The sequence below is a fragment of the Podarcis melisellensis genome, assembly GCF_964234715.1.
Source record: "Podarcis melisellensis genome assembly, chromosome: 11".
NCBI lineage: Eukaryota > Metazoa > Chordata > Lepidosauria > Squamata > Lacertidae > Podarcis > Podarcis melisellensis.
In genome coordinates this window covers 40,942,329-41,008,058 of record NC_138543.1, presented here as the reverse complement: position 1 = coordinate 41,008,058, position 65,730 = coordinate 40,942,329, and the positions used below count along the sequence as shown (strand labels likewise).

General features: G+C 41.0%; 2 protein-coding genes and 1 long non-coding RNA gene across 11 annotated transcripts in view; all 3 read left to right on the top strand.

Annotated features, from left to right (window-relative positions):
* Positions 1-5,105: 5,105 nt before the first annotated feature.
* On the top strand, positions 5,106-32,329 carry DDX4 (DEAD-box helicase 4; the record flags this gene model as incomplete). 3 transcript variants are annotated; one of them, XM_081929706.1, is made up of 21 exons in its annotated part: positions 5,106-5,245; positions 6,913-6,976; positions 8,820-8,867; positions 10,919-10,993; positions 12,421-12,471; positions 13,404-13,460; positions 13,590-13,655; positions 14,442-14,522; positions 14,742-14,774; positions 15,013-15,060; positions 17,180-17,224; positions 18,218-18,360; positions 19,859-20,011; positions 21,118-21,272; positions 22,796-22,925; positions 23,708-23,874; positions 24,431-24,576; positions 25,957-26,056; positions 29,039-29,309; positions 29,401-29,508; positions 31,875-32,329. In XM_081929706.1, the coding sequence occupies 21 exons, from the start codon at positions 5,135-5,137 to the stop codon at positions 31,962-31,964; spliced, it is 2,142 nt and encodes a 713-aa protein (XP_081785832.1). In that variant the 3' UTR covers positions 31,965-32,329. The 3 variants fall into 3 exon arrangements, with proteins under 3 accessions (XP_081785832.1, XP_081785831.1, XP_081785830.1); XM_081929705.1 differs by having other exon boundaries at positions 5,135-5,287; positions 13,407-13,460; XM_081929704.1 differs by having other exon boundaries at positions 5,135-5,287.
* A 4,017-nt stretch (positions 32,330-36,346) lies between these two features.
* Positions 36,347-45,670, top strand: LOC309380221. Of its 2 annotated transcripts, XR_014172726.1 has the most exons (6): positions 36,347-36,524; positions 38,364-38,452; positions 39,495-39,612; positions 41,717-41,925; positions 44,076-44,230; positions 45,444-45,670. It is a non-coding gene; the product is annotated as an uncharacterized lncRNA (long non-coding RNA). The 2 variants fall into 2 exon arrangements; XR_014172727.1 differs by lacking the exon at positions 36,347-36,524 and having other exon boundaries at positions 38,313-38,452.
* A 10,225-nt stretch (positions 45,671-55,895) lies between these two features.
* Positions 55,896-65,730, top strand: part of IL31RA (interleukin 31 receptor A) — an 18,141-nt gene continuing 8,306 nt past the window's right edge. Inside the window, exons 1-9 of one of the 6 annotated variants that reach the window (XM_081930303.1) lie at positions 55,896-55,955; positions 57,383-57,457; positions 58,844-58,932; positions 59,773-60,063; positions 60,292-60,409; positions 61,189-61,400; positions 63,044-63,198; positions 63,671-63,824; positions 64,501-64,580. In XM_081930303.1, the coding sequence (XP_081786429.1) occupies positions 58,863-58,932; positions 59,773-60,063; positions 60,292-60,409; positions 61,189-61,400; positions 63,044-63,198; positions 63,671-63,824; positions 64,501-64,580 (1,080 nt within the window). In that variant the 5' untranslated portion in view covers positions 55,896-55,955; positions 57,383-57,457; positions 58,844-58,862. Of the gene's footprint in view, positions 55,956-57,372; positions 57,502-57,748; positions 57,931-58,843; positions 58,933-59,772; positions 60,064-60,291; positions 60,410-61,188; positions 61,401-63,043; positions 63,199-63,670; positions 63,825-64,500; positions 64,581-65,730 lie in introns of those variants that run through there. The other 5 variants (XM_081930307.1, XM_081930305.1, XM_081930304.1 and 2 more) reach the window with 5 other exon arrangements.

The following is a 65,730-nucleotide window of genomic DNA, read 5'->3' as shown; positions in this document are numbered from 1 at the left end:
CACAATCCTTATTGGTGAAGAGCACTTTTCGCTGTGTGCAAGAAGCAGTCGTGTGGTTTTTTGCTGGGTTCCACATACAAATATGCTTCCAATGTAAGTAGAAGAGAGTGAGGCAAAAAGGTAAAGACCCTCAGCCCCAGGCTATATTGATACATGTTTTGTTTTAATACAAAACTGTACATCAGCTTGGCAGAAAGTTGGTATATAAATGCAATAAATAATAACACCCCCAAACTGAGTATCTGATTTTATTGTTGTAAACTGCTTAGAAGCCATTTTGGCATATAAGCAGTGGGATGATGTGTACATCATCATCTCCAGCTTTAAGTTTTGCATGCCTGGCAACAGTGCATGCTTTTCTCATCACAGTACTGCTACCTTAGCTAGTTGAATTGTTTCCTGCCAATCAGCTGGCAAAATGAGCCAGTCAGAACCAAAAGTGAGTAAAAGCAGCAGATGGCCAGAGACAAAGTAGTCAAAGAGAGTATTGATCTGCTGAAGAGACCCATACCACACATATATACAGCCATTCCTGCAAAGCCAGAGACATTTTTTAAGCATTTTATAAATAACAGATTTGTCAGATATCAGAACTGAATAGTTTACCTTGGGTCATTTAATAGGTCTTATATTTAATTTGAGCTTTGTATAATTGTGCTTTGAATTCTATGGAAGTCATCAACTTCTGCTGTCTGGCTGAAACCAACTATAATCAGGATGGTGGTGATTAAGACTGCATATTCATTAGTAGCTTAAACCACAAAATTGTGTGTAAAAATATGAATAAAAATCATATAGCATCAAGCACAGCACATTACAACAAACAGGAAAATATCATGAAATAGTCTGCCAAAACTCTCAACAATGTGGGGGGTGGGGGTGGAGTTTGATAACCACTGATCTGGGCCACTTGGCAGACCACCAAACAGTTTTTTCTCCTGTTGTAACAATTGTAATTCAATGTGCTAGATCAGGAATAGGCAAACTCCGGCCCTCCAGATGTTTTGGAGCTACAATTCCCATCATCCCTAGCTAACAGGACCAGTGGTCAGAGATCATGGGAATTGTAGTCTCAAAACACCTGGAAGGCTAGAGTTTGCCTATGCCTGTGTTAGATGCATTATCATTTTAATTGCTTCTTTTATTTTTTTAAATTGCATTTTATTGTAGTATACTTTGAATTCCATATAATTCAAAATTGTAAATGTTATTTACAGATTACCTGACTGAAGCTCACAAACCATGGTTCCCAGACCACTTTGGGAACCGCTGTTCTAGGCTCTAGGGCTCCACTTGCTAGAGTCTGCAATGCTAACTATAATTCTGAACATGTTTTTGTGATTAGGAGGAAATTACATCCGTGTCAGCAATTCTTAAATGTGTCATGTGTTACAGTAAGACTCTTAACACTGCAAAATTATTTTCCGCAATCTTTTGCAACATCAGTCCAGGGACATTATCATGACACATATCCTCCCTCAATATATGAACTCTCACATGTTTGACAAAGGTTGATTGAAGCTATAACCACAGGCACCCCACCCATTTTAGCCCTAGACTTACCAATCTTTTTATTGGCAGGAATCTCACCCCTTCAGTGGCAGTCTGTGAGGTGAAGCTTTTCCTGCTGAAGAACTTAACTAGAAAATACTTCCTGGGAGTCCAGCTGGAAAAAGCTGTCATCTCAATAGGCATAGAGGGGATTGTCACATTTTCCTGGAATTATTCATATGCCTTTGAACATGTACTAAAAGTAAAATAAATGCTTAACCAGCAGAACTTTTTATACGAAGTAGTTTGAATTTCTGCATCCAATCTGTTAAATGCTCTCCTACCTGAAGAAGGTGGAACTCCTAACAATAAATGCTCTAGGTATACTTTCACCCCTGTATTATTTATTTAGTAAATTTATTAGTATTGTTATTAATAATTTTATTTAATTAATTTACATGCCGCCCTTCATCACAAGATTTCAGCGTGGTCCACAGAAGTTTATACGAACTTCTTTAAACTGAGTTCTGGGGAACTGAGGTTGCTTAGAACTTATAGAAGACAAACCTTCCCAAAATATAACTTACTCACCTTTCTTAGCAAAGCAGTTGCAGTTCCAAGGCACATGCTCAGTCTGCCAACAAAAGTGGCCAGCACCTTTATTACAGTACTGGCAAAATATGGCCCTGCAGTGCATCTGGCTTTTGTGTCAGACAGGTAAAAATTCCTTAGCAAGGGGGATGGAGGAGAATCAAAAGGAGTTGTGCTAGTCCAGTAGAAATAATTAAAAAACCATTGTAAAGCAATACCTTCATTAGGTTCAACCAAAGTATCACAAAATAGCAAGCTTTTGAATGCTCCAGACCTCCTATCTACCTACATTATAGGTAAACAAAGAGGGAGGAGATGGAAACCTGGGCATGATGTCAAAGTTCCAACATTTATAGTTTGTATTATTAATGGAGTGCAGGCAGGTGTCTGGCAGCCTTAGGCCCAGCTCCCAAACTATTTCAGGTTGTGCTGAGGGTTGCTAGGACAAAGGAACATCTCATTTTTGCACCTAGTAGCAAGTCTTATCTTGTTCCCTTAACCAGAAGTTGTGTTTATTGGCATAGTGACTTTACATGTCTGCAGCGAGCCTTCAGAGCAGGAAGCGGTGGTGTACAAGCACACTCATGAGCCTTCTCTGTTATACAGTAGACCAGACCTTGCACATTGGTCCTTTTATATTTTCATTTTTTTTCACGTTTGCTCTCGCTGTTTCCTCTGTCTCTGCTTTAAACTGTGGTTTTAGTGTGTTATAAGAAAAAACTGCTCCATTATCCCTTATGGGTATCCAAGAGGCCGTATAGAGTCCTTATGTAGGTTTTCTATCGGTAGGAGAAAATAACAGATGCCAACCAGAGAAGCAAAGCAGCTAGTAAGCATGATCTTTATTAAACTGTTGAGAAAGGGTCCCCCACTCTTATATAGACTTTTGAAATTGCCTACCCTGTAGATTAAGACCATCCCCCAAAACATCATACATACATCACAGGAAGAGGTAGTCCCCAGCAGAAATGAGTATGTCTCTTCTTTCCTGTCTGCCAGGATACCTGATAATGCCTTATCTGATTGCCTTTTCTGGGCATCTTGGCCATTCCTTTGAGATGGTAAATACCGGTACTTAGTTCCTGAATCTGTTACGCATGCATATTGATAGTGTGCTCATCTTAACAGATACTTGCCAGACTGTATTTACAGGTAGGTGTAAGCCCCTACAATCCAAATATAATTGGAAGGCTTTTCCCATTTCCTTCCTCCTTGCAGAGAAATATTTGAGGTCAATTTGGGAGAGTCAAAATGGCTTCAGGATTGTTCTCCTGTACTATTTCTATACTATGGTTTATATACTTATGTATGTGTTTGCCTTGTACATTTATGAACATTTATTTTACATATATAAATAAAAGACCTTAGAATTCCTGTAACAAATGTGCCTTTCACAACTTTGGGGCCGATTTGGGAATACTGTACCGGATGTAGCTGAGCCCAGCTTGTCTTCAATAGCACACCATGTCTCCCACTTCACTTCTCAGCAGGTCTTATCTTGTTGAAGCTATCATCCTGTGCGTAACTTGGGAGCAACTCAAGAGGGACTTACTTCTGAGGAGACGTCGACTGATACCACCTGGCAGGTTCCAAAAATTAAAACAAACAAGCCCTATTGTGGCAGCAGGTTTGGGGGGTTTTTTGTGTGTTTTTTAAGGTAAAGTAGAACTGAAGGCAAGAAAGTTGGAACTTTTCAGAGTCTTAGAAATAATTAACTAGCACCAAGCTGGTCCCTCCTGTTGCCTCAGACGGCCACGCACGCCCTTCCTGCAATGGGGCGGAATGAACTCCCAATTTTTTTATAGCATGAACCAGAAGCCTGTGGGGAGTAACGAAGTAACGAAACTTCAGACACAACGAGACTTTCGTTTTTCCAGGAATAAAAGAAACGAAACCAAAACCACCAGCAGTAGCAGGAAAGCTGGCAAAAGCACAAAGGCTTTGCCGTGCTTTGGACACTTAACTACGAGCGGATGCACCAAGTCCCACTTAACTCGACGGGGCTTGATTTCCAAATAAAGCACACTGCGTCGATGGCATTCGTAGGCAAGCAAGCAAACAAAAAGCAAAACCCTTCACAAAGTTTGCTAGGAAACGCCCTGAGGGCAAAGTCTTCGTCTTTTTTCCCCCTGAATGCGCGCGCGCGCGGCGGCAGCAACAAACCGCAACTCTCGCAGGAAAAAAAAAAAGGAACGGGGATGAGGTGCGCTACGTCAGAAGCGCAGGCTGGGAGCTCCGTTTTTTTTTTTTTACGCTACTGCCCTAACCTCCCCTCTCCCGCGCCTTGAGCAGCTCTCCTGAGCCCCAGCGGCCCTGCTTATTGGTGGGGGTGTTGCGGGGAGGTGAGGAAGGCAGCGAAGGCGAAAGCGGCACGTGACCGGAGCCCCGGCAAGGGGCTGGAGCAGCGGCGAGGGCGAGTGCGCGCGCGCACGGAGGGGGGGGAGGGGCTGAGGAGGGTAAGCAGCGAGAGCCGCGTCGGCGTCGGCGGCAGCTGCGGCACGTGCTGCCTGGTTGGTAGGTGACGAGGCGTTCCGTTCGCGTCAGGGGAGGCGTTAATAGAGCCGTCGCGCGGGCCGGAGCTGGCTGGGCGGGGTTAACGGTCCGGCCTCCCTTCTCCCCTTCCGACGGGGAGAAGACGGGTAGCGGTAGACGGTGAGCCGAGCTTTGGGCGGGAACAGGTCCGTCGCCCGGGCCCCGCCTCGTGGCGGGCTGCTTGAAGCCGGAGTGAGAAGGCAGAGAAAAGGGGCGTTGGCCTGGGACAGGTGTGGGGAGGAGAACTGCGGGGTGGGGCAGGCTTTGGACGGGGTGGGTATGGGCGTAGCAGGACCGATGTAATTGGTTAATTAAGTATTCCGGGGGGCCTTTGCCCCCCTTGACTACGCCCATGGGGGGGGGTCTGCAGCCAGTAGTTCAGTCTGAGGTGATGCGAACGTGGCGTTGGGGTTCAAGAGAGGCCGCTTCTTCCGCTGTTCTTGTTTCACGTGTTCTTGCTCCCCCCCCTCTCCCAAATCACAGGGCCGATTCGGAGTAGGTTATATCTGAGGGTACCACTATGGAGGAGGAAGACTGGGACGAGGAGATCACAGATGACAACAGGAGCAGTACCACGGGCGGAGGTGGCAGGAGTGCTTTGCCCCACTTTCAGCCCAGCTTCGAAAAGCTGGTGGGTTGCCCAGGGAATCCACAAATCAGGATGAGTGAAGAGGTTCCTCCTCATTCCTCATTGCTTTGTAGTTCTGTAAATGTGTCTCTCTGGGTGTGAGTGGGTTGGTGGGAAAATGGGAGGGGAGATTCCATTGGGTTGCCATATTTCAAAAAGTGAAAATCCAGACGGGAAAGTTTTTGAGCTTTTTATTTCATTTTTTGAAGTTTTTGAGATATTTTAAATTTTAAAGAAAAATTGCCAAAAATGACACTGTCGACATTGGTTATCATACATGCAGATTTCCCCAGAAGTTTCAGTGTATTGCGCCCGGACACTGCTTCCAACAGCCGATTGCTGGCTATTTCTGGGAAATTCTGGACGTGTGGCAACTCTTGATTGAGCTCCAGGACTTTTTAAGACCCACTTGAGAGTGCTGTGTTTTTATTTATTGGTTTTGTTTTGATAACATTTAGATACTGCTTGACTGTAATATGAACTGATTTCCCCTGGAAGTAAACTAGTGTACATTAAGGAGAGATATTCTGGCCTAGCCATCATCTTATTAGCTGGAAAGGTTTTTTTTTTTTTTTTTTTGAAGTGGCGCAGGCTATTCTCCTTTTGTACTTCAGTCCTACTTCATGCTACACATATGTAGACAAAGCCTAATTCTTAGGTACTTTCGCTTTGCTTTTTTGAGCAATAATCACTTTCGGAAGCTGCTCTTTGGATGCAGCTATAGGATGCACTTCTATACAGAGTTAACTTAAGAATGCGACACTTCTATTTGATTTTGACCTTGTTAGAAGCAAGCATGCAGAGGATTGAGCTATTTTGTCACTGAACTTCGCTGTCACCTTGGTTTATTTTCTTCCTCTTCTCTCTCCCCCTGCCCCAAGCATCTGTTATGTGGATGGTGGCTTGAACGTTCATGGAATAGAAGGGGATATTTTTTCATATTTGATCCAGTACTATACTATCCATGTGAGCAGCTCTTCTATGTTTATATGCTGAGCATGCAGGAAGAGGCCTCATTTTTCTACATGTGCAGTGGAGAAGTGCAGTGGAGAAATGATGTGATTTGTGTCTCTGCTGCAAGTCATTCTGCTTGTACTTGGGCTGGATGTGCAGGGGGCTGCTGTGCCTTGCATGCTTCTAGCATAGATGCTTAGGTTGGTGTCAAATGCACAGATGGCTTTGCCCCATCTTTACTAGCATGCCTTGTTTTTCTGCTATACATGCAGGAGGTTTGCCTGCTGGATGCTTATGAGGAGTCTTACCACTTCGGACTCCATTAGGAGGAAGAGTGGGATATCAATTGAGTAAAGAAATCTAAAAATATAAAAACACAATAGACAGCTGGAGGCATCTTTCTACAGAAGTTTTCCTTCGCTGCTATATTAAGCAGGGAGTAGGAAAAGTGTCTTTCTCCATGCCAAACATAGACACATTATGGATTGCTTGAGTAAGGCTTGGACACTCCATCCTTCTACCAAATTTTTTAAAAATGTGACTCTGAAATCCTCTGGTGATCAGTTGAGTGGTTAAAAGCAAGGCTCTAGTAGACTATACTTGGGGTGGGGGTGGGGAATGGTTGGTATAGTAGTTGCAGCATGGTCTTCACTCTTCACACAACCCAGTCAAATGGGCGAGGTACAAATAATAAAATTATTTTTATTTTATTGTAGGGCAGCTTGTCTACAGGAGCAAATGAAACCTCATGCAATTTCAATCAGAATGCAACCCCGCCAGGTATGTGATAAAGACTTTAAAAAGGAATATTCTGTCTAGAAAAAGCTGGTACCAAAAACTTTGTAGTCAAGTGTTCCTAACAGTTGAAGCCTGCTAAAGTGGGTTGACTATGAAGTCTTGTATGAGATCAGCTATGAGTTTAATTATGGTATTGTTGAAATTAAGTTCACCTGAGGGGTTTGAAAGCCCTACAGCTGGGCTGTAGAGTGAATTGGGCTAAATATAAGTTGTTGATCCTTTTGAATTGGTCTGCATAAATTTGCAATTGAATAAAACAGTAATGGTGAAGAATTTTTTTTACTTTTTAAGACAGGAAACTTATTTGCAGCAGGAAATATATTGGAGGCAATTTTCCTGCTGTGAGAAAGGGTAAATTAATTCCTCTTTTACAGTACCAAGTCTGCTACCTGTATTACTTTGACTGCTTCTATTAAGGAGAAAAATAGTAATTAAGAACTACTGTCTGATTAATCCGGAACATTGTAGCCAGCTATCTACAATCAGTGCTACCATCTAGACCAGGCATAGGCAAACACTGGCCCTCCAGATGTTTGGGACTACAATCCCCATCATCCCAGACTACTGGTCCTGTAAGCTAGGGATAATGGGAATTGTAGTTCCAAAACATCTGGAGGGCCGGAGTTTGCCTATGCCTGATCTAGATTGATGAAACTTAAGTTTTGACGGAATTATGTTTGCTTCTTTAAAAAATCTGACTTAAAACTCAGTTTTGTCCCTCTTGTGTTCTGTAAGAAGTGAGTTGTTGTTATTTATTTAGTACTAGCCCCTATTTGCACAATGTTACATGAATTGGCAGGGACCGCGGGTGGCGCTGTGGGTTAAACCACAGTGCCTAGGACTTGCCGATCGGAAGGTCAGCGGTTCGAATCCCCGTGAAAGCACCTTGCAGTGCAAGTAGATAAATAGGGACCGCTTTCTAGCGGGAAGGTAAACAGCGTTTCCATGTGCTGCGCTGGTGCTGGCTCGCCAGATGCAGCTTTGTCACGCTGGCCACGTGACCCGGAAGTGTCTTCGGACAGCGCCGGCTCACGGCCTCTTGAGCGAGATGAGCGCGCAACCCTAGAGTCAGTCACAACTGGACCTGACGGGCAGGGGTACCTTTACCTTTACCTTTTACATGAATTGGCACTTTTAAACAATGTAGAGATAGTTTGTGGACTTGAGCTACAGTCCGAAGCTTCATTGAATACTTCTAAGGAAACATGTGTAGAAGTGTGCTGCATACGAAGTTAGACTGCACCTGGAGAACAAACGGGCTTTGTGAAGTAGTTTGCACATTGCTTTGATTTTTTTGTTGGTCCTAAAAAGTCCATTTATCTAGGATTTTTTCCTTGAATGGAGAGTCAGATATTTCTACCTTTTGTCGAGAATGCTGAGTAATTCTTGGATTCCCTCCTTCCCCCATTATGGCAGTTTATGGATAATTACTTGTGTTTATTGCAACCAATGTGAATTTAGTTCCCAAGATGTTTAATTGCATGAATATTTAATATTTAAATACTCAGAAGAATACTTAGATACTTAGAAGAATACAGGTAATAGCTAAATTAAACCCCCAAGAATATTGGCAAAGTGGTTAAAGATAAATAGATGTTTTGTTGGGTATTTATGCTTTAAGATAACTTAGTATGTGAAGCCAGAAGGTTCTATCATCAGTATAATTTATTAAGTTTTGTCATTTGAAAGTTTGTGCATTGAAACACTGCCAACTTGTTAATAGTTTTATGCTTACCTTTTCATAAGTATTTGAGTTTTCAGCAGATAATATTTAACCATACTTCTGAACATCTTCAAAATGTCCAACATAATAACTTCTTTTTAGGACGTGGTTCCACTGAAAATGCAGCTCCTTGGGGTCGTACGTTTGGAGGTAAATATATCTGTATATTCCCATTTGTGTTCTAGGAAATATAAATCATATCGGGCTCTCTAAATATGTCTCTTAATGTTGTGCATGCGCACCTTTTGCTTTTCATTGGGCACAGTAATGTAACTTAATGTTGGTATGTGTCTTCACTGCATGTATGGTGGTTTTGGAAAACAATTGTGGCCATGAGTGATGCTATGATACTTCCCTGAACACTTTAAAATTAAAAATTCTTTTTGCCTGTTGGAGGGGTGGGGAGCCTTTTTCAGCCTGAAATTCCACAATGGCCAGCTTTCTGGGGGCCATATGCCAGTGGTGGCATGGTCTAAATTAACATGGGTGGGGCCACCCTACATTGTGCTACACATGCAAACACACATAGCATGCATGCATGCACACATTCAGTATTGCACATTGATCGCCCTTTTCTGCTACAATTAGGCTAGGAAAAGGTGTTCTTATTGAAGCCAATACAAGCTTAACAGGGGTGCCTATTTTGGGGAGACAGAAGTCACAGTACAGGGTGAAACCTTTTCATCCATCACCATCTCAACTATGACCCTTCCCCTGAAATGGCTGCCCAGTGTTTAGTTTAGAAAAAAGCCTCTGATCAGCTGTATTAGGTGAGTTTTATGAAGCCTAATTTTGGCTGTTGAGAGAATGACTGCTGGCCAGATGGGGAGATGAGATCCCTTTGGTATGTGGGTCAGAGAATTTACATAGACGGCTTTGTATGGGAAAGGGCATAGGAGATACTTAGTAAGTAAGTAAATTTTTATTTATACCCCACCCTCCCCAGCCAAGACCTGGCTCAGGGCGGCTAACATCACTTAGTGAGTTCTTTCATTGTGTTGTGAGCCAGGTGTGCACACATATACCTTTGAAAAACTTCACGTATGAGCCAAGAAGGCATTAGTTAATTTGGAAGCTCACTATTCCTTACTTCAAACAAGCAAGAATATAAAGCCAGTTTTATGCTCTGGCTTCATAGTTTGGCTTGTTTGGAAGCCATTCATCATAGTTTGAAGGGAAACCTGGGCTGCAATCCTAGCTCCATATACCTGTGGGTAAGCCCCATTGCATTCAGTAGGCATTCTGAGTAGGCAAACATTAGGATTGCAGTGTTAGCTGTAAAAAAATATTTCTGGGTTATGTAAAGGGAGGAGAAAAATGGCTGTATTAAATCAAGATAAGACCCAACTAAATGCAGCCATTGGCTACATTCAGAAATAACATTAAATAATTGTCAGAAGTACAAGCAAGTTTCCCACTAAGCAAAGGATTGAAGTATTTGGGCAGTGCAAGGGTAGACCGGCACACAAGTTGGGTGCTAATCTCTGCTATTAGTACTAGATCGAAGTTTAGCGATATGTTGTAATAAGGAAGCATTGCAGTGATGTGAGTACGGTAATTGTTTTGCATCAATGTCTGAACTGAGCCATAGAGCAGGCTTGCAACACACAGTAGGCCAAACTATTTCTTGTTGAGGCCACACCAATGTCTGGACTCTCATAGGAGATTGTAGCAGCGTTGCTCTTCACTAGTCCTTACTGCTGCACTGTGTTGAGCTTAAAGCTAGAGTTCATAGTTCTCTTCTTGCTAACCACAAGCTGTAAACCTTAGTTCAGTTCAACACAGCTTGACAGTGAAAAGGACAACTGAAGAGCAAAGTGACTGCAGGGGCCTCTGAGTGCCTGCACATTGGTTTACCATCTTATGCAAACTAGTTCATACTGAACAGTCTTCAGTACAGTGGTACTTTGGTCTACGAACTTAATCCAATCCAGAAGTCCGTTCTTAAACCGAAACCGTTCTTAAACCTAGGTGTGCTTTCCCTAATAAGGCCTCCTGCCACCAGTGCCCTTCCACCATTCGGCTTCCGTTCTTAGACCGAGGTAAAGTTCGCAAACCGGGACACTACTTCCGGTTTTTTAGAGTTCGTAAACCGAATAGTTGGTAAACAGGGCTGTTCCTAAATCAAGGTACCACTGTATATCTAAACAAAGTAGAGAAAGTAATCATCTGTGGTAAACAAATCTTGTAACATTTGTCAGGTGTTGGTGGAAAACCAAATGGAGAAGACAAACCAACAGGTGGATTTGGAAGTGGAAGGACTTTTGGAAACCGAGGTAGATTGTTGGTCAAACTTGTGTTTATCACATGCAGGTGCTGGTTGTTGCTGGCATCTGCAGTTTTATCTTAATCCTAACCACGCTTTTAAATGTTGAACTAACTTGGTCAAATAGTTCTAACGGCTACAGTAACTTTGAAAAAGCTCTAGTGTGCATAAAGTTATTTGATAAAAATTAAGGCATTTCATGAGAGAGCTGATAGTGTAATTTGATAAAAAGATATTCTTAATGGTAAATGTAAATCATGATAATTGAAATCAGTGTAATGTTTAATATGAGGATGCTTTGAGTATTCATTCTGGTTCAACTGAAACGTGTGTCTCTGTATCTTTTACCTGTGGTTCCAAACCTTTCCCTCTATGGACTGCTGGAAAATTGCTGAGGGTCTTGTTGAACCACTTAATGATTTTTCTGCCAGTTGTAGCAATTGTAATAAGGTAAAGGGGTACCCCTGCCCGTACGGGCCAGTCTTGCCAGACTCTGGGGTTGTGCGCCCATCTCACTCAAGAGGCCAGGGGCCAGCGCTGTCCGAAGACACTTCCGGGTCACGTGGCCAGCATGACATCGCTGCTCTGGCGAGCCAGAGCTGCACACGGAAACGCCGTTTACCTTCCCGCTGGTAAGCGGTCCCTATTTATCTACTTGCACCCGGAGGTGCTTTCGAACTGCTAGGTTGGCAGGCGCTGGGACCGAGCAGCGGGAGCGCACCCCGCCGCGGGGATTCGAATCGCCGACCTTTCGATCGGCAAGCCCTAGGCGCTGAGGCTTTAACCCACAGCGCCACCTGCGTCCCTTAGCAATTGTAATACATTGTGTCAAATTAATTGCATTTAATTTAATTTTTATTGCTGCTTTTATTTATTGTAAAAATAAAAACAAAGATACAGTTAAAATCAACATAAATATTTATTGCAGACATGCTGCAGATCACCAGGATGATTTATTGCAGACATGCTGCAGATCACAGACCTCTAGTGGTCTATGGACCACATTTTGGGAACCATTGCTTTGTATTGTAGGGTTTTTTTGCAGGGGAGAGGGAGTGAAATATCAATTTGAGGTTATAGCCCTATGGACATTTACCGGGGGAGTTGCCTCACTGAATCCAGTAGGGCATACTTCTAAGTTGATGTGCATTGGATTGTGCTAAAAATGTATCAAAAAGTAGAAAATAAGCAGTTTACTTTTGGCATGCAATATAGTCATGTGACTTTACCTGTTTCTCTGCCATATTAAATATGTATGAATTATAGGCAGCCAGTGGAGACAATGGGCCAAGAGAGGGAAGGACAGGCACTAGTGAGGGATAGAAATTCTGGGAATAAATGCTAATGTTCCTCAGGGCTACTTAAAATGTTCATGTGTGCTTTGAAATGTGAGTGAATGGACTTGTAGAACACTAGGCTTTCTCTTGCTTTCTACAGCTACATCTGGAAATAGATTTGAAGAAAGGAAGTTTTCAAGCTTTGAGAGAGGTACAGTTGCAAACCTCCCCAGAGTCTTCTATCTGTTGATATACTTTAAAATCTCATTAAAATATATTTTCTAGACTAAATACAAAGCAAGATAGTTATAATGTACTGTATAGCCCCTGTTTTACCATGGAAACTGCCTTGGTTGCCTGGTATTATTACGTCTGTTGGGAGAGGGACAGGAGAAGTGTGCCCCTGTTATTTCTGCTTGAGTTTTCAGTAACTTTTGATAAAATTGACCGTGATACTTTTCTAGATGGCTAAGCTCTGGAAACCTAGGTTGGATTACTGGAATGTAATTATTTATTGTTATTATTATTATTATTATTATTATTATTATTATTATTATTATTACCCCGCCCTCCCAAGCCAAGGCTGGGCTCAGGGCGGCTAAGAAGCAATAATAAAAACAAGTTGAACGAATACAACTTTAAAAAAACAAGATTAAAGTACAACACTAAAATATTGAAACATTAAAATATCAAAATGCAGCCTCAATGTACAGTATTATACATGCGGCTGCCCTTGAAGATGGTTTGGAAAATGCAGAATTTGGCCAGATTGTTGATTGTGGCCGGACGGTCTGAACATAAAATAGCAATTCTGACATGCCTGCTTGCCTATCAGTTTCCAGGCTCAGTTCAAAGTGCTAGTTTTGACCATATAGCATTATACAGCTTAGGACCTCAGCGTGCTGTCACTTTTGTGAGGAAATATATAACCCCAGCAATAGTACAATAATATTTGCACATGTTTGGAATAGAGAAATAAGTTGTGATTGTCTGATGAAGGGCGGTGTATGAATTTAATAATAATAAATACCTGTTTTTTAATAAATTGAAAGATAAATGTGAGCTTTGCTTTCATCCTTAAGATAACTTTTAAGTACCTGCAGAACTGATAATTTTTTATTGCTTATTTTATTTTTGTCATAGAAGCAGTTGATGATGATCAAGAAAGCCAGTCAAACAGAGAAGTTCCTAGGAGAGGAGGTAAAGTCCTAAAAACAACAAAGCTTAGAATTCCCATGCTTGCTTTTTCTTCCTTGCTGGTTTTGGAACATAGGTTCTTTTAAGATCAGAAAACTATTGATCAAATACTGTTGTATTTTTGTTCTCAAGGAATGCTTGCTGGTGGCAATAGGGGTGGAAGAGGATCTGGCAGAGGAGGATTTGGGCGATTTGGAAGTAAGCTCTATAGTTTTTTATTGTGTTAGTAACCAAGTAAAATGTAATTATTCAGTCTAGCCTGGAGAGTCTAGAAATGAAAATATGTCAGATGGGTTTTGTGTTAAGACTTTTTTTATATATACCTTACACAAATACTCTTATTTGGGGAGGAAAAAAACCTTTACACGGACTCACTGTCTTGAAGAGTCATTAGTTACCAACAGATTAAGACCAATATTTGTTTTTCTCCCAGATGTATATAAACTTTAAATTGTAATGTTGGACCAGAAGAAGATAAGGATTACATGGTGAAATGAGCATAAGATATAGGGGAAAATATGTCAGTGCACATCTAGGAGAGAACTCACCTACAAATGAGTGGTATGAAGAAAATGTGGCAGTGTTTCTTAATAACTTAAACCCATGCATTTTATAAGAATAAAAGAAAAGAATCACAGTACAAGTTTATTTCAAATTGATCTATCCCTGGTAATTAATGTAAGGTGAACTATGAACTCAACACATTCAAAAATACACTTTTTCAGGATTTGAGTGAATTAGGTATGATTTCAGTTTTTATTCATTTAATCAGTCTGTATTATAATTCTTTTACTAGGTAAGATGTATTTTTTAATGCTAATACAGTAGTTGTTTTTTCAATACTAGTAGTTCATGTGGGCTGGAGAGTGCTATTTTAGAAAAGTTGCTTTTAACATTTAAAATGTTTATATTCTACCATTGCATGAAAACCTTTTAAACTTGTAAAACAGAAGAAATCCTTATGTTTGGGTTCAATTATAACAGATGATGAAACAGAGAAACAAGATAGAAGACAGACTTTTGGTGGATTTGGTTCCAAAAGAGGAGGGTTTGGTGCTTCAACTGGTAAGAATTAAAAGTGAAATTTGATATATATAGTTGGCTTTATTCCCTTTGTCTCTGTGGTGGTATTGATTTGAAAATTGCATGGAATTGTTGGCAGTTGATGTGACTAAAATGGTAGATTATAGACATGCACAATCTAGAAACCAATAAATTGACTGGTGATTGGTTTTATATTGCGCTTCATTTGTAACCACATTCTTCCAATTATTTGTTTTTCAGGTGACTCTGAAAACAGAGGCAGAGGAGGCAGAGGTAAGAATCCATTGTTCACATAAAACATTTCTATTTTGACTTTTTTTGTCTCTAAGCATAACTATTTTGTTTATTACTAACCTTGGTGCCTGATAATCTGTCTCGATCCAGCCAAGTCCCATATCTGTTCACTTTGAATTCCTAGCATAAGGATCTGCAATATAATTGCCCAATCCTTTCTAATTGTATTGTTAAAACTGCTTTTATCTTTAACAATTCCTTTCAACATTTTAAACAGGTGGCTACAGAGGAAGCAATGAAGAAGTAATTGGAGGTTTTGGAAGAGGTATGTGTCTGGTGCGATTGAGTTTTGGGTATATGGGTGTGTAAAGTGTAGCATTGTTGGTGTGTGTGGTTGGGTGTTCACAGACTGGGAGTCTGGATTGGGATATACCTGGGCAAGGAGAGCAGGGAGAGAGTTGTCTCTGTTACAGTCACCATGGGCAAAGAAATATATGGTGCTTGAAGGAGGTCACTGTAAGTGTAGAGGGTATACATGTGTGCAGGCCATTCCCTCTTCTGGCTCTCCTAATAGGTTCCTGATTCCTTAGCTACTGGATCATCTACTTTTGATTTTCTCCACAGCTTTTGAGACCTTCAGCCATGGTATCGTCCATGACTGACTGTGATAATGGGATGTTGGAGTCACAGTACTGTATTAGTGGTTCATCTCCTTCCTGCATGTTGGGTTCCAGAAAGTAATATGGGGGTGGGGGTAACAAGATACTACATTGTCTCCAATGCTATTTAACATCTATTTTAGGCTAATGACACACAGCTCTAGTTCTCTATCACATCTGAGTTTAGAGAAGCCATGCTGGTACATGAGCTGGTACCTGGATGAGGGCCAATAAAGTCAAAGGGAATCCTGATAAGATGGAGACCCTGTGAGGAAGTGGGGAACTTGTTTGTTTTGGGTGGGAAAGAGGGGAGGGGCCTGCATTCTAGGGATGGTCCACTAGTGGCCCAGGTGACCTCAGTAAATAGGAGCACCTACTGGTTTTGATCACTGTGCCCAGTTACTGAACAGAACTAGCGTGATCCATGGATTGGTAACTGGATGATTCAACTAGTGTAATGTATTGTGTGGGATTTCCTTTTAACAGGTTCAGCTCAGGACTAGGTTACTCAAATTACTTTTTCCCATCTGGTCACTAAGGTCTATGGAGATGGCCTGTTGGCTGTGCTATGACCTGCTTTATATCAGCAGGAATTCCCTGTGGCAGCAACTACCTATTCCCTGTGGAGAGGTGGCAATAAACAGTTACATGCTTTCACTAATGATTAAAGACTCTTCGCTGTGGTATTTTCCTAGCTGCTAATGCTAGTTCTTCAGTTTTGAATTTAGTGGTAATGGCTTTCTGGAATATTGTTTGTGTTGCACTTTTTAATTGTTGTGTAAAGTGTTCTGTATTCTCTGAATGAAAATAGTATGCATGTTGCAATAATAAATAATTATTTAGATATAAGCAACTTAAAAAAATATCTGGCTGTTTCCTTCCTCCACCTTCGCCGCATTAAGCAGTTGGTCCCTTACCTCTCCCGCCCCGATCTGCTCACAGTGATCCATGCGACGGCCACCTCCAGGCTTGACTACTGTAATTCACTCTACTTGGGGCTACCCTTGAAACTGTCCCAGAAACTCCAGCAGGTGCAGAATGCTGCAGTGAGTCTCCACACGGGGTCCCTGCCATGGGAGCAATTTTACCCAGTGCTTTACCAGTTGCACTGTCTCCCAGTGGTGTACCGGGTCAGGTTTAAGGTGCTGGTTTTGACCTTTAAAGCCCTTTGTGGCTTAGGGCCCTTGTATTTACGGGACCGCCTCTTCTGGTATGCCCCGCAGAGGACCTTAAGGTCCATGAATAATCATAGTTTAGAGGTCCCAGACCCTAAAGAAATCAGATTATCCTCCACCAGGGCCAGGGCCTTCTCAGTGATGGCTCCGACCTGGTGAAATGCTGTGTCCCATGAGACCAGTGCCCTGCAGGATTTAACTTCCTTCCGCAGGGCCTATAAGACAGAGCTATTCCGCATATTCCCCTTCCTCCCCTCCCCCTCCCCTTTTTATAAAGATTACCCGCTCTGGGATCCCACAGCTAATTCTCCCCTGGTCTCCTCACTGGCCCAAGTAGGACTAATTTAGCCAGCTAGCCCTGGTGATCATCTAATGTTTATTGGATGGATTTCCCCCCTAAATTGATTTTTGAATCCTGAATTTATTGTTATTCACGTTTTATACTGTATTTTATGCTGTTTTTTGTTGCATCAATTAAGTGTTTTAAATTTTTTGTTAACTGCCCTGAGCTCGGTTTTCTGAACCAGGAAGGGCGGGGTATAAATAAAAAATTATTATTATTATTATTATTACTGATAGTGTTTTCTTTCAAACATTCATTTCGCTTAAGGTATGTGGAAATCGGATGGTGATTCAGAAGCAGGTGATGGTGCTGGTACGTTAAATTAGAGCAAATTAAGTGGCAAGAGATATTAAGAAAATTGATTGATTACTGATGTTCATGAACGTAAAGACAGCTCCCGCTTTTAACTTTTAAAATATCTAATGGCACATTATGACTGAAATATCTAGAGCCTTTCTACCTACCTTTTGGGAATAAAAATTAAATGGCTACGATTACATCCAGATGTCACACTTTCAGGTGGCTATTGCTTTTTCACAGAATAAGTTTTTAAATATAATAGTACTTTCAAAAATGATAATATATTTAATTACTTAGTTGTGTCCATTCTCAAATCACCAATTATTCCCACTCTTTCCTGATTAGTTTTACTATTACAGCCAGTATTCAATACTGTTTCCTTGTCATGCATACATTTAAAATAGTGCATATAATTGGAGATGTATGTATTATAAAAGGAAGAAGACTAGAGTGTACTAGTACATGTTATTATCCATATTGTTTCTTTCCAGAAGCTCATAGGATTCAAGGAATCCACTAGCTATTTTATTTTAGAAAAAAACACAATCTTGATTTTGTCACTAAAGTTTTTTAGTGATGAAAGTAAAACAATCTGAAAAGCATTGTCACAAAATGCTTGTGGTGGTTGTGAAAATGAAGATATGGTTATGTTGTACCCAAAATGTATGTTACTAGAAATTCTGTGCTCAGATGGTGGCATCCAACCTAATGCTTGCAGACATGTACTGGCACAGTGGGGCTTATCCTTCATCTCCTATCTCCCTGCAGCTCATAATGTGCCCCCAAAATCTGTTCCAGAGTTTGGGAGACACTCTAGAGCAGAGTGTGGGGGTTGAAGGGGGAGAAATGAAACTGGAAGTTGCATTCTGCAAGCAGATTTCCGGTTAACCAAGCAAGCAGACATTGGTGAATGATGCCCTAAACATATCGAAATGGAGAAATTTTGTATAGCTAGCACACTTGCTTCTTAAGGATTAAATCTAACTTGTACTCTTGTGTTTGCAGGTCCAAAGGTGACATACGTACCACCACCACCACCAGAAGAAGAAGAAGCCATCTTTGCACATTACCAGACAGGGATAAACTTTGACAAATATGATAACATTCTTGTGGAAGTTTCAGGACATGACCCCCCACCAGCAATACTGGTTAGTGCTGCTGCTTTAAATATTTCTAACAAGTAACTTTGTTAGTCTCAAGAGACTGAACAGTTGTGCAAAGTCACCAAAGTTTTGGGTTGTTTGATACCCATATACTTAAAATATTGGACTATGGTCATAGACTCACTTGCTGCTTTGCTTTTCCTGATCTTAAAAAAGTTAGCAGGTCAAGATTTTCTTCTTGAACTCCTTTAGAACAGTAATCCTTTCACCTCATATTAATGTGGAGAAAGTCCATTGTAAGGTACCTTTCAGACTGAATGCTGTTGATTGGTATCAGCTGTACTCGCAGTTGATTTTAAGTTACAAGGTTAAAAGAAAGAATTGGTAACTACTAGTGTGTCCTGTGCTGTATTTACAGTTTTCTGTCATGTCATTTTTAAATGCCCAGCGATGCCATATAAAGAAACCACTTTGTGTGTACAGTGCTCTTTTTGCCAGACTCTGAAGATTTGAGGAGAAATTTCATGTACCAGCAACCTGTTTTCTCCTTTGCTGATTTGAGAAATATAGTGAAATAATTGATTTTGTTTTATTTTTAAAAAGTGGATCTGTGTCCTACTCTGCCCAGCCCCACTTGATCCTATAAGCTTCAAAAATAGTTATACAAAAAAGAATCTGTAAGACCTAGAGTGTTAAAATTAGTTCCTGTAACTGATTAGCTCAACCTACATTTATATTGCTCTCTGGACTCTGTAGATACAAAAGATGCTTAGGGAAGCCCTCAATAACACACTTTAAATTTATTTTGTTTTATTTATGAATTACATCCTATGAAATGCTTCAAAACATCTGAACAATAAAAACATAAACAATAAGGCATATGTAAGCCATTTCAAAGCTGATAGAGAATGGGATAGACTTTTTCACTGAAAAGGCTTGTTGAAAAAGGGAGGTCTTCAGTAGGCATTGAGACTGCAGCTGGTGTGTATAACAAGGAAGAGTTCCAAAGAGTTTGTGCTGCCCTGCTAAAGTTCTGTTTCCTACATAATACAGAATGGACCTCCTGGAGAGATGTTATCTGCAGGAGGCCTCCTGTCTTGCAGTCTGCAGTGAATGGTTACAGTTTACAAATGCTTTGCTATTTTAAGAAAGAGAATGGATTCACCCAAAAGTCCTTGGTTTAGAGGTATCATTAAGTCTGGCCACCTGCTCAGTTTTGAGGTTGCAGGTTGTGTTAAAATAAGAGCACATAAGGAGAGCTAGTGGTAACCCCTAGGTTATGGTACTCTTTCTCCTAGAAAATATGTTTTTTAGCATCTGCCTTGCTATTCCAGAGACAGTGCAAACCTTTTGAATTGCCTTTTTATTTTAAAAATATTTCTGTACTTCAAGGACAGTACTTAAGGACCTACGATTCACTTAATTTCTACTCCTTTGTTGCTAGGGATAACAAAATGCTACTTTATGTTCTTTTTTGATGCTAGTATTGATTTGCTTAGCTTTCTCAATTTTTTTGCTTTTAACATGTCCATTCTGTTCTTAGACCTTTGAAGAAGCTAATCTATGTCCAACATTAATGAAGAACATTGCTAGAACTGGATATCTTAAACTTACTCCAGTGCAGAAATACAGTATTCCTATTATAATGGCGGGGCGTGATTTAATGGCATGTGCCCAGACAGGATCTGGAAAAACAGTAAGTATAAAATGATGGATTCTGCTATTTGAGGTGGAGGATTTGGGGCCGCAATAATAATCTGACACTTGGTTTTTAAGCATTTAATATTTCCAGGTTATTTACTTTGCCCAGTGGGTGAGACTGTCTTGGCACTTCAATCCATTCCCAAGATGGACTTGAAGCGGTGATTTCTGAATCACTGGTAGGGATCCATTAATGAATGTGGGAGTCTTAAATGGTGGGTCAACAAAAATAAGTTCTCTGTGAATGTTATGTTTGGGTCCCAACCAAAATCCCATTTTGGTTTTGTCTTTGAAAAACATATTTTTGAAGTGCCTATAACTCATCTTAATTTATATTAAAAAAAACCATTAGAAAAAAAGTTTGCTTCGTACAAACATAAGAAAATAAGTGTCACTTTCTAGAAATACTAGAAACTGTATTCATTGTGAAAAGAGTTGCTTTCACTTAATAAACACTTTATCAGGCTAAATTGGGTTTTTCCTACTTTAAGCATGTTACAGATAGCATTAAAGAATACATAATGGACAGTATTCAGTTGTGGTGCCTTGCTTGGGCACATAGCACTTACCGGTACTCTCACTCTCTGCTTCCCTCCCAAAATCTGTTCTGGAGCGTTAGGAGAAGGAAAATAAGGGGGAATCCTGTCATGTCCACTGGTGCAATGGTTCATATTTCCCAGTACAGGTGCTCTGTGAATATCTTAATTTGTTGTATATATTTGGTATACTGGTTGAACATTTTAATACAGCTCCTTTGCTGCTGCTGCCTTTAGGTCTATACTTTAGTTCCATCTGAATTGAATAAACAGCCTCATCTTTTGACGTATTAGTGTATTGTGCTTTGATCTACTCATTATGGGACTTGAAACAAAGATTCAAGCAAGAATTATCCTAAATTTGCCTCTCAGAAATGTATTTATTTATTGATAGGAAGGAGGGAAAAGAAAGATGATGGACCGTAGTCACCTAGTTATTTTTGAACGTGTTCTGCTAATTTTCCTTTCTGTGGGCTTCTTAACACTGAGATTAGAGAACACATCCTGGGGTTTTCCTTTTTTGGGGGGTGAGAAACTTGTCAACTATAATATATTTGCCCTTTAGGCAGCTTTTCTTATACCAATTTTGGCTCATATGATGCGTGATGGAGTTACTGCCACTCAATTTGAACAACAGCAACAACCAGAATGTATAATTGTAGCTCCAACTAGAGAACTGATAAACCAGATCTTTCTGGAATCAAGAAAATTTGCACATGGGTAAGTGTTTGAACAAGCTAAATCTCAAAGATAGTAGTGTGTGTTTAGTAAGTGAATTTTGGTTGTAAAAGTGCTGTTTGTGTAATTAAGGAACCCCTGCAAAGTTGGTGTGGTGAAATGTGAACCTGTTTGGTGAAGGAAATTGCCAAATGTATTCTGACTTCTATTACTCTGACATGAGCAAAATGCTTGCTTTATAAATACGTATACTGTACTGAAAAGGGGAATTTGATGATAAACATGTGAGGGCAAAAACTAGAGGGGGAGGTAGGTGGGCCGGTTGGCATAGGCCCATGAGTTTGAGGAGGCCTACTCCCGAGTACCCCTGGTAGAGGCAATGGGGTGGGGGGCTTTGGTTAAATGGGACCTACATTTCCCATTTAGCCTGGGCCTATTACCGGCTTTGCATGAATATGTTCTTGAAGATTAAACATCATAGTGAATAGCTTCCACAAGCTGCATGTTAAATGATGGATCTGACCCTATAAGAATGCACTTACTAGGCCTGTTTGCATTGGTCTATGGAAGGCAATGTAAACACCTGAAACTTCCCATCAGAAATAAAGTAGTATTGAAAGCATTGAGGCATGATCTGTAGGAAAGTCATGGTCTGTTTTATTGCAGATATATGCTGATGCATACTGCTCATTCGTGGAACCCTCCTCTGGTATTTCATAAGAGAAAAACGAAGCAGAGCATTGGCTTAGCACTGATGTGCACACCAGACCTTGTGGTTTGTTTCTCCCAAACAAACCACAGGTGACCCCACAGCAGCTACATCATACTGATGTGTAAAAGTAATAGCCATTCAGGAACTCTTAATTCATACCTTCAGGAAATTGAGTTGGAGAGAAGTATCACTGACTCCAGTATAAATTAATATTGGATATCTTTAGATATCCCAGATTCAATTCCTATATAGTTGAACCCCTGTTCTATCAGCAGTACTTAAAATGGTTAACATCTTATTAGAGTGACACTGTTATCTTTACCATGCAATATATCTTAATGCTCTTCTGGAGTTCAGTCTTGACGGAACAGCCATTGTGTTGTATTTTCTTATATTTATTTGTTTTTTCAGAAATGATTCGACAGTCTCTGTTAAAATTGAATAGTGTTCAAATATTGATAGCTATGTTTTTAAAAGAGTAAATAGCCTGCTTGATTCCAAAATCAGATTAGCAAAATGCTTTTTGCAAATTCAGGGGGTGTTTAAAATGTGATTATGTAACTTTGGGTTCAATCCATCAAACACTCCTGCAGTACAGTCTCCATGCATTTTCAGTGAGTTTCCCTCATGTGCAATTCAAGCCCTGTTAAAATGCACAAAGGGCATGTGGTTGTTCAGTGGATTTTATATTTGAATTAAATTTGTAGTACAGGAGATAACAATTAATATAAAATAAAAAGAAAGATAATGCAGCTTTGTTAAGGCCATGGTGTTATGTCAATATGTAAGTGGGTATTGACTATTATCACTATTATCACTAAATGAGGAATGCAATATATTTTCTTGTGCCTAGAACTTGTATAAGACCAGTTGTGACTTACGGAGGAACACAAACAGGTCATTCACTTCGTCAGATAATGCAAGGTTGTAATATATTGTGTGCTACCCCTGGAAGGCTTTTGGATTTCATAGGCAGAGAAAAGGTGAGATCTGTGTGCTAATTCCCCCCCCCCCCCAGTAAATTGAAGTGTTTTCTCATTACAACAAAAACTGATAATCCACTATATAATTAAAAAAACCAAGTGGTTTATAGTAATATTTAGAACAAAACACGGAAAATTTAAAACTGGGGACCCATCAACTAAGTAATATGGAAATACATTTTAATTGCCCTTTATGGCACTGGTTTACTACAAGTGCTCAGACATATGGACACAAAACAAATATAAAATATTTTGTTAAGGGTGGCCTAGCACTGACCTTGGCAGAAGAACAAGTGCTGTGCTCTTACTGTATTATCTATGTTGGCAATGTACAGTATACAGATGCTGTTTGCAACTCAGTTACCTGTGATAAAATAAAATGCTTACCAAGGTTACTGCTGAAATGTGCATGTGTTAGCTGTAATCTCTTGAGTCAATATGCTCTTGCAGAAGCACCTGCTGTCTTAGAACTCTAGTGGAGTAACTAGTGGAGTTTTCTGTGGGTAACACTGATGTAGCTGTACTGTGTGTGAAGTGAACCAGTTCCTGTCTAAATGTAGCAGCCTGACACCTGGAATCTACTGCTGCCGCTAGGTGGCAACCATGTTGTAGAAGTTAATGTATACTTTCATCTGGAGTTTAATTATGCTGAGCGTTATAGCGAAGCGAGTAGGATGAAAAGTGTTGCAGTTTTTTTAAAAAATACTGTACCATGTTAAGTTTGTTATATGGACTGGAAGTCAGTTTTTCTTCATTTTTGGGTTAACTTTAAATTTCTTTAGATTGGGCTGAGGAAGCTACAATATTTGGTGTTAGATGAAGCAGATCGTATGCTGGATATGGGATTTGGCCCAGATATGAAGAAATTAATTTCATCTCCAGGCATGCCATCAAAGGAAAACCGGCAAACACTAATGTTTAGTGCCACTTTCCCTGAAGAAATCCAGAGGTATGTTCAGTGGTGGAGCATCATGCTCTAGCACTGGGGGGTGGAGCACATGGCGGTGGGGGGAGCCGCAATGGCACCCTACTGGGATTGCGCTGCTGGGGGCGGTGCGCTCCCCCCACACTCCTCTTCCTCTGCCAGTGGGTATGTTCATTTTTAAAACATGAATCCTAAATTTTAAATCACTAATAAGAGTGAGAACATTTCAACATGAGTTTTTACAAAAGGTCCACACCTGCCCATTTAATATGAGAGGCATTTATTTATCTGACTGTTACACATATGAAGAGTCACTGTCAATTGTGCAGGTTGGTTATGTTTTGGAACACAGTATTGGAAAATGTATGCACTATATATAATATGAACATATGAATGTGTTTTGTAGAACTAGCTGACTGATAGTTAACTTTTGCTTTCTTGCATATACACTTCTTGAATATACACTTTCTTGCATATACACTTTCTTGCATATACACCTTACTATCCAAGCTATTTCTCTGATTCTCCTCAACTTAACTGTTACTTCCAAGTTAACTTGATTTATTTGTTCATTTTAAAGGCTAGCTGGAGAATTCTTGAAGGCAGAGTACTTATTTGTTGTTGTTGGACAAGTAGGTGGAGCCTGCAGTGATGTTCAGCAGACAATACTTAAAGTGAATCAGTATGACAAGAGAGAGAAGCTTGTTGAGATTCTCAATGGCACAGGTAACTACCATGTAACTGGTCTCTTCTCTTAGAAAGATAATGAAATGTAACCAATCGACACAGAATTTTGTTACACTTTAGTTGTCAGCTCTTAAGCCCCTTGAAACCAGAAAGTTGTGGAACTGGGCAATATAGTGGGGTTTTTTTAATGTACTATGTGGAATGTGTAGATGAGATCATTAGAGAGATAAGGATAGCCTGCTTGTTGGTCAAACCAAACTTTTTTGGACCAGTGTGAAATCAGGGCTAAAAGTATAAATTTTCCTATTCATCAGTAAAATAACTTATTTTTATTTGGAATAACTTATTTTTATTTGGAATAGATTTGTGCAAGTTGTACCCTTCTCCCTAAAATACTTAGGAATCTGAAATGCTATGTATGGAAAACTATTAATTGGAGTATGTCTAATGTTGGATACAACTCTATGAGAGCAGAACCATGAGCTATATATCTTTATTTATGGATTGTAGTTTTTTAAAAAAGTGTAATGTTGCTTAATCCAGATTGCTGTATTTAGGAAGTTAACAAGAGAGGTGTTTTAATTTTCAAATTGGCCTTGGGTTTTAGGGTTTTGCAACACCTTGATCTCAGACAAAAATATTGTCCTTTCCTTAAATACTGCCAGTCATTCTAATATCCGTTCTCTGTTTGTCTAGCTATTACAGAATTAATTGGAAGTGCAATTTGGAATTTTGTATTTTTTTCTATGCTTTTATTTGACTTTATACTGGTTAACGTTTAAGATTGTTGCTGTGTGTCCCTTAAAACCTATTTGTATAGGCTACAAATCTTGCTTTTGCATCTTACCATGACCAGTAGTTACTGTCTGAAGATTTCAGAGGCAGCATGCTTCTCAGTACCAGTTGCTGGGGAGCCAGAACAGGAGAGAGTGAGAGTGTATGTGCCTTCATGGATTGCTTGGCTTCCCAGAGTAATCTGGTTGGTCTCTGTGAGATGCTGGACTAGATGGACCCTTACCCAGATCCAGCTGGACTTTCCTAAATATAGTATGGTGGGAATTACTAGAAACTACTGGCTTCATTCCAAGCATACTCTGTGCTAAATGGTAGAAAGTTATATGGTGAAGTACTATTAATAACTGTTACTCATAAAATGCCTAAAATTACTAAACATTCTCCAGAAAGCTAAAAATAAAGCAGTCCTGAAGCTAAAGATGATATTTTAAGGAGGGTTACTTGAGAAAAGCTGGGATGAGTAAATGTCTGGTAGCTTAACGTAAAATACTGAAAAGCAAAGAAACTAGATTTTTAACAATCTTACTAATATGGGCATCAGAATTACTACTGGCACTTGAAAACTATTGATTTGCTATTTTATTTGAATAGATATATCTTAACATTATGTCTGCCTTTGTAAAGGTGATAAGCGAACCATGGTGTTTGTGGAAACTAAGAAAAAAGCAGACTTTATTGCAACATTCCTTTGCCAAGAAAACATAGCAACAACAAGTATTCATGGGTAAGTATATATTCATAGTAAATCACGATTCAATTACTTTTAAAGCACCCTATAAGCTGGTGACATTCAAATCGCTAACTGCATTGGTTTTTTTAAAAAAGAGAGGTAGAGAAAAGTTCTTTCCTTCCATGGGGGCAAGATGGTTCTTTACTTGCCCCATTATATGGTATGTCTGTTCTTAATTATCCTAACCATCAATTTGCCCTTTTCATTGCCTGAAGTGTATATTACTTTGCCCTTATTTTCAATCTATCCTACCATTCTTTAGTAAGGAGATGCCAGTTCAGTATAGCCTCAGCACACTATATAAAAGTATTGGATTCAGAAGTATGCTGTCTTAATGAAGTAGCAGCATGTCTTTGTTGCACTTGAGGTAGCTTTTTTATGTTCAGGAGGAGCTTTGTAAGGTATGAGACTGGTGGCTTCAGCTTATTTGGAATAGTGTTCTTTCTCAGCTTCAGGGTAAACATACGAGGATATATTTATCAGTACAACTAGTGTGCTATTCCATACAATAAAAAGGTATCCTGACATATCATTTCTTTGTCAATTCTAAAGTGGTCTTTTTCAAACACAGAAAAACATTCAGGCATTGTTTCAAACGTCTGGGCTTGCATAACTTGGTAAGTGCACCATTCCATAGTAGGATGCAATGCAGAATTTTCTTTGTATCTAGATGACTTGAAAACTGCATTTGCACCTTGTACCATACCATGGTTTATTGGAGTGTGCTCATCCATAGCTGTCAACCTTCCCTTTTTTTGTGGGAAATTCCCTTATTCCAACTCTGTTTCCCGCTGCTATCCGGGATTGTTAGACATCCCGTAGACTGTCCCTGGGACAGGTGAGGCTGCTGATCCCTTATTTTCAAGGCTGCTGATCCCTTATTTTCAATTCTGAAAGTTGACAGCTATGTGCTCAAAACCCTGAGCAAAAAAAGTCTGACGTGCACACTTCCACTTCCTCCCATACAGTAAGGAGAAGGGCTTCTGATATTATTTTTACTTTTTAAGTAATTTAGCTTAGAATTATGCTCCCATCAGAGGTGCTTGTTTAAAACAAGCTTCATGCCATGAGTTACAGAACTGTCATCTCTGGTTTGAACATAATACTGAAATGAGTTTCTTTAAAGTGAAACTTATTTCAGCAGTATGCCACCTCCTGGTTGTGGAAGGGGAGGGAAGCTAGTTAAGGCTCATCCATATAGCACCATATCATAAGTCATTGGTACATGTGACATGGATAGAATGCCTCGCTTAATCAAGTATTGTTGGAGTGGATGTCACACTGTGGGTACTATTCTCCTTTTCTCCTATGTGAAAGACTTGCTCTGAGGAGGTTTTGCTTCCCCTCACCCACAAAAAATGAATATAGAGTAGACACAGGTTGCAAAAGCAAACCCAAGAACAAACCCTGAATGTTTGCCAAGAGTGTTGGCCAAACTTCTATGGGTATTATGTACCAAAGCAGCCCAGAGACGCAAAGGAAATCTTTTCAACAGTATGTAGGCTAGAGCACATGACACAAACAACTTACACAAGGTATCTTCTTTACAACTGTTTGTTTTCCTGTTTCTCTCCCTATTGCTTTCAACATTTTAGATTGCAGTCGGATCTGGACTTTTAACTCTATGGTCTTTATACTAATCCAAACCTACGTTCTCAGTTGGTTTCATTTCTTTCTTCCTGAATTTACTTCCTGTTTTATTTTGGATGTATGGCTACTTCCCATGCATAAAGGTTGGTAGCAAAAGACTTGTTAAACAGTTGTGCATGCCTGTTTTTCTTGTAAGGCAACATTGCCACAAGTGGACAAGCAACAGTGGTTTGTACTGTATCTGAGCAGAAACTCAAAAGCGTGGCATGATACTGGACTTCAGCTGCTTTTTTACAATGTACTCTTTGCTCCCAGCTTGGTACATGAAGCAAAATCACCAGCAGGTTACATGCATATTAATACACATTTACCACTTTCAAACCTAGTGGAGGTTCATACACTTTTGAGCTTGGAAAAGGGTAGGTGTTCTCTCTCCCCCCCCCCCCCCGGAATAATGTTTTTAGCTTCTCCAAAATTCTAAAAGTAGTGAGGTTCTTGCTGCCCTGAATATTTCCAGTTGTTGACAGCTTGACAGAGAGGAGTGCCACAGCTCCCCACCCAGTTTGAAGCTAGTGAAGAGTCTGGAGGATTGCTCTTGTACCAAAGGGCCTCCAAAGCATCAGAGAATGCATAGGGATGTTTGGAGTATAAATCTTGGCTGGTCTGTGAATTGAAGTGATTACAATCTTCTAAATGGTTTTAACTTTTATTTTATTTGGATATTTTGATACAAAGTCAATAAAACATTGTTTTTTGAAAGATGAGATATGGTTTGTTTAATTAAATAACTATTGTACATTGTTAATAACTGTCAATATGTTTATGGTAACTACAGCTGAAGAGTAAGTTTCATGTACTTGTTTCCCAGCCTCTTACAAGCTGGAACTTACCGTATAGGGGATTCTAAAAGTTGGAATAAATATTTCATGGAATGACTTTTGAACTAGTCATGATAGGAGCTGATAGACACTCTTTAGATTTTTCCTCTTTTCATATACTGCTTTATTTCTCTGAGCTCTGTAGAAACACACAACTGTTTGAGACAAGAATTATACTTTATGATAAACAGTAAGAAATGCCCCCCCAAAGCCATTAGCTGTAAAGTTTTGTAATAATAAAATTGTAATAGAATATACGTTAACTTATGCTCAGAACAAATGAAATGTGTTTTGCCATGCCGTATACGCTGCTAACTTTGAATGACCCTAAATATCTGCAAAGTTGGCCTCTCCTGCCATTTATCATTACATAATAGCTTTTAGTTACATGTTTAACTTGGCAAATATGCATTTGAATAAGAATATTGCTGGTGTTGTTTGCTTGTGTATTAGAATCACTGAACTTCACTCACGTTTGAAAGAGATGTAATTATTTTTCTATTTACAGTGATCGGGAACAGAGAGAGCGAGAAGAAGCTCTTTATTATTTTCGTTCTGGAAAATGCCCTGTTCTTGTTGCTACATCAGTGGCAGCAAGAGGTCTGGATATTGAAAATGTTCAACATGTCATAAATTTTGATCTACCTTCCACAATTGATGAATATGTTCATAGGATTGGACGAACTGGGCGTTGTGGTAATATTGGCAAAGCAACTTCTTTCTTTGATGCTAATTCAGACAGTCCTATTGCACAGCCTCTAGTCAAAGTGCTTGCAGATGTAAGTTTTTTTGTTCTGCAAATTTGCTTTTATTATTACTACTAAACTGAAAGTCACAAAACAAATGACACACTATCACGTTTCTTTGAAGGCTCAGCAAGAAGTACCAGTGTGGCTAGAAGAGATTGCTTGTACTTCTGGTGGAATTGGCTTTAGCAGTCCAAGGGGAAACATGTTTGCATCCGTTGACTCTCGAAAGGTAAATCTTAAGCAGAACCACTGAAAACTTTATTTTGGATAATGGGTAATCTTGAAAGTTTTTAGAGTCTTGAGGAACACTTTTAAACAAGCTGCTCTCTGAAGCACCTCAGCCCCCTCTCCCCATCTTAACATCTCACTCCAGGAAGCTTTAATAAAGGGGGGGAGGAGTGCTTCAGAGAGCAGTTTACCCAGCCACTCTCTGCAGCAGCACCTCTGTTAAAGGTAGCCCCAGGGAGGTTAGATGGTGAGTGGGAGGCGCAACAGAGAACAGTTTGCCCAACTGCTCTCTGAAGGGCCCCTCTGTTAAAGGTTGCTTCAGCTGCTGCACAAGTAAGTGGTGCTTCCTAGAAAAGAGGGAAAACAGGAAAGCTCATCCTTTCAAAAACTTGCTTTTTTAATCCCCTGTGAGAGCTGCATTCAGCAAACCTGAGCCAAGTTTAACCCCTGCTCAGCATGTGCTTCCAGGGGGAGGGGGGAAATAACCCATTTTCCAAGGATCAGCCTTCCTTAAGCGATTCTTCTACCCCGGGGATGCAGGGGAAAAAGACATCTGTTTGCTTTCTCTGCAGACACCTTTTCCCAGGGAATATGTATATGCAGCAAAAGCAAGCAGACAGTGCTTTTCTGCTGTTTCCTGTGAGGTTAGAAGCAATCCACTGTTACCACTTCAGGTTCTAGATCAGGGGTGGGTGGGAGCTCATCACATTTGCCAGAGTGGGGCAGGGGCTCAGGGGTTTTCTGTATACAGATGCTATTTTCTCATGGCTCTGGTTTAATAATGTAAGTTTAAACAAGGTGCTCGCTTGCGTAGAGATGCTAAAACTAGCAGTGGGAACAGGAATTAACTCCCTTTAATGTGGTGTTAAAAACTAGTTTTGCGTTAAGACTTCTCTGTGGCAGTTAGCGCAGAAAGCCTGTGTTGCCAGTTTTCAGTCTCTAAGCAGTAATGTAATATCTTGAGTGGGGCATAGAGAGCCTTCATATTGTTACAGGACTCTCTTGGTGATATGATATGAGCACTCTGTGCAATGGCAACAGTCCATAGGTTCAGGTTCTCTATAGACATAAATATGCTGCAGTTACATCAATCAAGAGGGTAACAAGTATTTGCAAGTATAGTAAGTAAATTTGTATCTGACAACTTACCAAATGAAAGTATCAATGGCATTGGTATTGGTTGAGTTGTGGTATAGTTTGTCATTTTCTTAGGGCTATTGTGCACAAGACCAGTTTATAATGTAGCATATCTCTGAATACAGATTAAACAGATAAATTGTGAACATCATCATCATCATCATCATAACTTATTATTATTTATACCCCGCCCATCTGGCTGAGTTTCCCCAGCCACTCTGGGCGGCTCCCAATCAAGTGTTAAAAACCAATACAGCATTAAATATTATAAACTTCCCTAAACAGGGCGGCCTTGAGATGTCTTTTAAAAATAGGATAGCCGCTTATTTCCTTGACATCTGATGGGAGGGTGTTCCACAGAGCGGGCGCCACTACCGAGAAGGCCCTCTGTCTGGTTCCCTGTAACCTCACTTCTCTCAATGAGGGAACCGCCAGAAGGCCCTCGGCGTTGGATCTCAGTGTCCAGGCTGAACGATGGGGATGAAGACTCTCCTTCAGGTATACAGGGCCAAGGCCGTTTAAGGCTTTAAAGGTCAGACCAGCACTTTGAATTGTGCTTGGAAACGTACTGAGAGCCAATGCAGATCTCTCAGGACCGGTGTTATATGGCCCTGGCGGCCACTCCCAGTCACCAGTCTACTGCCGCATTCTGGATTAATTGCAGGTTCCGGGTCACCTTCAAAGGTAGCCCCACGTAGAGCGCATTGCAGTAGTCCAAGCGGGAGATAACTAGACTGCAGTGTTTCCCAACCTTGTGCCTCCAGATGTTTTTGGCCTACAACTCCCATCATCCCTAGCTAGCAAGACCAGTGGTCAGGGATGATGGGAATTGTAGTTCAAAAACAGCTGGAGGCACAAGGTTGGGAAACACTGAACTAGAGCATGCACCACTCTGGCAAGACAGTCTGCAGGCAGGTAGGATCTCAGCCTGCATCCCAGAAGGAGCTGGTAGACAGCCACCCTGGACACAGAATTAACCTGCGCCTCCATGGATGCAAGTCCAAAATGACTCCCAGGCTGCCCACCTGGTCCTTCAGGTCCTTCAGACCACAAATGTATAGAGCTCATTTATTTCAGAATATTTGGTGTTCATTACTGATGGCTATAAGTTTTCTGATCTCTGGGCAGCCAGAATCTGGCAGGTACTTCAAGAAGAAAAGTAATCATGTTGCATACCTTCTCATTGCAATATATAGTTTTGAAAATCTGCTCAACTTTGATTTAATGTAGGTTTACCATGGCAAAGAGAATCACTACAGCGGAGGAGGTGGAGGATTTACAGCATCAAATATAAGTGCACCTGATGAGTCATGGGATTGAGGCTACCATCTGTCATGGAACAACGTTCTTAATTTACCATGCTAAATCTTCCGAACAAGATGGTTATGTGTGAAGCTGGCTGGTTTCTAAACACATTTATTTTATTAAATCCCTGTGATTTCAGTGCGACTTGCTTCTAAGTAAATGTGCTTAGGATTGTGACTTTAAAACGTTCAAGAAATTGTTAATGTTCTGCTCCCTGTTGTTCAGGAAAGGTGATTGGGATAAACATACAAGAGTTTTAATTTGTTTTTGAATTACTTATTTTACTGATCTGTTCAATGGTTGTGTGAAATAACACCAGTTTGCCACAAGGAACTGTTGTAAATTATTGTAAAAACACTAAATAAAAACTTAGGATCATGTTCTGTGCAGTACATAATAATTACACCGCCCTGTGCTTTTTGACATGCAGGTATTAAGGCAAAGAGAAAGCTTAACACTTCCTGCTTTTCCCTAATTCCCTCAAACCTTTCAAAAAAATAGTACCATCATGGCTTGTATGAGGGTTACAAATTGACTGCAAACAATATTCATGATCAAAGTGGACTTTTGTACATTGGTTCAATGTTGGCAATACACCCTGTATTTTCTGTTCTCCCCTGCTGCACAGTGTTCTTTTCCCCCTCTTACATTGAAAGTACATTGGAATTAAAACTTTCATCTAGTACTGTACACAACTGCAGCTGCTACTGTGCAGGCGTTTCCTTTTGATGACATTGCAAATACACATCACCCTGTTCCTTAGCAGATTGAGCTGGTGCCCAGGACAAAAGTTTCAAAAAACTTGTATGGTTTTGTCACACTTGGATGTGAGAACATATAGGTGAGCTTGACAAAGATTTTGACATTTTCAGTAATTGTATCTAATGAAAAATACGTAAGTACAGCCTGAAAGTGCATTGGTGACACTTTCAGCAGCAAACACTCTGACCATGATTGAGGATGTCAAAAAAGAAACTTGCTTGAAATTCAGTAATGGTCAGAGTGGCTATAAGCTGAAGTTAAGTTCAGTTCTTGATGTTCACCCATTTTTCTTTGATACTCATAAAACTAGTTACACAAATAAAGCAGAATGATGTGTCAATAGTTGCATTTTGCAGTAACCCCCCCCCCAAAATGAATGAGTTGCAACTGTTGCTATAATAATAGATTTGGAAGAACCCTAGGACTAGCATGTAGCATTTAGACAAATTGTATTTCTTCCGCTGTTGGTCACTCACCGCCCTACGTATGGGTCCCTGGAAAGTTTCTCAGTCCCTGCCATGGGAAAGCAGCCCTTTTCTCCAGAGATAATGTGATAACCAAGATTTATGGCTTGGCTATCATTAATCACCACATAATTATCTCTGCTGATGAGCTGTCAACAGGGAACTTCTAGCCTGTCATGATTCCTCCCCAGATGGCTGTTGGTATTTTTTGGCCCAAATCATTTCCCCACTTTAATTTATAGGGGAGCAGGTGCTGTTCAAGTGCCTTCAGAGAGCAGCACCAAACACTCCTACTCAACCACCTGGCCTTTCCTATAGTCTTTAAATGAAATCTAGACTTCTGCTTTGTTGCATGTAGACATGTCTAGGACATTTTTCTGAAAATATGCAGTTTACTTAGTATCTTGGGAAAACATTTTTACTATCCAAGGTTCTTATAGGAAACACTGCAAGCTAAGGTACAATTGCTCATTTTAAAAATACAGAAGCAAACAATTGAATTCCTTCTGTTTTTCCCTGCCCCCAAGGAAATACAGCTTGCTTTCCTGAATTGCAGCAAAGCATCCATACAATTAGCACAGTCAACACTGAAGTTTTCCTGAGCAAATCTCAGTGGAATGAACAAATGCGAACCTCATGTAAGATGCTTGTGCAAGCCTGTAAATTGCACAGCAACTTAATTCATATCCATTAGTCATTTTATGCACCCCAATACTATTGTGGGAGCCATTATGAAAGTTGTAAGAACTACCGTATTTTTCGCTCTATAAGACGCACCAAGACACACCTAGTTTTTGGAGGAGGAAAACAAGAAAAAAAATATTCTGAATCTCAGAAGCCAGAACAGCAAGAGGGATCGCTGCACAGTGAAAGCAGCAATTCCTCTTGCTGTTCTGGCTTCTGGGATAGCTGTGCAGCCTGCATTCGCTCCATAAGACGCACACACGTTTCCCCTTTTTAGGAGGGAAAAAGTGAGTCTTATAGAGCAAAAAATACGGTACATAAAATAGCCCTTCAGAACCTATTCAGAAGGTACTAAAATCAGAGAAAACCAACAAAGTAACCATAGGGGGCCGAGGTCCTTTCACCCCAGCTGAAATATGTGAGGGGGCCACCAGCCAAAAGTTGATCGGCATTGCCATTCAGATGGGGTTCGTGTGCCATGTCTTGTGCTTGATTATGTGGGGTGGGGCTCCCCTTCACAATATTTTATTCAAGTTGGCATCCCTGAATATAACTAAATTTCTCACACAACAATATATTTAAGTTCCTGGTTGAGCAGTGCCCTGTCTCTGAAAAGCATCTCTTTATAAAGAAATGAACTGCTTTCTGCTCTAAAAAAATGGGCAGATATGGCTCTTCACACTTCTTATTCCAGGCTGGTGCAAAAGACAACTATCTTTCCCCTCACAGTAAAAATACAATAATAACTAATAATTTGAGGTCCTTTCATGTGTCTTGTGGTTGCCTCGCTTGGCCTAATAGTAAGACTAGCCCTCGGGACTTTCACAAGAAGGACCTTCAGGACTGTTTTCACAAGAAGCAACATAGCAATTTTGTTATGGGTGAATTTCTCTTTCTGAAATAACATGCCAGCAAAAAGCTGTAAATAATGCCTCAGTCGCATCATTCACCTCTTTAGATGACGACAATTTATTAGGGGAAAAGTCTTCACAGCGTATTTAAAAATAAACATAATACAATAGAGGCACATTCACCAAAAACAAAACAAGGCTATGCAATTAATGTTTTTATAAACTCCCAAAACGGGAAGGCAGCGTCATTTATAAGTCCACCAAGAATTAATCGGCATGTCCTCTGTAGTTACAAGTTCAGTCTACGTGGCCTTCCACTCCATTTTGTCTGAGGTGATGGGCACAACTCTTACTTTATAACTAAAAATAATTCCACATCTATGCATGTGGTGGTGTTCCTCCCTCGCTCTCCTTTCTTTAAGTAGCTACACTTTTAGTCGCAATGCATTCTAGCCCATCTTTTCATCTTCCCGAAAAGAAGGACATTACAGGGTGGGGGTGGGGAGCAGAACCTCAGTTCATTGAGTACATTTTTAATGCTTTTTGATCATTTCAGCAGAGCTCCGCGTGGGTTAGAACTGGAAGTCTCCACAACTATTCTCCCAGTTTAGAGGCCTCTGAGGCCCGCCTAGAGGGAAAGAAGGAACATGGTGGGTGGAGAAGACATATAAAGCTCGGCCTCAGCCTCTGGCAGAGACCACGTGGCAGGCTGCTGTACTTGAGGAGGTAGGGGAGCCCCAGGAGCAGTGAGTGGACTGAGCCCCAAGGTTTCCCCTCTTCACACACTCCTTTCCCTGGCTCGACTGACCCTTCCCAGCCTTGCTTCTAGGCAGTTGTTGAAACCGAAAAGATGCTCCTCTCGCTTCCCTTTCTTCCTTTCCTGCATCTTTTATTGTGCAATGGCAGCTTCTTACTCAACTTACGCCATCAAGAGTCCTTTGGCTTCGAGCGCCACATTTGCTTTTTCATTCTCCCACTCCCCGTCATTGTACACTTCTTCCCACCCCCGCCTCCTGCACTTCCCCAGATTTATTTCTTTCTTTCTTTCTTTCTTTCTTTCTTTCTTTCTTTCTTTCTTTCTTTCTTTCTTTCTTTCTTTCTTTCTTTCTTTCTTTCTTTCTTTCTTTCTTTCGCTGTTTTCATAGTGCCCAAACTCAGCGGGTTTTTTTGTTTGCTTTGTGCTGTTGATATTAAGAGTTCCAGTGGAGGACTTGAAAGATCCATTGGGTAGAGAACATAGCTGTCAACTTTTCCTTTTTCTTGCGAGGAATCCTATTAAGGAAATTTCCCTTGAAAAAGGGGAAACGTTGACAGCTATGGTAGAGAAGACGCTTCAATTCCTTCTTCACAACTTCGGATTCCTGACCCCAGACCCTCAAAACAGGACATAAATGATCTTTTAAGAACTTTTGGACAGGTGTGGCTTTAAAGGGCTTTGGTCTGACCCATGTGCACATGTTTTTATCTTTCAATAACTCTCAACTTGATGAGCAATATCTTTAAAGTACATTTGAAGAACATACTTCCCACCTAAGAATTTTGGGCACTGAAGCTTATCCCAATTCCTGATAACCCTTAACAAAGTAAAGTTGCCTTGCGGGGTGTGTGTGTGTGTGTGTGTAGGCAGCCTGTTCCACACTGGAATTTGTCTTCTACCAGGAGTAGGCAGATAGTAGGTCAAGTTCTACTGGTAAGTCTGTCGAAGCTTTGCAGTAGGTGAAGTGTTCCTGACTCCTGATTTTTTAACAACAGCAACAAAAGGATGACTTTCACCACCTTGTGATGGTCATGAACAAAGCTTGGAGTAACCAAAAGTAAGCTTCATTCAGTTTTTAATCCTGGATTGGGAACTCTTTAATTCTAAGGGGTTGGGGTTTTTTGCATTAGATAGTATAAAAGAAAATAAAAATGTAAATCCCACAAGTTACAAGAAAGGAGATTCTGACAAAGGTTCAGGAAAACCTTTCTGACAGTAAGAGCTGTTCAACTTTGGAGCAGTCTCCCTCAGAAGGTTGTGGACTCTCCTTCCTTGCAGGTTCTTAAGCAGAGCTTGGATGGCCATTTTAGTGAGATTCCTGCATTGCAGGGAATTGGACTAGATGAACCTCGGGATCCCTTCCAACGCTACAATTCTATGATTCCATTATTCCTACAAATAATGAACATCATAGAATGGAAGCAATTGACTCATGAATTAACAGTGAGCTGAAAATATATATATTATTATTTATTGAATTTATATACCGCCCTATACTCGGAGGTAGCAACCTGATTTTTCCATTCCCCATAATGGATTTAACAAATCTGGAGTGGAGTCCTTAAGGATGGCATGCTGTATGCCTCCTCCTGGCACCTCCTGCATCCATGCTGGTGCCAAATGTAGGGCAGTGTTGGCAGAGGAGACTTTTTTCTTGCCCCATTGCTTCCCGAGGGAGCAAAAAGAAAGCTTATTTTAAACTGTAATGTTATGTTCAAACAGGAACTTTGTGGGAATCTTTTGCCCAACGTGGGGCTCAAACCCATGACCTGAGATTCAGAGTCTCAAGTTCTACCAACTGAGCAGGAGGGGCCAATGGGATGTGGCAGCTAAATAGCAACAGGAGAGGGGACAATCATTATAACCACTAAGATCCCAGGGACTATACTATACATACATGCATTACTGTTGAAAAACTGGCTAGGAGCACTGGGGTTGTGAGGAGTAGCAATAATGGTGGCAATACTGCTTTGTGGTTTGCAGGTTTTTTCTAAATCGTTTGACCCCAATAAATAGGAAGCCTGCTTCACAAGTTCTGTGTTACAGCAATAGGCCTCTAAAAAAAGAGAGAGAGAGAGCAAAAAAATTCAGCTCTGAAATCTATTTTCAGGAGTCAACTCTGAAATGTGTGAAGTAATAGTAGAATGATGGTTTCTGGTTCCTTTGGAAATGTAGCTGAGGGAAGATATGTCAAACAATTTTATTTTCATTATAAACTATACTGTTTGCTCACCAGCTAGAAATATGTACTATATCATACAGGAGCATTTCTGACCTTGTTGGAGAAGAAAAATCTTAATTTCACTACAGCGTATCCATGCATATCCTACCCACCACTTATGCAAGGGTTACATTCCGGGGCCCCACGTGCATAAGTGAAATCACATAAAGTGGGGGGCACTTTTTTAAAAAGTCCCTAAATGCCTATTTCCCCCTGTTCTCCAGGCTCTCTCCCCCACCCTCTCTCCAATCCAGACCAAAATATCTAGAGTCTCCGGCTGGAGGCTGCTGACTGCTAGCTGGTAGCCTAAACAAAGCCCTCAGTGCTCAAGGCTTCCTCCCGCCCATACTGGTGTTTCTTTGGGCTCTGGGGAGGGTCTTCTTGTAAACCACAAGGACTCTCCAGCTCTCTCCTGCCAGTTCCTGGTATGGATCTATCTATTCTTTCTTTCTTTCTTTCTTTCTTTCTTTCTTTCTTTCTTTCTTTCTTTCTTTCTTTCTTTCTTTCTTTCTTTCTTTCTTTCTTTCTTTCTTTCTTTCTTTCTTTCCACGGTGCAGACTCGTGGTCATGCGCGAGTGCAACATGTGTAAGTGGGTGGGGGGGATGATGCCTGTACTATATAATACAGGAGTGCTCCAGACCTGAACGGAGAAAACAATCTTAATTTTGTTACAGCGTTTTCTGCCCACACACAATGATTCTAAATAAAATATTCCAAGCCTCACTTTGGATCTTAATCATGCCTTGTGGATTCTGTTCCCTAGGTAAGTTGAACCTTTTCTGTACTTATCATTAGATTGCAATCCTAAACCTACAGACATTTTTTAAAATTGAAATCAGTAGTATCAACTTCCTCTTGCTGACTTGAATGAAGGCGGGCAATCTATATACACTATAAACAGTTTAAAGCATCTAATTTAACTGGACTAAATCCCAAATAAGAGAACTTCCTCCTAGGGCTAAAGAGGTGGTTTTGGCCAGCTGTTGATACCACAGCTGGGCGTGGAAAAGTTAAACCTGCGTTCCTTGTGTGCTACAGTTCAAAACCATATCTGCTTTTCGAAAAGCAAACACACACTGACTTGCTTAGTGCTGAGTCTAGTTTGGCCCTGAGTGGCACAAAGAAAGCTAGCAAATGTATGAAGTCTAAACTGGCTCCAAAGTTGTTGTATAATGGCAAAAAGTCCAAGATGCCATATTATGAAAAACTATGTGGGGAATTAAAACATGTTATCCAGTTGACGCTGACACAAAACCCCACACATACACTATAATAAAAGAATATAAATTTCGCAATCACCCCTCCCTCCCCACTTTGTCCCCGACCTTATACTGTACTCAACACTAATGTCTCATAACAAATGTAACTGATCTGTAGAAAAGATTTTACAACCTGAAAAAAGAGACAATGCACATACTTTTGTAAACCAAGAAAATCTTTAATAAAACTTACTTTTTAAAGAAAAAATGTGTATGTCAAGTCTGAGGGGTGGTAGACAACACATGAATCTGTTAAAGGGACGAGGTAGAACCCTTCTTTGTTCATTTTTTCATCACTACTGTGTTGTTTTGTGTTTTGCTGTTAGTATATCTGATCTAAATTATTTTTCTTTAAAAATAGATGAAGATGATACTTGAAATTTTTTGACAATATTTACGCAGAATGGGATCCTTGTGGGTGTAATATTTTAAAAGATATAAATTGTAAGATTTTACTGATGCCAAATAGTTTAAAGTCTTTTTACCAAACGAAACTGGTCATTCAAATGCCTGAGAAATCTGTTGTTTTTCCTTTCTTGCTCGCAGCTCCTCCACAGCCTCCTGAAATTATTGTCTGCTTATTTTATTACAAACGTGGCTCAACTCTTACTTGCGTCTGGACTTATGAAAGGGACCCTGAAACAGTCTATACTCTCACTAAACAGTAAGTGCTAAGAGTTTGGCTACTAATATTATATAAAGGGGTGTGGGTACCAGTCATGAAGTGGTTGCTGTGGGTATGCTGTGGCACAGTACAAAATGGCTTCCATGGGGTCTGTGGCAGAACACAAAATGCATTTTATCCAAAAATGAATTCCAGGGTTGTTAAATTTTCAGAAATACAGTGAGATTAAGAGGAATAAAGCCATACAACCTGCTAATAAATAACTCTACAACAGCTATCTATATATAGCTGGAAGTTTGGGTGGGGACTGCCCTAAACCCTATAAATGGTAGGATTTTGATTATTTGGGATATGAATGAAAATACAAGCTGCAGAACTGTGTCAGACAAAGAATTCCTATGCTGGTTTATGCAATCAGCCTGGCCAAGCTAGTGAAGAGCAAAACTGTTAACATGGCAAAGTGTTGACTGCCCATCTAAGAGGAATCCTTGGGCTGGGCAGAGAAAGGTTGCCAGCGTAACTGTGTGTGAGAGAGGTGACAGGAAAAGAGCAAGGTGTGCTGGGAAGAAGAATGGTGAGAAAAAAAGACTGAGATCCATCTTGGGCAGGTTGGCTGAAAGCAGGCTGGGAGAGATGCCTTGGGCTCAAGTGCTGCACTGCTGAGGGAAACAAACCCTTCTTGAGATGACCATGCTGTAAGATCTGGACTCCTTCCTTCCAAACTCTGGTGTTAATATGTGAATAAATCATATTGATTAAAGCTATGACAGTCTCTGCTACACATTCAATTCTCCAAAGGAGCACAGCCCATGGTGAGGACCAAGACCCTTGGAATCCCATGCACAAGCTTGGCAGGGCTTGGGGGTGGCCTGTACCATAAAGTTTTACTTTCTGCCCCTCTTTGCACTCATATGTGTCATATATCTATCCATTTATGTCTATTAATTTCAATGGGTCTGTAATTATAACAAAGGTTGGATATAGCCCACAAAAAGTCTTCACCCATGTGCATTCACTGTATTCTTTTCAATAACTATTCACTGCAATAACATTTTTTCAGAGTGGGAAAGAAATAATATTTGTTTCATATGTATCTCAAAGTCAGCTTTTGTTCTGAGTTTTGTTTGTTTTTAATAATGCTTCCAAAAACGGCCATATGTGCTTGACAAATGACAATGGTGGTACAGCCTTAACTAATATCTATAGGAAAAGGAATTGTGCTTCTCTCTTTGCCACCTGTACTGCTTATAAAAAACCCTTCACTATATCCAGCCTAGAACTTTATTACTATCCATAGTGTTTCCACACTGACAATGCAAATAATAATTTTTGTTTTTAATTGGGGATATGTGGTCAGGAAGATGCAGTAAGAGGCAATACTCAGCTCCAGCTGCTAAGCACAAGGTACCTCCATGTCCTTAGCAGGGTAAGTGGTAGGGACGTTGGGTTTTCTGGCTGGTATACAGCTGAGCACTTTTATGGTGGTGACCCAGGCCTAACAATACTTCAGACGATACATGGGACATCTGTGATGTAGATCTCCCATAGGGTTGTTTTCTTTTTCTTTTTTAGCATGCCTTCTCTCAGGTTAGCAGCCTTAGATGGAGAGCAAGTTTATCATTTTCTCCTTTGCCCTTTCTTTGATCTAAATTAACTCCCACCCATGTCTGATTTTTCACCTGTAGAACTAATAGTTCTGTGGGAGAGGGGTAAGAGAGGAAAAAGTTTAACTTACTGTCCCAGAACACTTTTTTAAATCTTCAAAGTAGCTGTGTGTGGTTACCAATGCATACAAAGATATTTTTAAAAATAAAATAAAATAAATATGCATGTAAGATCTTAATCAAGAATCTCGTACTGCATCTTGGTTGGCTGCAGGATATTTTCATCCTATTAATTTCTATGGGAGGGAAAGCCCATGCTTTAAATTTCTTCTGTTGAAATCTGTGGCACTTGAATGTTCTCAACTTTTGGTTGTCAATATTAAAAGCATAATTCACCTTTTACTGTTCTTTTCTAAATTGTGCTCAACATATTTCAGTCCTGGATTTGATTCTAAATGTGAGCTTCTTAACCACTTCTTCCCCCAAAAATATTTACTAATTTTCTTCTTCTCCCCACCGTCTGCATTTTTCACAAACAGGATGTTAGCACCGAATGAGGAAGAAAACTGCTCAGCGAAAGGGGCTTCGACATTAGGCGATGAGATACAAAGCTGCTCAACCAAAAGTGCTTCATGTACATTATTCAATCAACCAATTTCTGCTCGGGAATATCGTGTCCGGGTGACAGCAAGAAATAGCTTCGGGAAAGCAACCTCAGAGCCTGTTTGCATAATTTCTGTAACAATTTGTAAGTTCAGAAGCAATTTAAAATATGAGAAACATAGACTGTGTTTGAGTAAGCGGCTCTTATGCAATACATCTTTTGCTACTGCAGAGATAAAAGAATTCCAGTGGCATGCAGTGAATATTTTCGTAGGATAACATTTAGCGCCAAAGGTGCCAGCTTCCAAGTGTGATTGAGACAGGACAACGCCATGCGCATAAACATTGTGCCTCCGTCCATGAGCTGGGAAGAAGCTTCCCAGGCTTTGGGAAGGAGTTGCCAGGCCTCTGACAGGATACTGGAGCCCTGCTGCCTCCTTACCAAAGCCGAGTGGGCTTAGGGAAGATGGTAGAAGGGCTCTTGGACCCCCTTGAAGCATTGCACCTCCCTCCATAAGCAGAGCAGAAGCTTCCTAGGCTTTGAGAAGGAGGCAGCAGGCATTAATACTTTAATACTCTTAATTTACCAGGAACATTTAGGGTACCAGCCCAGTCTCTCTGGTACACTGACAGCACCCTGCTGAAGAATTCTATTTTGCATAAATCTACATTCCTATGCGGATTTTGAAAAGCTTCACCTCTTGGAAACCTTTCCATGCTTTCATTTATACGCATTACCACTTTGGACAAATTCAGCTTTTTGTTTCTAAGTAGTCCCTAGTTTCCTGCAATATGGCTCATAAGCAGTGCCATAATATAATGCATAGCTACATTTTCACATTATCTCACTTCTTCCCTTAGCAGTACAAATCAGTTGCCTTTTGAAGGAGACAAGCCTACTTGTCACTTTCATGTCTACTTGGCATGGTTATTTTTTTCCTGAATTAAACAACTGTTTTGTAGTCCAGCTCTGATGTATGCACAAGGCCTTTCAAACAGCTCTTAAAACTGCTAGAGGGTAGGATACAAGGAGGGAGGCTGAAGGTAGAAGGGCACAGAAAACTAATGAGGTTTTCCACTACGCAATCAAGGTGTCAAGCCAATTCCAACCCCCCAACTTGAATGAGTGGGAAATTCCAACATTCATAGAATCTTAGAGTTGGAACGGACCCAAGGGTCATCTAGTCCAACCTCCTGCAATGCAGGAATCTCAGCTAAAGCATCCATGACAGATGGCTGAGATCTCTGTGATTGGACAGCCTCAGAACTCATGGTGACTGCAATACCTGTATGGCTGTTAGGATTAGGGGTTCAATATGTACTCTGGCTTTGGTTAGTGACGTTTTGTGATGGCACATCTTACACTAGAGTATCAGCTTGTTGAAGGTCAAATGGTTTTGTCTTGGAAAGTCATTAGATTGGCGACAGAGTACATATTTGGTATGCAGGTCCCAGGCTTGATCCTTCAGATCTCCTGTAGAAGGATCAGGTAGCAAATGATGTAGAAGACCTTTGCCTCAGACCCTAGAGAGGCAATATTTGTATTAGATGTACAAGCAACACCCCATTTGTGTGTGATCTATCTTTGTGTGACCTCACACATATACGGTGCCAGAAACCCAGAAGTGGGGAGCACTCTGGAGAGTCCTCCTGGCTCGCAAGTAGACCCTCCCCAGAACCAGAAGAGAGTCTCCTTGCAAGCCACTAGGACTCTCCATTTATGTGCATTCTGCTGACGGATGCAGAGGCCCAGAACATAAACCCCACATAAATGAGGTGTTGCCTATATTGGCCACAGTTCAGTGCTTACAACTTTTAAAACAGCTTAAAACCTCAACAAATAGAGAACACCGTAATCTTAATAGCAAAGGTAAAAACACTTCCAATCCCCCTGCTTCATTTTATTCATTTAAATATATTACAGCTAATCGGCTACAAGACTGCCTGTTGAACGTCTCCGCAAGCAATATGCATAAAAACATTCAATGAAAACACTAGTGTTGCACAACAACAATAATCTGCCTCTACCTCTAACCCAGCTGGGTTTAATTCCAAGTGTGGCAGTGGTGTTGCATCACATTGATCTGGTTCATCAGTCCCCCTCCAGCGAACAGAAGTAATTTAATTATCTTTTTATAGCTGTGTTTAGAAATGAAATACAAATTCTGCAATGGGGTTCAAGTGTGCAGCCTACCCCACTCTCCATTCCAGCAGACTCTCTCTTGCTGCTGCCGGTAGGATTGGTTGTAAAATCATTAGCATTGAAAGCATGAGAGCTTTCTTTCTCAATTCCAGTGAAGTCTGATCCTCCTCAGATAACTAAAATAGAAACAGTTCCAGGGATGCCGCCAAAGCTAAGAGTTCATTGGAAAAAATCTCGAATGCCTCGAAGTGCCGAGAACAATACGAGGTGCCAAATTCGTTATAAATCCATAAAGGAAAATGGCATGGTAAGTTGAATTGTAAGTGAGTAGCAATTTTTCCAGCTCATATGACTACAGGCAGTGGGCAAAACCTCTAATGAATCTTTTTATGTATTCTATCATAAAATTGTTTGCCTCATTCTGCACACACAGTTAGAACACTTCCCACACTCATCTCAAAAACAGCATGGAAGGCCACCACACAGGGGTTATTGTTGTTGTCCATGTTGGCCTCATCTTCTCAGTCTGATCCTCTTAGTATCAGCTAGTAGTTTACCGAGGTAGTGGAATGTAGATGCTCATCCTTATCTGGGTGACATTCTGACTGTATTCTTAACCTGTCAATTGTGCCCCTATTTTGTCTGGTGTCTCGCAGCTTCAAAGTCAGTCAAGGGCATGGCTGCCACATCCCCAGGTCCTTTGTGACATTTTGTTATTCTGATTCATGGTGAATAAGTGCTTCTTGCAGTTCGAGGTGAAAGGCAGATAAGTCAGTTTTTGTGAGAAGAGTAAGAATAGCTAAGAACATGAGAGGGGCTCTGCTGGATGAGGCCAAAGGGGCCCATCCAGTCCAGTATCCTCCTTCTCAGAATAGTCCGTCAACCAGAAGCCTATGGGAAGTCCCAAAACAGAACTTGAATGCCTCCCTACTTGTGAATCACAGCAACAGATATTCTGAGACATACTGCCTGTAGCAGCGAGTTCCATAGTTCCTTCCCTTCCCTTCCCTTCCCTTCCCTCCCCTCTCCCTCTCCCTCTCCCTCTCCCTTTCCCTTTCTCTGTCTTGAATCTTCCAACTTTTGGCTGGAACATTCACTTTCATCACATCTCTTCTTACTTGCCTTTTCTCTAAACTATAAATTGCCAAATGCTTTAACTTTTCCTCAAAGGAGAGTTTCTCCATCCACTTAATAAATTGGGTTGCTCTTTTCTGAACCTTTTCCATTTCCACATTCTCCATTCTCCATGTACTTGCCATAAGTGTGTGTGTGTGTGTGTGTGTGTGTGCGCGTACGCGCACTGTCTTTTGGTAAGCAGTTATTTTATTGAAGGAGCCAAGAATGCATGCCAATTTTGGGCAAGCAGAATTTACCATCTGAGCCACACTTGGGGTGGGGGGTGAGGAATGTAAGAATATGGATGCAAATGATAGCAAGAGAGACCACGGTATTTATAGTTTGCCACCTATGATTTTTGCTGTGTTCTTTGAAGGAAAACTGTTATTCTGTCCAATTTCCAGAAAGATTACTTCATGGAAGAAGACAGCGCAACAATTGAACTCACTAATCTGTGGGATTGTACAACCTATACTGTTGACGTTCGGTGCGCTCATAATGACTCAAAGTTTTGGAGTGAGTGGAGTACCAAAAAAATGGGAACAACGAAAGAACAAGGCGAGCAAAAATGCTGATACAGTTTGATGCTTCTGTTTTAAATTGGCAGATCTAAAAAAACAACAAAAAACAATTCATGTTAATAGTTTGTTTTTCTAAATTATATAACCAAGACTCATTCCTTCTCTAGGGGATCCACAATGAATGCTAACAGTGTGTATGTCTTACATTTCACAATCCAGTGCCTACCCTATTTAAGTGTGATGAGTGAAAACCATATTCATTTAGGATGAATGGAAGACCTAGGTGGCAGTTCTGGAGAAGTGACCCAACTTTTTATCTTCTATGAAACTTCCTACAGGGAGGTTGTGGCATTCTCTTCTATGAGGTTGGGCAGACATCATCTAGTAATATCTTGTGCATAACTATTAGTCCTTCAACCAAGGTCCAGCTGAACTGAGTGGAATTACTAAATAATAACTGGGATTTGGGAATGGCACATCTCATGTGGTACTATTTCTCAGGAGAGGCTATCTCACACTGCTATACATTTATCTACTAGCTATATCATTCAGCATTGCAATATGAACCACAGGCCCAAATGAGGGTTCGTGGGAAGTGGTTTTGTATAGGGATACCAAAGAAGGATGTCAAAAACATTGGAATGATCAGTTCTAATGCTTTATTAAAGAAAAGTGTAGACTTACAGTAAAGCAGCCTGGCAGGTTTCCTAGCCTTTGCGTATGTGGGATGAACACCGTACCAAAGAGATGGCTTTTTTACAAACAAGCGTCTTTATACACAAAGCAGCATATGTCACTTTGTCTAGGACAATTACAGTGGTACCTTAGGTTAAGTACTTAATTCGTTCCAGAGGTCCGTACTTAACCTGAAACTGTTCTTAACCTGAAGCACCACTTTAGCTAATGGGGCCTCCCGCTGCTACCGCAGCGCCGGAGCCCGATTTCTGTTTTCATCCTGAAGCAAAGTTCTTAACCTGAAGCACTATTTCTGGGTTAGCGGAGTCTGTAACCTGAAGCGTATGTAACCTGAGGTACCACTGTACCCAGGTCTTACAGATAGTTGGATGGATATAGTCAGTAAAGGAAGCATAGGACCATGATAACTGCGACTGCCACAATCCTCTCGGGTGGCAGCCTATTAGTCAGCAAACTGATATCAGTTAGGCACAATTCTGGGCACATCTTCGCTTTGCACCAACATTGTACTAGTAGCTGTCTCAGCCGGGCTCAGCACTTCAGCTGCCTGCAGTTAGCTAGAGGGCTCCTGTCACCAAACAGAAGCTCCTTTTGAGCCCAAACCCTTTGTTTTTCCATAGGGTTAGGGTCTCTCTGTTCAACTGACACTGTAGGCAGCTTTCTCCAGCTGAACCAACCTTTCCCCTGCTTGGTAGGGTAATTCCCACAGGGCCTGAAGGATCATTTTTACTTCTCCTTGGTAGTTGGAGTCTATCACAACCCTGAGTACTTGCAACTCGTTCCAGGGTCCATCCAGATCTTGGGGCTATTTATCCATAAGTGTCAGTAGGAGTAGGAGCTGTGCCTATCACTCCTTCACTCAAGGCACATCAATCCATCCCTATAGAACCTTTTGAGGCTTGTGTAGGCAACCATGCAGCAGGGTGCACTTTTCACACTCAAAGAACTGGAGAAGCACCCATTATCCCGCCTTTTGCTCTCCCACAGGGAATCCCTTTCCAGTCTGCCTGTTGTTTGGCAACTGGAATGCATCTTCCATCAGAGGAGTCCTGTGGGATTTGGGTGACTCACAATTTGGATTTACTATTCCAGTAATCCATTAATGCATTTTGTGGCTTCAATGCATGATACGCAACACCTGGCTGCTATCCTGCAGGTATTGGTTCCTTCAAAGAGCTGTGTACTTTTTACCTGACCATATCACACCTAGAAACCTCAACTTCTATTACCTGTCATTGAACTTTGGCAGGATTTACTGCCCAGCCATTTGGCACTGCAGATAGCAAATCTTGAACACACTACTCCAAAGAAGATAAAGTACCAGAAATTATTATGATATTCATTCAATTGAATACAATAAGAAAAAAAACCAAGAAAAAAAGCAACCATTGAGTTTAGTACATCCCTTGTGTCCCCTGCCAAGAAAAATAAAATTGATCTTGTGACTCAAGGGCAATATTTAATATCTTAAAAGACATTAGCTAATTCATCTACACTCTGGGAAATGTCACCTTGCCCCTCTGGCAACTGATACTGCTGGTTGCTACAACACAAGTGTGGGCAATCACACTTCCCACAAAACTGCTTTTACTGCTCTTGCCTTAATGCTGGATATAGCTTCTTAGTGAAAAAGCTGGGACATCACCCCCCTCTTTGGTGGGGAGGGGAGCAGAAGGCACAGGGTCTTTGTAACATACTGCTTCTTTCCAAGCAAGTTTTTCCACAATTTTAACCAGAGCACATTAGGCTCCTTAGCCATAGCCTCTCCCTTAGTGCTAGCATTAAGCAAGTCACACACCATATTCACTTTCAGGAAACCTCCTGGAGGGCATTCCCGCTACTCCCCCCCTATGTGACACAACTCAAACTTTGCTGTCCTCAATCTCCATCTCAGCTATCTTCCCCCAAACATCAGGCAAACTGCTATCAACCACTCGAGCAATGAATGATTCCCTTGCATTCCTCAAGCTCCATGAAGCCTCTGCCATAAAGCTGGGTGTGCTGCTACACTACTTATATTCATAGAATCTTAGAATTGGAAGGGACCCTGGGGGTCATATAATTCAACTCCCTGAAATGCAGGAATCTCAACTAAAGCATCCATGACAGATGGCCATCCAACCTCTGTTTACAAACCTCCAAGGAAGGAGAATCCACCACCTCTCATGGGAGTCTGTTTCACTGCCAAACAGCTCTTACTGTTATAAAGTTTTTATGAATGTTCAGTTGGAATCTCCTTTTTTGTAACTTGAAGCCACTGGTTCGAGTTCCACCCTCCAGAGCAGGATAAAACAAGCATGCTCCCTTCTTCCACGTGATGGCCCTTAAGATATTTGAAGATGGCTATCATATCTCTTCTCAGTCTCCTCTTTTCCAGGCTAAACATACCCAGCTCCTTTAAGTGCTCCTCAAAAGGCTTAGTTTCCAGACCCTTGATCATCTTGGTTGTCCTCCTCTGCACACGTTCCAGCTTGTCAACATCCTTGTGGTGCCCAAAACTGGACACAGTATTCCAGGTGTGGTTTGACCAAGGCAGAATGGGATTATTAGTTCCCTTGATCTGGATACTATACTTCTGTTGATGCAGCCTAGAATAGTGTGAGCTTTTTTTGCTGCTGCATCACAATGTTGACTCATGTTAAGCTCGTGGTCCACCAAGACCCCTAGATCCTTTTCACATGTACTGTTAGTAAGCCAGGTGTCCCCCATCCTATATTTGTGCATCTGGTTCTTCCTGCCTAAGGGCAGAGCCTTACATTTGTCCCTATTGAAATTCATGTTGTTACCTTGTGCCCAGTTCCCCAATCTATAAAAGTCATATTCTGTGGCATTAGCTACCCCTCCCAGTTTGGTGTCATCTGAAAATTTGATGAGCATCCCCTCAATTCCTTCATCCAGGTTGTTTATAAAGATGTTGAACAACAACGGGCCCAGGACAGAACCCTGCAGCACCCCGCTTGTCACCACCCCCCCAGGATGACAAAGAACCATTAATGAGTACTCTTTGGGTTCAGTTGGTCAACCAGTTACAAGTCCACATAACAGTTACCTCGTCTAACCTACATTTTATCAGCTTCCTCGTGAGAATATTGTGGGGGACTTTGTCAAAAGCCTTACTGAAATCAAGATACACTATGTCCACAGCATTTTCCTGATCCTTCAAATTTGTAATTCCATAAAACAAAGAAATCAGATTGGTCTGGCATGACTTATTTTTTGAGAAACCCACTCTAGGTCTTAGTAATCACATTATCTTTTTCTAAATGCTCACAGACCAACGGTTGAATTATCTGTTCTAGGACCTTCCCTGGTATCAATGTCAAGCTCACCAGTCAGTAGTTACCTGGGCATGGGTGTAGCCAAGGGGGGGCAGGGGGTAGCTGCCCACCCAATTCAATCAAAACCAATACAAATCTGGCTCTGCCCTCCCAACAAAAGCCTGCCCCCAATAACAAATATTCTGGCCACGCCCATGTACCTGGGTCTTCCTGTTTCCTACTTTTGAAGATGGGGAACAACATTTGTATGCCTCCAGTCTGTAGGGACCTCACTTGTTCTCCAAGATTTTTTCAAAGATCATAGACAAAGGTTCTGAAATTACATCTGTTATCTCATTTAGAACCCTTGGATGCATCTCATCAGGCCCTGGAGATCTGAATTCATTTAAAGTAGCTAGGTGTTCCCTTACTACCTCTTTCCCTATATTGGGCTGCAGCTCCCTCCTTGTATCATTTATTCTGTTATCACCAGGTTGGGCTTTTCTTTTGGGTGAAGACAAAGATTTTCTCCACCTCCTTGGGAGAAAGACTCAAGCCATCAGCACCCCTCAAACGCATTCAAGCCAACAGAGATTCAAGAGGCTGCTGGTGAAACTTTTTAATTGGCTCCATCAATTTACTAGGTGTGAACTTACCCAATAAAGTCTTATTTCAGCTTTGAACCCCTGCTTTCAGTGGCCAAAGAGAGGTACATCTCATCTGTCAAACCACCATTAAGTAAGGCTATTGAAACATTTGCAGCCTTAAGACTCTATTTTCAATTTTGTCATTTAGCTTTTTCATTTTGTGTTATCATTGTGGTTTTTTGTTTTGCTGATCTTGGTGGTGAAAAAGAGAGAGAACTGGGTGTGATCAGCATTCTAATGGCACCACACTTTAAATTCCCAAATGATATTCCCCACTGGTTTCATGGAAATGTTAAGAAGCATGGTGGACAAGAAACCCTGATTCACAGCTTGCGTGCTTTATTCATCCTAAATGGAAAAACAACTTATCTCCTACTGAAGTTTCTCTCTGTTGATTGTGGTGTTCTGTTATAGAATGATAAAGAAACAGTAACAGGAAGGAAGTATTGCGATTTTGTCCTGCTCTATAGCAGGGAGGCAGACTCTAAATGGGAATATATCTTGCACAGGCTCAAACTATGACTTTTATAGTGTAGTTTGTTTTCTTAAAAAATCAAATAGCTAGTGTGGGAGGTCCTAAGCCAGACTGAGACCATGGCACGAGAGACTTTAACCTGCATTTCTTAGCAAATTATTTATTAATCTCATTTTTTCATATATCTCTGTTGCATTATGCCCATGCATAAGCAGTGAGTGGAATGACTTCAAATATTTGCTCTTATTTAGAACATAATTTTAAAGCTTGGGCAAAGGAATATTATATTTTGTTCCCTGCATTGTAATTAGGATAATGGAACAGACCAAAAACAATGTAAATGGACATGTGCTCATTTTTAAATGGAAGTTTATTTAGTAGAAATGCATATCTGGCTCACCACACCATTTATCCAAGACTCCATATATACTTTCCTGAAGTCCTTTCAACTACACTTTCATTGCCCTAATGTATGCTTCTAAATGCTGCAGAGAAAATTGAAGTGCGGTCCTGTTGAATAAAGCCCTTTACCATTTAATGTTCTCATTTTGCTAGCAATGATAATTCCAACTGTTTGGCAAATATCCCAAACAGAACTGGTATACCCGCCAGCTTGCAGCTGTTGAATAAAAGTAAAATACCACTTAAATAAGTTTTCCTTAAGAATAACGCTCACAGTATTTTGTGGTACGTTTAACCGTCTCCATCTCCAGATGGCTGTTGCCGTTTCTTGGCCCGAAACATTCTCCCACTTTAAAATTATTTGGCTTTTCTGTCTCTGTACATGTTGGATGGTTGGAGCTCTGAAGCAAAGGCTGGGATAAGGGGAGGAGGTGCCTTCGGAGAGCAGCACCAAACACTCCCACCCCCTCCCCTGGCTTTTTCTATAGCTGTTTTTAAGTGAACTCTAGAATTCTGCTTGGTTGCATACAGTCATGTCTAGCTAGGTCCTTTCCCTGAAATTATGCAGTTTACTTGGTATCTTGGGGAAACACATTTTTATCATCCAAGATTCATACAGGAAACTCTGCAAGCTAAGATATGAGTGTTCATCTGAAAAAAAATACATATAGAAGATTGAGTTCATTCTGTTTTTCCCTGCCCCCAAGGAAAGACAGCAATAAACAGAGAAATTGATTAAAACATGGATAGGCAAACTAAGGCCCGGGGGCCAGATCCGGCCCAATCGCCTTCTAAATCCGGCCCTCAGACGGTCCAGGGATCAGCATGTTTTTACATGAGTAGAATGTGTGCTTTTATTTAAAATGAATCTCTGCGTTATTTGTGGGGCATAGGAATTCATTCATTACCCCCACAAAATATAGTCCGGTCCCCCACAAGGTCTGAGAGACAGTGGACTGGCCCTCTGCCGAAAAAGTTTGCTGACACCTGAATTAAAATAGTAAGTTTTTGAATTTTGCTTTCTGGCAAATGATTTGCTTTCTTGCATTGCAACAAGAACATATACAATTAGCAACTGTCAACTGTGAAGATATCTTGAGCAAATCTCAGATGAATGAACAAAAGCCAGGCAATGTTGCCTTCATGTGTGGGCCTTTAAATTGCATAGCTTCCTACTTCATATCCATTTCAGACATTTTATGCACCCCAATACTATTGTGAGGGCCATTATGAAAGTTGTAAGAACTACAAAATGTAAATTAGCTCTTCAGAACCCGCTCATCCCCTTTGAGAAAGTAAATGTTCCATACAGACATGCACTTACTTCCTTGGAGGTGTTTCACGTAAAATCTGGGCACATGTGATTGCTTTACATTGTTAGTATGTTAGGTAAAGGGACCCCTGACCATTAGGACCAATTCTGGCCAACTCTGGGGTTGCGGCACTCATCTCGCTTTATTGGCCGAGGGAGCCAGCGTACAGCTTCTGGGTCATGTGGCCAGCATGACTAAGCCGCTTCTGGCGAAGCAAAGCAGCACACGAAAACGCCGTTTACCTTCCCGCCAGAGTGGTACCTATTTATCTACTTGTACTTTGATGTGCTTTGAACTGCTAGGTTGGCAGGAGCAGGGACCAAGCAACAGGAGCTCACACCATCACAGGGATTCGAACTGCCGACCTTCTGATCAGCAAGTCCTAGGCTCTGTGGTTTAACCCACAGCGCCACCCACATCCCTCGTTAGTATGTTAGCAGGCTTCCAAACTTGTTTGGTGTTGTGTGGCTTTAACTTGCTTGAAGCAATTGAATGGGTAAATTGTTGGCACACACCGTGATTTAAAGCAGCAGCCACAGTGTTAATTTAGGGTAGTGATGGATTCTGTGACAGAACGTCAGACTATATTGGCTCACTATTATTAAAGCTCCATATCTTAGCTCTGCTCCTAGTAATCCTTTTTAAGCCAGCAATGTCAGGAGTTGAACTTGGGACTTTCCACATGCAATACATGTACTCTTCCATGGAGATGTGGCCCATCTCCAGCAAGCACCACTCACTGGAAATGTTGTGAAAATGAATGAAAAAAGGATTGCAGACCGCTTTCCAAAAAATAAAACATTGATAAGCAAATCCTCTTTCTACCTGTTTTGCCATACAAATGTGAAGATGGTTGCAATGTATGTTTATGTAGGAGTATGTCCCATAGAGTTTGTTGGAATTTCCTCCACAGTAAGTGGAGATAGGATTGAAACATTAGGGACAAATAATATGTGACTGCTAGGTTTGCTGATTGGGACTTCCCATGTCTTTTTCTTTTGTTGGATTGGGATGTGGTGTAGAGGATGTGGCAGATGTTTTCTTAAGCCTTCACATGCAATTTTCCAGGTGAATTCCCTAGCAGCGCTTTGTTCCAGAAACGGGAAGTTAAGAGGGAGGGAGGTTGAGCAGGGAAACTGAAGAGGTGAAAGATTATGGCCTCAACCAAATTGCTCTCCTGACTTTTTTTTGTAAAATAAAAAGACTTCAGGGATGTTGATGCAGATAAGGGTCATCTGGGCAGTGCCCTCAAGGCAGGCCTGTCCCTTGACAAGTGCTTAAATCTTGGAAAGTAGACACATCCGAACATGAGCATTAATGAAGTCATGCCAAGCTTTTTCCTAGTAGCCTGAGCCTGAGAGTTGCTTTGTTCACTTAGTACTTGAGGGGGAAGTCAAGACTACACATATTTAGAGACAGTCTTTCTTATGATTGTGATCCCAGGGTATTAGTCACATTTTTGCACTCAAGTGCCTCAAAATGATTTATACAGTAAAACTAAAATAAAAAAGGTATCAAAATCAGATAAAACCAGCAATAAAATACTCATACATCAATATACTGTATTTAAAAGGAACAAGTCCAAACCCCACCTCCCTTAAAGGATGAGTGCTACAAAGGATACAGTCATATCTGACTACCTTCCTAATTTAAAGAAAACATAAAGCTGCATAAATAAAAATGTTTCTGCTTGGTTCCTGCCAAGAGACAGTAGTGTGCTTCCACAGATGGGAAGTCACCACTGAAAAGGCCTGTTCTTGTGTGACTATCATCTACACCTCCCTTGGAGAGGGAGTGAAGTCTTAACTTAAGGCATGTAAATCTAGTTGAAAGTCTGAGTTTGGTCTGGTCAATGTGTGGACTGGAAACCATATGCCATCTTGGGTTCCTTGATGGAAGGAAAAACCTTCACATGTGCCATGCACAGTAGATAATGGAAAGAAGGTCCTAGCTGTGCAGTGCCCTGCCTCTGAAGAGCACCCCCCTCTCTTTTTAAAGAAAAAAAGAGCTTTCCGCTCTTAAAAAGGAAGATATGGTTCTTCACATTTTTTAACATTACAGGTTGGTGCAAAAGACAATTTTGATACCCTCATGTCAAAGCCAATAGTAGCTAGCCAAGTTATTTTGGCACCAGGAGAACATTCCAAAAACGTTTCTCTCCTTGCAGTAAAAATACAACAATAACTAAAAAGTTGCTGTCATTTCATGACAGGCAAAATTGGGCTTCCTGCGGCTGCCTTGCTTGGCCTAACAGTAAGGAATCAGGACTCTTACACAATAAGTAGCATAGTGACTTGTTCTGGACTGATCTCTCTCTTTCTCTCTGAAAGAGAGAAAAGCAGCAAATTATGCCTCAGTTGCACGTTTCACCTCTTAAGATTATTATATTCCTTAATCGTTTGTTGGGGGAAAGGTTTCCACAGCATATTTAAAACATGCATATAATACAATAGATTCACATTCACGGAAAAACAAAGGCACCCGTGCAATTATTATTATTTTAAATCCCCCCCAAAAACAGCCCTCACAAAAGAACCCCCATGACAGCCTTGGCCACACACTGACCCCAAGGCAACGTCCACCAAGGTAAAAGAGCTCAAGCGACGTTGCCTCAAATGACCACCATGGGCCTTCCACCCTATTTCGTCAGATCTTGTTTATTTCATTTTTATTTGTAACTAAAATGATGTCACAGGCCTGGGCATGTGGTATCCCTCCCTCTCTCCTCTCCCTCCCTTAAGTGGCTTCACTGTTAGTCGCAATACACTCTTAGCCTTGGCCTCGGGCCCAGCCCTGCCCGTAACCGCCGGGTTCAAACTGGGAATCCCTTCACGGGTTCTCCCAAATAGTTTAGCGGGACAGGAACATGATGGGCGGCGCCAGAGAAAACGCGGGTGGGTCCGGAGGGCCGGGGAAGGCGAGGCCTCGTCGGCCGGGAGAGAGGCTGCTCTCGCTTGAGGAGGTACGGAGGAGCCCCAGGAACCAGCGAGGCAGTTGTGGGCTGAACCCCGAGCTTTCCTCTCACTCCACGCTGCTTTCTCCCCGCCTCGCTAAGCGGCCTCCTTTCCCTGGTTCGCTTGGCACTTCCCGCCCTCCCCGCTTTGCTTCCTGGCAGTTTCAACCGAAAAGCCGCTCCTCTCGCTTCCCTTTCTTTCCCCGGTTTCCTTTCCTTCGTCTTTCTTGCGCAAAGGCAGTTTCTTACTCAGCTATTCCCTCGACAGTCATTTGGCTTCGAGCACCGCATTTTACTTTTCATTCTCCCGCCCCCCGTCATCTGTATACGCTTCTCACCCACCCACCCCGCCCGCCTTCTTCGCTTCCCAGGATTATTATTATTATTTAGAGCTGTTTTTCACACAGTGTCCAAACTCAGTGGTTTTTTTTTCCTTTTGTTTTGTATTGTTGCTTTTAATAGCTAGAATCGAGGCGTTTATTCGAGTACTTGAAAGATCCGCCGGGTAGAGAACGACGTCGAGTTTCGCAACTTCGCATTTCTGGTAACTAACTCCAACGCGGCTTGAATGCTGCTGTCGGCTGCAGTTTGCAAGCGCTGGGTTCTTGAATCCTCAAACCGAGGACGTAAATTCTCTTGGACTTTTGGACAGGTGAGACTTTAAAGGGCTTTATTCAGGGCCACCTGTGCATGTTGTTCATCCTTAAAAGTCTCTCAGCTCCTTGTGCAATGCTTTTAAAGTACATTTGAAGTGCATACTCCTCCTCTTAGAATTCAGGGCACTGTAGTTTACCCCAGTTCCCTGCAACCCTTAACAAAACAAAGTTGCCATATGTATATGAGTGAGAGAGAAATGTGATTTGAATGTGCTTCAAAGGTATAGTGTGTGGACAGTCTGGTATAGTGTGTGGTCAGTCTGTTCTGCACTGAAATTTGGCTTCTAGCAGGAGTAAGCAGATAGTAAGTCAAGTTCTACTGGTAGTTCTGTAGAAGTTTGCAGTAGCTGAAGCATTTCTGACTCCTGATTTTTTTAACCACAACAGCAGCTAAAGGACACCTTCCACCACCACAATCCGTAGTAATGTAGGCAAGTCCGAAAGGGCGAAAAAGAGAGGGAGAGAGAGACACGCTGGGGGAGAAGGAGAAAGAAAGTGAAATGGGCGAAGTGGGGTGGTGAAGAGAGAGAGTTGCTTCTCATCAATATCAGCTCTTCAGTACAGGCGCTGGTGGGGAAACCGAGGCTGGGGAGGGGCTGGTTGGCTAAGCAGCGAGGAAGGGGAGGCGCAATTCTTGGAAGAAACAGGGTGAAGGCAAAGTTTCCCACTTGCTTTTGCCTCCCTGTGGAATCTGAAGCCCCCATTCCTTAGTTTCATGGTCCCTCTGCCCCTCCCGAGCCCTGGACAAAACATCCATCACAGAGGATTCTGCAACCAGAGACGGCCCTGATGTTCGGTGGCGTGTTTTGTTACCAGATTCGGGGTATCCTTTATTATTAAAAGAGATCATTGCATAATTATCAGGAAGCCTAAGCTTTGGCGGAGTCAGTGGCACACACACACATTGCCGTTTTGCCTTGCCTGCCGTTTTTGCCTTGCCTTTTCTACCCGCGGTCCCCTGTTACTTTGGCTGTACTCCATATGCTCAGCTCTGTCAGTAGATATTTTCTATTAGACGCAAGGATTTCACATTTTGAGAATACAGGAGAAGCAGCAGGAGAGGTTGCAATCTAACACCTGCTTACTTGGGAGCAAGTCCAGTTGAACACAGTGGGGCTTACTTCTGAGTAGACATGCTTGACATTGCACTGTCAGTTTATTAACATTACACTAGAAAAAGAAGCTGTCAATTAATAGAGTACTTCCCATCCTTTTAAGTACAGCATCTTAAACAATTTAAGATCAATGGCGCATAGACAGGTTTGGGGAAACGTAAGACCTGCCTATAGGGCAAAATCCTAGGGGAAACATAACAAAATGAAGATTCTAAGTTAATCATGTTCACACAATTAATGTCATGTCTAGCTTGACCCAATTTTTGTTTCTTTTTTTATCATTGATACCCTGCATTCTTTCTCAAAAGGTTTACTCAAGGTGGCTTCCATCCTTCAACAAATGCGACGTATCCCTACAGAAACGTGATATATGTATAGCTCAGGTAGAACACGATTTCCGGTCCCTTTAAAACAAAGCCTTCAACAGGTAGGATCTGTCTATAATAGTAGTGCCAAACCCACTGTGGGAGAGAGAGTTATAGCTCCAATCCTAGAATTATAGTATTGTAGAGTTGGAAGGGACCCTGTTGAGGATCATCTAGTCCAAACCTCTGCAATGCAGGGATATGCAGCTGTCCCATCCTTTTTTACATTTGCTGCCAGCCCTCATTTGTCCTCCTGCTTTGTAAATTTACATATATATTTCCCTCCGCCGCCCCCAATCTCTCACACAGGTTGCCTTGGATGCTAGTCCTACTCAGAGTAGACTCACTGAAATGAATTAAAAATCGAAATATTAATTTCAAAGAGTCTGCCCTAGGTAGGATTTAGCTGGATGTATCCTGTTATTATGACCAAAGTATCTTACCCAAAAAGATCTGCACAAACCAGTTTATCTGAGTGCATTATTCTCAGGGTGGGGGGACTCATTTATTTATAATTGCTTAATCATATGGGACTAAATTGCATCATGTTGTAAGGACCTTTTATTAAATCTTAGAATTGTAAAGTTGGAAGGGACCCAAGGGTCATCTAGTCCAACTCACAGTACCTATTTTAAACCATAATGTTATCTGCAAAGTGGAACTATGTGGGCTTGTAGTTTGAGAGTCAGAAAGAAGTGTGTCATACTATGTGGCATTCTTTCTCAAGAACTACAAGTTTCATAGTAGATCCTACTAACGTTGTCTAACATAGGCAGGAGGGTCCAATGGGATGTGGCAGCTAAATAGCAACAGGTGAGGGGACAACCATTATAACTGCTAAGATCCCAGGGACTGTGAAAGCCAGTGCTGCTGATAATGAGTTAGATCTATTTTCAGGAGTGTGTAGAAGAATAAGCACATATTCTTGAGGACAGGAGAGCATCTGGTGAGCACTTGACAGTTTTTTATAATTGCTATATGTACATGCAGTACTCTTGAAAAACTACCCATGGACACTGTGGGCAGGGGGAGCCCAAAATGCTACATAACTCCAATGGTGGCAATACTGCTTTGTGGTTTGCAGGTTTTTCTAAATTGTTTGCCCTCAAAAAATAGGAATCCCATTTCAAAAGCTTTGTGCTATTGCAATAAAATTGTCAAAAGCAAAGAGTCAAAAGTTCAGATCTGGAACCTATTTTCAGGATTCAACTCTGAAATGTGTGAAGTAGTAGTAGAATGATGTTTTCTGGTTCCTTTGGAAATTTAGCTGAGGGAAGATATGTAAAACAATTTTATTTTCATTATTAACTGTAATGGTATGCTCACCAGATAGAAATATATACTATATAATACAGCAGCATTACTGACTTTGTTGGAGAAAAAAACATCTTAATTTTGTTACAGTGTTTCCTGCCTACGCACAATGATTCTAAATAAAATCTTATATACTATGCTTGGGATCTTAACCATGCATTGCAGCTTATGTTTAATGGGTAAGTTGAACCTTTTCTGTACTTATTGTTGGTGTGCAAACTAGCTTAGAAGAAAATTCCAATTAAGCATTTAGTTAGGATGGGCAGTAAAGAAACCTGCTGCTTTCTTGAATGAAGGCGAGTGATCCATATACAGTCAAACCTCGGTTGTCGAACGTAATCTGTTCCAGAAGCCTGTTTGGTTTCCGAAATATTCGACAACCAGGGTGCGGCTTCCTATTGGTTACAGGAGCTTCTTGCACTCAGCAGAAGCCGCATTGGACACCCGGCTTCTGAAAACCGGAGCATTTACTTCCAGGTTTTCAGCGTTCGGGAACCGAAATGTTCTGAAACGGAGGCGTTCGGGAGCCGAGGTTTGACTGTATAAACAGTTTAAAGCTTCTAAATTAACTGGACTAAATCCCAAATAAGGTGGTGATGGTCAATTGTTAATACCACCGTGGGGGAGGAAAACCCACTTATCATGTGTGCTACTGTCCCAAACCGTATCTGCTATTCAAAAAGCAAACACACACTGATATTACTTGTTTATGCTGTGTCTCGTTTGGCCCTGGATGACACAAAGAAGTTTGGCAGATGTGTGAAGTCTAAACTGGCTCCTAATACTTTGTATGATGGCGAAAAGTCCAATATGCCCTATTATGAAAAACTACATGGGGAATTAAAGTATGTGTATCCTGAGCATGAGGGGTAGTATTGAATAGTTGAGTCTCTTAAAGGGACGAGGTAGAACTGTATATACATGAATACTGTCTTCTTTGTTCATTTTTCTGTCACTGCTGTGTTGCTTTGTGTGTTGCTTTAGCATAACTGATCTAAGTGATTTTTCTTTAAAAATAGATGGAGATGCTGTGGCTCACATCTTTCCTTCATCCCCTTTAATTGAAAGTGGCTCTACCTTGAAAGTTTTTTGTAGACTGGGCAAAAAACTTTTTCCTTATAAAAATGCAAGTCATATCATCTGGACACTGAATGATGTTGTGATTGCAGAAGAAAACTACCAAATTATCAATGATTCTGTCTCTGGACTATTTATTCATAATTTCACTTATGGAAGAGCTCACGTTAAATGTTTTGTTGATTCTCCGGTTAAAAAGCAGCACCTGGCTCACTCTGAAGTTAGATCAGGGTGTAAGTAAGCTTAAAAGTCTTGAGCTGAAAATGGGTGATTTAAGCAGTTTAACAATACTTGAAAAGCTTTGGCAATATTTACGTAAAATGGGATCCTGGTGGGTGTAATATTTTAAAAGTAAAATTGTAAGATTTTACTGATTCCAGGTAGTTTAAAGTCTTTTTACCAAACGAAGCCGGTCATTCAAATGCCTGAGAAATCTATTGTTTTGCCTTTCTTGGTTGCAGTTCCTCCACGGCCTCCTGAAATTATTTTCTGCATCTTTTATTACAAAAGTGGCTCAACTCTTACTTGCACATGGACATATGAGAGGAACACTGAAACAGTCTATACTCTCACTAAACAGTAGGTGCTAAGTGGCTGGCTGCTAATGTTGTGCAAAGCGTGTGGCATGTGTGTTAGATAATTGCATTTCCTCCCTTTAAGCAAATGTTTAGTTCAACTGCTTTTGGATTACCCCAGTAATCTTAAATAGCTATTCATCAGAAGCAGGGTAGCCAGCGAGATGCAAACATGGTGGCAAACTCAGAGGCCAACTCTGTCTCTATATCTGCTTGGGCAGTGCTGCTCCATGGCTTCAACCACAAACCTCCAGGGTTCATTCAGCTGGTCATCTTTCAATGATACATGGAGTTGCCAAGATTTTGGGGTCCATGGGCACACCTGGAATTCTGAAAATGTGTTGTGGACATCAGTCATGAAGTGGTTGCCGTGAGTGTGGTGTAGTACAAATGGCTGCCATTTTTTTAATCTTCAAAGCAGCTGTGTGTGGTTACCAATACATACAAAGATCTTTAAAAATAAAAATACCCATGTAAAATCTTAATCAAGAATCTCATATTGCATCTAGGTTGGCTGCATCACATTTTTATCCTATTAATTTCTGTGGGAGGGAGAAACACATGCTTTAAATTTCTTCTGTTGAAATCTGTGGCACTTGAATGTTCTTAACTTTTGGTTGTCATTAAAAGCATAATTCACCTTTTACTGTTCTTTTCTAAATTGTGCTCAACATATTTCAGTCCTGGATTTGATTCTAATTGTGAGCTTCTTAACCACTTCTTCCACCAAAAATATTTACTAATTTTCTTTTTTCCCCCACCGCCTGCATTTTTCACAAACAGGATGTTAGCACCGAATGAGGAAGAAAACTGCTCAATGAAAAGGGCTTCAACAAATGTAGGCGATGAGATACAAAGCTGCTCAACCCAAAATGATTCATGTACAATATTCAATCAACCAATTTCTGCTCGGGAATATCGTGTCCGGGTGACGGCAAGAAATCGCTTGGGGGAAGCAACCTCAGAGCCTGTTTGTATAATTTCTACAAAAATTTGTAAGTTTATAAACAATTTAAAATATGAGAAACATAGACTGTGTTTGAGCAACCAGTTCTTATGCAATACATCTTTTGCTACTGCAGAAATAAAAGAATTCTAGTGGCATGCCGTGAAGATTTTCGTAGGATAACATTTAGGGCCAGAGGCTCCAGCTTGTGAGAGTGATTGGGGCAGGGCAACGCCATGTGCATGAACATTGTGCCTTCCTCTCTAAGCTGGGAAGAAGCTTCCCGGGTTTTGGGAAGGAGATGCCAGGCCTCTGACAGGATACTGGAGCCCTGCTACCTCCTTCAGAGTACATTGCCTCCTGCAATCAAGGTGCCGAGCCCATTCAACAGGTGTCGACCTTTGCCTCAGACCCTAGAGAGGCAATATTTGTATTAGATGTACAAGCAACGCCCCATTTGTGTGTGCTCTATCTTTGTGTGACCTCACACATACACGGTGCCAGGAACCCAGAAGTGGGGAGCACTCTGGAGAGTCCTCCTGGCTCGCAAGTAGACCCTCCCCAGAGCCAGAAGAGAGTCTCCTTGCAAGCCACTAGGACTCTCCATTTATGTGCATTTCGCTGACAGATGCAGAGGCCCAGAACATAAGCCCCACATAAATGAGGTGTTGCCTATATTAGCCACAGTTCAGTGCTTGCAACATTTACAACTGCTTAAAACCACAACAGATAGAGAACACCGTAATCTTAATAGCAAATCTAAAAACACTTCCAATCCCCCTTCTTCATTTTATTTATTTCAATTTATTACAGTTAATCAGCTATAAGGCTGCCTGTTGAACCTCTCCGCAAACAATATGCATGAAAACGTTCAATGAAAACGTTGCCTGCCTAAATAATACCAAAGGGCAAGCTGCTTGTATATCTCGGAGAGGGAAGTTCCATAATAACAGTTGCACCTTTAAGAAGGTCCTGTCCCTCATACCTGCCAGCTCTTGCTATCGCCATCTGAAAGCCAGTGTAGCTTAATGGTTCATGTGTTGGACTAGGACCTGGGAGAGCAAGATTTGGATCCCCATTCAGCCATGAAGCTCACTGAGTGACCTGGGGCCAGTCACCATCTCTTAGACTAACCTACCTCAAAGGGTTAGTCTACACCACCTGAGATCCTTGGAAGATAAAGGTGGTTTATAAATTGAAATACAGTGGACCCTCGAGTTATGTACCTCTCTGGATATATAATCTTCGGATTGCGAAAGCAGCAAACGCAGAAGTATTTTTCCGGGTTTCGCCACATGCGCTGTCAGCATGCGCAGAAGCAGCGCCTCTGGTTATGGATTTTTTAGGGGTTAGCATGGACCCCTGGAATGAATTAAATCTGTATCCAGAGGGTCTACTGTAACAACAACAATAGTCTGCCTCTACCTCTAACCCAGCTGGGTTTAATTCCAAGTGTGGCAGTGGTGTTGCATCACATTGATCGGGTTCATCAGTCCCCCTCCAGTAAACAGAAGTAATTTAATTATCTTTTTATAGCTGTGCTTAAAAATGAAATACAAATTCTGCAATGGGGTTCAAGTGTGCAGCCTACCCCACTCTCCATTCCAGCAGACTCTCTCTTGCTGCTGCCGGTAGGATTGGTTGTAAAATCATTAGCATTGAAAGCATGAGAGCTTTCTTTCTCAATTCCAGTGAAGTCTGATCCTCCTCAGATAACTAAAATAGAAACAGTTCCAGGGATGAAGCAAACACTAAGAGTTCATTGGAAAAAATCTCGAATGCCTCGAAGTGCCGAGAACAATACGAGGTGCCAAATTCGTTATAAATCCATAAAGGAAAATGGCATGGTAAGTTGAATTGTAAGTGAGTAGCAATTTTTCCAGCTCATATGTCTACAGGCATGTAGCCTATGTTAGCCTCATCTTCTCAGTCTGCTCCTCCTAGCATTATTTTATGCTCTTTCATCACGTCTCTACTTACTTGCCTTTTCTCTAAACTAAGAAGTGCCAAATGCTTTAACTTTTCTCAAAGGAGAGTTTCCCCATCTGCTTAATCAATTTGGTTGCCCTTTTCTGAACTTTTTCCTACACACACACACACGTGTGTGCTGTCTTTCGGTAAGCAGTTATTTTAGCCAAGAATGAATGCCAGTTTTTGGCAAGTAGAATTTACCATCTGAGCCACACTTGGGGTGGGGGGTGAGGAATGTAAGAATACAAATGCAAGTGATGAAAAGAAAGACCATGGAATTTATATTTTGCCTCCTATGATTTTTGCTGTGTTCTTTGAAGGAAAACTGTTATTCTGCCCAATTTCTAGAAAGATTACTTCATGGAAGAAGACAGCGCAACAATTGATCTCACTAATCTGTGGGATTGTACAACCTATACTGTTGACATTCGGTGCGCTCATAATGACTCAAAGTTTTGGAGTGAGTGGAGTGCAGAAAAAATGGGAACAACAGAAGAACAAGGTAAGCAAAAATGCTGATACAGTTTGATGCTGTTGTTAAGTTTTAGATTTACAGATCTTTAAAAAAATCAGTTTATGTTAATTCAGTTTATTATTGTTGCTGTTGTTGTTGTTATATATCCAAGACTAATTCCGTCTCTAGGGAATCCACAGTGAATGTTTATACAGTATTTGTGAAACAGGATAGGCAGTGAAGGGGTATCTGTCAGGCAGGGCTATCTCACGCTGCTATATTGTTTTTGTTGGTATTCTGTTGGGAGCTGCCCAGGGTGGCTGGGGGAACCCAGTCAGATAGTATATAATAATTCAGTATTACTTTTGGATATTGCTGCTGTTTCCAGTGATTTACTCTTGAATATGGTTAGAGCTGTGCTTCCCAACATGGGGGCAAAAGGGAAAGTGTATGTGTTTAGTGTTGCCAGCTTGTCATGATGTTCCAGCACCCAGTTGCTAGGGAAGTTGTTCATAGACAGCCTCCCCAGTTTTGGATAACAACAAAGAACTAGTTGTTGTGTGTTCTATTCTTGTGCTATTCTTGAATTTCCACTTGCTGCAGGACGAGAATATGATACTAACTAGCTTTTTAGTAGCATAGAAGTGGCTATCCTGATGGGCTATAGGAGTAGTTCATGCCTTTTATTTCTAGATTTTTAATTATGATGTATTAATTTTGATAGCTCCCTTAAAAGTAGACTTGTGGCGTGTACTTGAATCGCATCAGCCCACTGGAAGAAGAACTGTGCACCTTTTGTGGAAGGTAAAAAATTTTGACACTTTGAGATTCTGGAGTTTTTTTGGTTTAGTATTTGAATGGTGAATGTGCTGTCAGGTTTGACTGACATTATTTCTGATACAGCTCAGCAGCCTATATACTATGTTAATTGGTATTTTTCATGTTTGAGATGAGTCACTACATACTTTGTATCACTCTAACTCATTTGCATATACACGCCATTACACTGGCAAACACCTCTGTCATTTTGATTACTCTGATTTCTGAATAGACTTTCCCAGTAATGCTTTGTTTTTCGCAGTAAACATCTCTCAGAAAAAAACTGTTTTATTGAATTCTGTGAAGGAATTATTTGTTTTCATGAATAAAGGTGGATTATCTAAGGTGGTGTCCATATTAGTTTACCAGGATACTATTCAGGAGAGACTGGCATAGGAAATGTGTGTATGAACTTTTTAAAATCAGGCGTTGGAAAAATATGGTCCATGCTTTGGTTCATGAGATTCTTCAGTGTGGCTTGCAATATCATACAGAAGTCTTAAGAATCCTGGCTGCTGGTGTTTTTTTTTTTATTAATGGTTGCATAAATGTTTGGGACAATAATTGCCAAAAGCAGAAGCAAGTGGCAGAATGGTGGTGAGGACTCAAAATCAATTGGTCTTATACACCCTGCTACTTCCTACAGTAGTTTATGGGAGTTCACACATGTTGTAGTGGTGTTGCAACTCTGCAGAGATTGTGTGAAGCCCCAGATTGTACAAAGCAGTACATCCGTGTGAGGCCATTGCGCTGCTCCAAGCGTCCCCAGCTTTGGAGTTGGGAAAGGTGGCTACCGGAGGACAAGCCTGTGATTCTACTGCTTGGATTGTTGTGCCCTGACCTTGGAGCATTATTGCAAAATTCATGTCAATCTGATGAAGTAGATATGCAATGATTGGATTGGAGATCATTAAGCTGAGAAACATCAGCTTGCCCTTGCTTCCTGAGAGTAATGGAAATAAGAACAGTAAATAAATTTGTAATGATTTGCTGACCTATCGCTGGTATTAAGTGAATCAAGACCGCAAGGTACGGTGCAAAAGCACTTGCTGTAAACTTCCTGTAAGCAAAAATGGAAATAAATTTCAAGACCAGATTTAACAGTGCAATCCTTTACAGGACATGTAAACTCAAG